The 72,089-nt window shown below is 38.4% G+C and overlaps 1 protein-coding gene across 1 annotated transcript; it reads right to left on the minus strand.

Moving 5' to 3' along the window:
• Window positions 1–13,706: 13,706 nt before the first annotated feature.
• ZNF326 (zinc finger protein 326) lies at window positions 13,707–49,111 on the minus strand. Its single transcript, XM_043962883.1, is given in 12 exon segments — window positions 13,707–14,812; window positions 17,535–17,630; window positions 18,851–18,942; window positions 18,945–18,980; window positions 22,188–22,287; window positions 24,242–24,389; window positions 26,244–26,352; window positions 27,255–27,450; window positions 30,217–30,622; window positions 33,060–33,174; window positions 33,264–33,299; window positions 48,956–49,111. Coding segments are annotated over 12 exon segments (1,542 nt in total). The 5' UTR covers window positions 48,972–49,111; the 3' UTR covers window positions 13,707–14,620.
• Window positions 49,112–72,089: the final 22,978 nt, after the last annotated feature.

Consider the following 72,089-nt stretch of genomic DNA (forward strand, 5'->3'; position numbering starts at 1 on the left):
AATCCAAGACAATCCCAAGGAACTAATGAGGAAGCTTACTATGCACCCCTATAGAAAGAACTGATAAAAAAGAACACTTGTGGATTGTACATATATAACCTGATTTCGATCTTGTGGAGGGGGGAGGAAAGGGAGGGAGGGAGGGAGAAAAAATTTAGAACTCTAAATCTTATGAAAATGAATGTTGAAAACTACCCTTACATGTAAATGGAAAATAAAATAAATGTTTGTAATAAGTAATCAGATTTAGATTATACATGAGCAATCATGGAAAACATTTCCACATTAGTCATTTTGTATAAAAAAGGGAGGGAGGGAAGGAAGGAAGGAAAGGAAGGAAGGAGAGGAAGGAAGGAAGGAAGGAAGGAAGGAAGAAGGAAGGAAGGAAAGGAAGAGGCAGGCAGGCAGGCAGGCAGGCAGGCAGGCAGGCAGGCAGGCAGGCAGGCAGGCAGGCAGGCAGGCAGGCAGGAAGGAAGGAAGGAAGGAAGGAAGGAAGGAAGGAAGGAAGAGGAAGGAAGAGAAGAAAAGTATGCTTCAGTCTGTATTCAGACCACATCAATTTTTCTCTGGAGGCAGATAGTATGCTTCATCATGAGTCCCTTTGGGATTGTCCTTGGATCATTGTATTGCTGAGAATAGCTAAATCATTCACAGTTCTTCATCATACAATATCGCTGTTACTGTATACAACATTGGTTCTGCTCACTTCACTACACATGAGTTCATATAAGTCTTTCCAGGCCTTTCTGAAATCAGGATATCCTGCTTGTCATTATCTTATAGCACAATAACATTCCATCACAATCATATACCACAGCTAGTTTAGCCATTCCCCATTGGTGGGCATCCCTTTGATTTCCAATTCTTAACCACTACAAAAAGAGCATATATTTTCATATAAATAGGTCTTTTTCTCTTTTTGGAGATGTCTTTGGGATATAAACCTAGCAGTGGTATTGCTGGATCAAAGAGTATGCACAGTTTATAAGCCTTTGGGCATAGTTCCAAATTGCTCTCCAGAATGGTTAGATCACTGCCCAAAGGACTATCTGGCCTCTAGGAAAATTACCTTGGCTGCTAGGTAGTAGAAAGACTGGAGAAGAAAAAGACAGATGAAGCAGAAGACTAATTAGGAGACTGCTATAGGAGCACAGGACAGGAGTGACAGAGGTCTGAACTAGGATGGTGATCCTGTGAGCAGAGAGATGGGGACAGATGCAAGATTTATGAAGATAGAACGAACATATCTGGCAACTGACTCAGGGTAAAGGAGAAGGGAATGTAATGGAATTTATTAATTTGATCATTGACAATGCTATGCTAAGGTTTAGTAAAAATGCAGCAATTCAAACAGTTAAAGAAGAGAATCCAGCTTTCCAGACCAGAGTCCAGAATCCAGTTTTCCAGACCAGAATCCAGTTTCCTCCTGATGACATCTTACCACTTCAAGAAGACAAGAGAACTCAGAGACTTTATATGAACTGTTTTGGTTTCTTAATTTTTACTATCTCCTTTCTGTTATAATATACACTATCTGTAACATGTACTCTCTGCAGAGGCTCTCCCTTTGCAAGACCAATGTCAAAGCATCGGTTCATGAGAACAAAAAATCGCCCCTCTGGACAAAACTTTCCTCTCTTCCTTTTCTATATTGTTGTTCACATATTATTAGTTAGCAATAGTTATTATATTTTTTTTTACTGTTCCATCAAGGAAACATTTTGTTTCTTGAGGAGCCAAAGGGGGGAATGTGGTAAAAAGGTTTTTTTTTTTTAACAGTGAGTTAGTGAATACAGAAAGACACCAGTTTTTTAAAGGACCACTCTTTCGGGGAGGAGACCGGACGGCCGTGCATGGGCTACGCACGTCAGTCCGGCTGCTAAGCATTCCACTTCCGGGGTGCGAGCTTAAAAGGCAAGGAGAGAACGGAAGTGAGGTCTCTTGCCTGCTCTCCTGGTCCAATGGCTGCACTGCTCAGGCAGACGCTGACTGGAGTTTGACTGGGGCCCGGCTTGCCGTTAGCAGCGCATGCTTGACGCCGCTCTCCCCGCAAAGGTGGCCTTGGGCTTTTGGTGAGTTTTATACGGAATATAGACTAAGCTTAGACTTAAGACTATTTGTTTGTATTTCTACTTTCCTATCCCTCTAATCAACATCACCTGGTAACTACCACACAACAAAAGCTCTAACTAGAGACCCGAGGCTTCTTCCATTTACTAGTCTGGGAGATAAATTAAGGGAAAGGTTAAAGAGGGGAAATTAATGCTCTAGTATCCAATTTTAAATCTCACAGGAATAAACATTTCTATAGCTCCTACTCTGTGCCACACAGTTAACTGCTTTATAAATATGTCATTTGATCCTCAAAATTACCCTGGAGAATAGGTGTTATCTATTATTCCCACTTTACAGCTGAATAAGACAGGTTAAGTGACTTACTCGGGGTCACACAGCTACTGTGTCTGAGGCCTAACTTGAATTCAGGTCTTCCTGACTCCAGGCCTAGTGCTCTGTCCACTCTGCCACCTACCAGCCTCTAAAGGAAAAGGAGGGGGTGGCTAGGTGGCGCAGTGAATAGAGCACCGGCCCTGGAGTCAGGAGTACCTGAGTTCAAATCTAACCTCAGACACTTAACACTACTAGCTGTATCACCCTGGGCAAGTCACTTAACCCCAATTGCCTCACTAAAAAAAATATATATATATAATGAGGGGCAGCTAGGTGGCACAGTGGATAGAGCACCAGCCCTGGAGAGTCAGGAGTACCTGGGTTCAAATCTGGCCTGAGATACTTAACACTTACTAGCTGTGTGACCCTGGGTGAGTCACTTAATCCCAATTGCCTCACTAAAAAAAAAAGGGGGGGGGCAGCTAGGTGGCGCAGTGGATAAAGCACCCACCCTGGATTCAGGAGGAACTGAGTTCAAAGCCGGCCTCAGACACTTAACACTAGCTGTGTGACCATGGGCAAGTCACTTAACCCTCACTGCCCTGAAAAAACAAAAAAACAAAACAAAAACAAACAAACAAAAAAGATAATGGCTACAGCATCCTACTACGGTGTTATGATGAGGTTTAAATGAGATAATTTAAACTGGGTGACCTAAAACTCTTTTGGGAAACCCCATGTAAAGTACCTTGCAAACTTTAAGCACTATATACTATTAATTTTTGTGACTTATTTATTTTTCCATTTAAATTTGTGTGTATAAATTGTATATACATGTATACGAATATATAAAATGTTGTTATGGTGCTATAAGAAATGACAAGCAGGATAATTTCAGAAAAACTTGGAAAAGACGTACATGAATTGACAGAGTGAAGTGAGCAGAACCAGAACATTGTACACAGTAACAGCAATATTGTACAATGAACAACTGTGAATGACTTTGCTATTCTCAGCAATATATCATTCAAGACAATCCCAAGGATACATAAAATGCTGTCTGCCTCCAGGGAAAGAACTGATAGCATCTGACTACTGACCAAATCATACTGTTTTCCCCCATTCTTTCTTTCCTTTTTTTCAAAAGTTTGGTTTTAAGTTTTCTTCCACAAAATAACTAACATGGAAATATTTCAGGTAATTACACATGTACAACCTATATCAGATTGCCTACTGTCTCAGGGAGGAGAAAATAAAGGGAGGGATAGAATTTGGAGCTCAAAACTGTTTTTAAAATGTCAAAAACTGATTTTTTTACGTGTAATGGGGGGGGGGGAAAAATACTGAAAAAGGAAAAAATATATGTTCTTCACTTGTACTCAACTCTGCATGACTTCATATGGGGTTTTCTTGGCAAAGATCTTAAAGCAGTTTGCCATTTCCTTCTCCAGTGGATTAAGGCAAAGAGCTTCAGTGACTTGCCCAGTCACACAGCTATGTGAATCTATGAGGTCAGATTTGAAGTCTTCTTGATTCCAGGCCCAGCACTCTACACATGGAGCCAGCTAATTGCCATCACACACACAGACACACAGACACACAGACTTTTAAATTTTTTCTTATTCAGTCGATTACTAAACCCTATAACTTCTTTTTTCAGTATCTCTAATACCTACAACCCACTTCTCTATTCCCACTTACCACTATCCTAGTTCAAAACTCATTACCACACATCTGAATTAATACAGTATCCCCTAACAAAATTTTACTTTCTCCATTGTATGGCCCCTTCCAATTTATCGTTAATCTCCCCCCACCCCCTCTGCTCAAAATTAACTTCATGCATGACCCTGTTTATGCCACTTCTGCTTAAAAATCTTCAGGGGTCCCCAACTGGCAAATCAAGCCCAAATTCCTGTTTGCCCATCAAGGCCCTCCATAACTCTAAAACTACCTTTCCAAGCTCTACCTCAAACTACTTTCTTCCATGTAATTTAAACCTCTAGGTGCCTATTTTCTTTATTTTTTATGATAAACATTTTATTTAAAATTTGAGTTCCAAATTCAATCCTTCCTTCCCTCCCCCCTCCCTAAGGCATTAAGCAATTAGATATAGGTTATGCATATGCAATTACATAAAATATACCATATTAGTCATTTTAGACTCAAATAAAGAAAAAATCAAAGTGAAAATAGCATACTTCCATCTGTGTTCCATCAATATCAGTTCTTTCTTGGGAGGTGGATAGTCTGCTTCATCATTACTCCTTTGGGATTATCTAGGATCACTGCATTGCTGTTAGGTTCACTCACAATTCTCCATCTAACAATATTGCTGTCACTGTGTAAATTGTTTTCCTGGTTCTGCTCACTTCACTATGTATCAGTTCCTTTTTTTTTTTGGCAGGGCAACGAGGGTTAAGTGACTTACCCAGGGTCACACCGCTAGTAAGTGTCAAGTGTCTGAGGCTGGATTTGAACTCGGGTCCTCCTGAATCCAAGGCCAGTGCCATACAGACCATACCTGCTTCACATGTATCACTTTTATTTGCCATTTTTAGAAATTTTAACTCAAGCAACATGGCATGAAAAAGAAATTAAGAGAATAAGAAGCACTGGCATGGAAACATTTATTTGATGAAAAAGATTCCCCTATAAAATCCAAGAGATCATTTCTTTAAATGAGGTGACAAATGACTTTAGCAAAAAAGTTAAAAATGATAGAAGGCAAAATCATAAAAATCATCAGTACTTTTTTTACATATTGGTTTAAAAATCCAGAAAAAATTAAAAATCGCTAGAGAAATATCAATACATACAATAACAAAACATATCAAACACCGAAGGACCTACATGACAGGACATACAAAAGAAACATAATAGCAACTTTGAAATAGCTGACAGAAACACAGAGAGAAATGAATGATTTAAGGGACAGATGCTAGTTCACGGTTCGTTTTTAGCAAATATGATTAAATTATTGGTGCTTTTCATTAGCAACCTCTTAGGTTTTGTTTGTTTTTAATAGAATGAAGGAAATATCAAAGAAAAATGCATATTTAGCACCCACTAGGTCCCAGGCATTATGCTACACACTGGAGATACAAGGGGACCAAAAAACCAATCTTGCCCCTTAATGAGCTTAAATTCTATTTAGGGAGAGAACCAAAAAATGCATGAAAAATATTGAAAACCTTGGAAGGGTGGGAGATAAAATGATGAAGGGCATTTCTCTCAGTTTTCAAAATAATAGTATGAAGAACTATCAAAATTGTCTAGAGCTTTGGGTAAAAATTGGAAAAACTAACAGTACACAGCAGATAATTCATAAAGGCAACCAAAAGTATGTTTAGTGCTTCATAAACCTCAAATTGCAAAATACTGGGGGAAATGTTGTTCTATAAAAAAATCTTGGGGAAATTAGACAGCAGCCAAAAAATTTAACTTAGAACTATATACCACACAAAATATGCTAAAAGAAACTGCAAGTGGATCATGATCTAATATTAATATTTTAGATATGAGAAAAGAATTAATATTTTGAATGTAACATTAATTAGAGTAGACAAAAATCTTTGTGAAATAAAAAAAATCATCAGAGGAAAAACTTACTTGACTATGTAAAATAACAAAAGCAAAGCATTTTAAAAAAATAACAGGTTGGGAAAAAACTCAAGTTAGGAAAAAAGATTCATAATTAAATCTACTTGTTAATTAAAATCAGACATTCAGAATCTATAATAAACTGACAACATTTCAGAGTATAATCATTTCCCAATGGATGTAAAAGACATCTTAGGGGAAAAGGCAAAAAGAAATGATTAGTAAAGTATTTGAAAACTTTTTAAACTTGCAATTTAGATAAATGCAAATCAAAACAACTTTGAGGTAAAAGTTCGTGTCAGACAAAAATACTAAAAATCAAAAATGCAGTATTTGGCAGGACTGAAAAACATGTCAGTAAAACTGACTCACCCAAAGAATTACACAATTGATCATATCCTTTAACATATAAATAGGTTAATAGTCTGATGACATTAAAAGACAAAAATAATCTATAATTTGAGGGGTTTGGACTGAATGACCTCTATCTTCCAGCTTTAAATCTGTGATCCCATGAAATATATGTATGAATACATATATATATATATATATATATATATATATATATATACTCTCTTTGTAATAATTTAAAAAGTAGAAATTATATGCCCAACAAATGAGAAATCACTAGGTTGGTTGTGATATGTTACTGTAATATATAATGATTACCATAAAATTACAAAAATATAAAGTTAAAAATAATTCAATATAGAATGAAAAAATGGAAAATTCTATTCATAGCAAACTAAAATGAAAAAAATTAAGCAAGAAAACAATACCAATGTACAAGCATAAAAGGAACTGGAACTGGAAAATAATTTGCTCCCATTCTTTTGGTTTTTCTTTACTGAAAATAAATCTTTTAACATTTGGATTTTAACATCTGTTTTGCTTATGAGAGTTCACGTTTGTTAATATTGCTAAAATTTATGTTTTAAAGAACTTTTAAAAAATAAAAAATGACCACCGGTTCAATTAATACTTTTTTCTTAAATAAATAAATAAACTTTAATGCAAACAGTCTATTTTAGTATTCTCTAATTGTTTTTATAAATGATTTGTTGAATGCATCCTATTGGTAACATTTTTTCCATTTCAATCAAGTCTTCTGAATAATATAACTAAATGCCCTTTGGATTTAGTGATTCAAAACACCCTTTAACTGACCAACCCATAGTGGTTGTTGGAACTGATTACTTTTCTTATGTGATACAGAAAGCTTTAAAGTAGCTCCAGTGCCCAATATACTACCTTTCACGAGGTCACTGACATTGTTTTCACACATAAAGGCCATTCCACTAATTAGTTTCAGTATGAAATTTCCTATCTAATTGAGTCAGTGTTTCAATTCTCCCTAAGATTAGTTTTAAATAAATTACATAGCTTATTCTAGAGTATAATTTCCTATCCTAATAATGCAGTGGGGGGCAGGCAGGTGGGCAGAACTTGCCCCTGCCCCTCCTTTTCAGGGAAATACATTTATTTACCTGAGGCCAGAAATTGAGGTCATTCTCCCATCAAGACTAGTGAAATACAGTACCCTCTCTCAAAAAGAGAACAATCTATTAAGACATGAATAATAGTAAACAATACAATAAATGTTAAATTATTTGGTATGAGGTCTAAGTGTTAATGGAGTTCAAAGGGAAGGGAATAAGGACTAGAAAAATTGGAAAAGCCTTTAAAATGAAATGTGTGAGAAATAATTAATAATCAATATTCTGGGCAGATTCAGATGCCCCTCCCCTTCTTACTAATGCTTGAGTTAACCTTTACCTTCCCTACTGGGGGCCATCTCCAATTATCCTGATATATATCTTGTCACTGAACCCAGATGGCTAAGGAGGAAAGGATGAGCCCAATGACTTTGCACAGCCCTTCCTCACTTAAATCCAATTAATTTCAAGTCATAATGTCACCACCCCATGTCATGGTCCTATTAGAGAACAGGACAAACAACAAACACCACCACCTTCCCTATTGATGAGATTTGGGTTTACTCTACTGCACCAAACCATACCCCAGCTTGGGTCTACCTTCTTTTCTGATGGCTCTTTGACATAGATTTGAGTGACCTAAAGTCACTTATCCCAAGACTTTTTTTTAATATAACCCACCTCTGATGACATCAACCAATTAGAACTGGTTGCTGATTGATGGACCACCCACTGAGTCCGCTGCCATTTTGGTCTTTGGTCTGAGAGAAAAAGCCAATGACCGTCCTTTTATTAATAACCTGCTGGCCTTATTAATCAAATAATCAAATTACCCAGAAACGATGTGCCTCACTGTTAATCATCACAAGGGATAGGATTTGAGCCAGACCTCTAACTGGGGAGTGTGGGGTGGAATATATGACTAGAGGGGTAAACAGAGGGCAGTGCAGGTATAAGGGAAGAGGCTCTGAGGTAAGGCATGTGGGACAGTGGTGCAGCAGACTAAACCACAGCATAAAGTGAGTATTATAGAGTGGCAGATCCCAGATTATGGAAGCCCTGGACAGTTCAGTTTTAAGGGTTAACAAGTAGACATGCAAGAAATAACTAGGAGCCGTATGTTTGTCTAGGATTGTTTATAAGTGTATATTGATATCCTGTTTCCTGTATCATCCCAGTTATCCTAATTATCCCTCCCCTTCCCCATGTGATTGTTTTTTTAACTAGGACTGACAGGATGAAAGCAGCCTTGCAAGATCAGTCTGGCAGAGGTGTACAGCAGAAAATGGGGAGGGAATCTGCAGGTAGGGAAGTCGGCTAAGAGGGTATCAAGGTATAAGAAGCAATGGGAGTAAGGTGGTAAAGACATTTGATTAGGAGTCAGAAACTCCAGTTCTAATCCTAGCACTGACACTAACAAGCCATGTGACCTCAAGCCAGTCACAATGGAAGTCGATTTTGTCACCTGAAAAATTAGGAGATCCTACTAACTGATATCGAAAGTCACTTCAAATGCTCAAATTTTGGTGCTATGTGATAAAAATTTGAACTAAGCTGTTTATAAAAGGAATAGAGAACAGAGAGGAGAGATATTACAGAGGGAAAAAATGGTCTTTGTTGCTATATATCTAAGAAATAGAAATGTGAGGTGACTTTTAAATTCCAAAGTTCCTACCATGAGGAATGCAAGAATGACAATAACCAATGCAGGAGAAAAAGCAGATGAGAAGTAGAAATCATCTGAAAAGGAGAAAAGTTTAGTTTAAGAAGCTGCTACCTATACTCGATAAGCAGTGCAGTGGAGCATCAGGCCTGGAGTCAGGAGGATTCTTCTTCCAAAGTTCAAATCTAGCCTCAGACACTTAGTAGCTAGGTGACCCTGGGCAAGTCACTTCACAGTTTGCCTCAGTTTCATCAGTAAAATGAGTTGGAGAAGGAACTGGCAAACAACTCCAGTATTTTTGCCAAGAAAAGCCCAACAAAATGGAAATGTCTGAACAACAACAAAATACAGAATTCAGTCTGACATCCAAATGTAGAAATCTAAGAGAAGAGAAAGACAGAAGAGAGGACAGGTTTGTGTATTTAAGTCATTAGCAAAGAAATAACAGTTTGATTTCAGTTGATAGACTTCTGATTTATCTGGACCAAGGGGTGGCAAACTACTGAGAATGGTTTTTACATTTTTTAATACAACAATACTTTATTTAAAAAGGTAAAAATCATCAGCAGGCTGGATTTTGACCATGAACTAGCCATTCAAATTTTTTTTAAAAGGCACTAAATAATAGGGGAAATTGACCAGTTTGTAAAAATTAAAATTCTGTAAATAGCAAAAAAGGGACAATAGTGCAACCACAGTACTGTAGTACTGCTCCAAAAATACCCAACTTAGACAAACAGATTTTTGGACTCTCAGGTGTATGTTTTTTCTAAATCAAAAGGCAGCCCACCAATTCAAAATCCATTCCATATTAGCCTTTAAGATGTATTTATAACATGAAAAGAAATTAAATATCACGTAAGTGAGAAAAAGAACATGAATACATAATTTGTCAGGAGTCTGCCTAATTCATTTTGCTTGGTTGCATGAATAACCTAATTTCCTAACATTGATCTGACTGTAGGAAGAAAAGGACAAGTTTCATTACATAGGATTCTTCCATTAAATCAGTGTTACACGATTTCTGTTACATGTTTGCAATCAAACATCATCTTAAGAAAATATCATCTAATTAGAAATAACATGAAGGTGGCCCTCTGAGATTTCAAAATTTCATCGTTCGATAGAAGTTGAGGGTTTAAAAAACTTCTCAAATTGATGCTGCCCCAGACTTAGCCCGGGCCTTCTCAGTGTCCAACACAATCCAATGTTTAGCCTTCTCCAGTGAGGTATGTCCCTTCCCTACAGGAAGTCTCCAACTTGCAAAAAGAGCTTCACCAAGAAGACAAAGAGAAAACGTCACACCACTACCTCTTGAGCACACCAAGTGGTGCCGGCTGCATCACTTCACCTGCAGTAACCACTCTGGATTGCTCTACCTGCTCCCTCTCTTGAGGGCTCTCTGCCAGGACCCAGCTGCTACCCAAAGCTACTAGAAAAAAGGAGATTTACAAGTATTTCATCAGCACTAAACCAAACATACCGAAGCTTGACAATGGGGAAGGCAGTGATTCTATATCTGTAGGCATAATGCAAAGTAGGGTGTCAGGGGAGTCCTCCAGGAGCAATAGGGCATCTTGGCAAATTCTCTGAAGAATAAATTTAACAGTTATTAAAGAACAACACCCTATTATTGCAGTCACTGAACTTTACATCACAAGAAAAGATGCAAGGGATTTTCAGGAAGACATCTGTCACTTAACAATGAGAGTGACCTGAGAGCCCTGACAAGCAATTCAAATCCCAACTGAGGAAAGTGAGTTAACCCTTTCAGGCTTGGTAAACTTGGAGAACTTAAACCTTAGCACTCCTGATCTGCAATTATTGGCGCTATTTGAGAAATTCTGGTGCAAAGGAGAGAATCTCAAAACCAGCTTCTGATTCAGACGCACCCAAGATGTGTCAAATTATAGTATACAGTTATGCCAATCATTGTATAACTTCTGACCAAAGACCTTATAGAGGAAAGAATAATTAAAATCAGCAACAAGTAAACAACAGAAGTAAAAAGTTACATTTATCTGTTATCACTATTAGGTGGTTTTGCTTAAGAGTTTGGGAGGAATATAGTTGGCAGTGGTATCTGCATGCTTATTAGGAAGTGTGTTGAAACAAAAATGTATCTTCTTTTGGCATCTAGAAATATACTCAAACAATAAGGTCAGAGTTCACACTGGAATGTAAAAATAGGTAACATTTAAGTCAGTTTCATAAGGAGCCAAACTAGTATTTCATATGATTTTTAACTACAGGGTTGAAAATGAACTTAAATCTGATTGTAAGTGACTAGGGGGAAAAACTTAAAAACAAATCTATGTATCTGGCAAAGCAGTAACACACTTACCTGGCCAAATGCTTCTCTACAATAACTATTAGTTAAAATTATGTCCAAGAAACTGCTAGCATGGTTGCAGAGTGGGCAGGATAAAAGACTAAAGTATAAAAAGGTCATCTAGCTTAGGGATAACACAAATACAGCTCAGGTGAGCCAGGAAAATCAACACCGGTTTCTATTTCATTTCCACAAGACTAATGGGCATGATTTGAAAAGTCTCCTGAAAACAGGTTTTTTTGTGAATCAGAGACAGTTTAAGGCAGAGCAAGTGATGCTAATGATTCTATACCACTTGAAATAGGTTGCAATTAAAAACAGGTAAAACGATACTTTCTTGAGAACTGACCTATAACTCTAAGGGACTGAAAAAAACATAAACTATGAAACTTATAAAACTAGTCAATCCTAAATATCCTGAGCTTAGACATAACAAAAATTTTTTAAATTGTTCTAAGAGAATTTTTCCTGACGCCAAGGAAAAGCCACAATGTCTCTGAGGCATTTTCCTCATGGTGGAGCTTTCCCACAGCAAGTCTCCAGTAGGTGGCATCATTCCAATCATTACAGAATAATTGCCCTGGACATGAGACAGCATCAATCACCCCACTGTACCATTCCCAGGCATATACCAGCATGTTACTGGAAATGCGCTTGGAGGCCATGCTGTTCGTATGCTAGGCTGGGGTGTGGAAGATGGTACCCCTTACTGGCTGATTGCCAACTCCTGGAACACAGACTGGGGTGATAATGGCTTCTTTAAAATCCTCCGGGGAGAAAATTACTGTGGAATAGAAGCTAATATTGTGGCTGGACTTCCCCGAACAGATCGATATTGGAAGAAGATCTAACCTGCAGTCTTTTCCCAACTTTATTTATTTTTTTAAACAACTTAGGAATTCCCAGGAGGAAGATGAATAAAAGAAATCAATATTTTTAAAAAAATTGTTCTAAGAGACAAAATGAGTTTCCTTAAAGTATCTCATTATGAAAAGAAAAAGTATCTAATTATGGGCACATCAACTCATACCTCCTCTTACACTGTGCATTAAGGCTTTCAAAACATTCTCCTTATAACAATTTTACAGATGAAATAAGTGGTATATCCCCTTTTTTTTAAGATGAGTGACTCATCAACGGTCACCTAACTGTAGTGTCACAGCAATAACCTGAAGACAGGTTTTCTGGCTTTAAGACTAATCCTCGGGGCAGCTAGATGGCGCAGTGGATAGAGCACCGGCCCTGGAGTCAGGAGGACCTGAGTTCAAATTCGACCTCAGATACTTGACACTTACTAGCCGTGTGACCCTGGGCAAGTCATTTAACCCCAATTGCCTCACCAAAAAAAACCAAAAAAAGAAAAGACTAATCCCCATCATCCTACCCCCATGAAACCTCATTATGAATAGTATTCCATTCTACCAATTTTAAAAGGCTGCAAGAGGCTTTAGTAAACTGCTAATGCAAACAAAGATAAACATGAAGATAAATTCCAACCAAAAAACCAAACTCATTTCTCCTGACTGAACCTACATCTCAGCTGTGTAGCAGGACTCAGCCAGTTGTGAAAGGGTAACAAAGCACGGCAGGCTTTGTTTTTTAGAGACCTATAGGATGCCAAAGCAAGGGCAGCTCACAAACCTTCAGGACTGAAGAAATTCTCACCCTCCTAGTTGCAAATGATGGAAGTGAAGGTGCTCAAGGAGTCAGTGGTCTGTCAAATTCTCTAAGTGTCATTACAATCAATAATTCAATTATTCAATAATTACTCGATTATTTCTTTGATGTGGAAAATTCTTCCACATAAATAGCTCAAAAAGCTTAGGTCTCAAGAGTTGCCTAAAGGTGAGAGAGATGACATAACTTGTCTCTGCTTAGAGGAGACAAGGGTCAGAGTTAGAAGATTAATCCAGGTTTTCCACCCTCCAAGACCTTAAAAGTCTATCTCCTATGCCACCTGCTTTTCATTCCTGTCATCGACTTAGTACCCCCAAATCTAAATTATTTCCTTTCTGTGGAGAAAAATGAGAGCTCTTATCCCTAAATTTAAAAATACATTAACTTTACTGGAGAAAACATACATTTAGAGACAAAAGAATGGTATTTTTCAACGTAAACAAGGATGAATACTTATGAATAGCATTCATATTCTGATTTACTTACCCCACACTAAAATAATGGAAAAAATGTTTAAGAGAAAGAGCTCAAGAAAAGCCACCCAGCCCTCGTCAACCAGAGCTAGTTTTAAGAAAGTGATCAGAAGAAAAGTTTTCCAAAACTCAATGATTATTTATTCCAAAGGGAAAATATTCACAAAATATGACAGTTTGATTCTTAATGTGTCAGCCAGTAAGAGGCATGACAAAGGAACTCACAACAGCTATGATACAAATGTGTATGAAAAACATATAATCAAAAGGAAGTCAAGGTTTGGCACAGAAAAACAAACAAACCCTAAAACACAAATCTCTAAACAGATCAGCAAGATATTCAAAACCAATTTTATATGCAAATTAAAATGAAATTTGGAAAAATCCATACTTATCAAAAATGTCATCACAGAAACAAGTGAAGTTCTTACCACCCTTTTTTCAATATCTGAATACTGAAGATACACAATCCTGATTTTAAAAATACTCCATTGATAAATTCCATTGGATCTAAAATTGTTACTTTAGGGAAAAAAAAAGTTTCTAGAAAACATTTGCTGCTATAAATTGATACATAGCCACTAAAAAGCTATGAAGTATATACCTTAATACAAACTAGCATACACTGAGCTATGCAGGCTAAAAATAGCCATACTTAAAACAAAAAGTTCTGGCCCAACCATCTCTCCAAAGGTTAATTATTCAAAAACGTTTTTATACATTCTGGATATTTACTCCCATGAGCAGCATTTCTTTTAAAATGATTCTAATAGACATTAACACTACACATCTTGGCCTCAACATCCATAAAGTTAAAGAAAAATTACACAAAGAATTTACCAAATCTAAGTCTGATTGCTATAAAAGCCTTACTAAAAAGTCTTACCTTCACTTTTGTACAACCCGAAAGATTCTAAATTTATGTAACAGAATTTTAAGGTCATGGAATGCATGCAGAGGGTGTTAAATAACTCATATTTTATACTATTTAAAAAGTCTTACATTTAGTTTAGGACAGAAAAAAAAATTACTACATCAGAGTCCTTATCTAGTTCATTTCTTCAGATTGTTCAATATTGAAGTCAGCTTGTTCTTCTGTTCCTGCTTCTTCTTCTGCCTCTTCTTCCTCCTCTTCCACTACTTGTTCATCCTCCACAGGTTCATCAATCTTTTCCTCCTCATTAGAGTCTTCTCCCTGTTGCTCCTGACTTTGATCAGCACTTTCAAATGAATTCTTACCCTGAAATCAAAAGGACAATTTGTTCATAAAGTGGCGTATTCGTTGCATGTGAATCACATTTCTAGAAGGCACTCTGAACACTCTAAAACTTTAGATACAGGGAATCTGTTTTTATGATCACAGTATGAAGAAGCCATGCTTGTGCCTTTTATCTCAACTTCTACCAATATAAAACAACCAAGGAGACTGGCAAAACGACTAAAAATCCTTCCCACTTTCCTACAACCTATGCTTTCTTCTTCCTAATGAAATTCTAGAGACATCCATATGGAATAATTCTTAATGGATCCAATTAATTTTTGGTAAAAACAGAGCTAATGGTATAAAAGCTGACTGAACAAAAACTCCTAATTACAGTCAATGTATTTTATAAAAATCTGCTTAAACTTCAAAATGTTTCAAGTTTCATTAATTTTACAACACTAATAAAAATCTATGACACACAAAATCTGAATGTCTCAATTACTGGCAATAGTCTAATAAAAATAAAGACTACCAAAAACAAGAGAATGTTTATAAAATTGAACATGCCATTATAAAACTCAAAGTGACCTGGCCAAACTAAGACAGTAGCCAAAACCTATGGCATTTAATTTAGCAGTCTAAAGAGGTTGCTTTCCATTACAAATTAAAATACCAATTCAGAACCCCTATCCTTCTCTGCAAAAAAAAATCATTACCGGGGCAGCTAGGTGGCACAGTGGATAGAGCACCGGCCCTGGATTCAGGAGTGCCTGAGTTCAAATCCGGCCTCAGACACTTAACACACACTTACTAGCTGTGTGACCCTGGGCAAGTCACTTAACCCCAATTGCCTCACTAAAAATAAAAAAAATAAAAATCATTACCATCTTCTAGAAATAGAGTTTGGAATAAAACTGGGTTACAAATGACTACATTGCTTGGACTAAAAAGTAGGGTTTTATTTCACCAGCAGGATTTCAGTTCTGCCTGCCCAGACTATAGTTCCACCACAAGAACATTTAAGAGTAGATGGGAAGAAGTCATTAAAGTCAACAAGTCCAAAGGATGTCTGACGGGAGCCCCAGAAAAGGCTGCCAAAGCCCAGCCACTTCACAGCAGGTGCTGCTCTGTTCTCGTTGCGCTCTCATGAAAAAATGTAGACATAAAACACATTCCACCAAGAGGCTTACAGAAATCCTTCAAAATAATTTGGAAGCTCAGTCTTTGGTTTCCTATGAGATTCTACGACTGCTTTGTCACATTAAGAACTAAGTTAACAGTATTCATGCAAAATACCTACATTTCTGCCTTTACGTAATTTTGTTTAAAATATCAACCATATTACACGTACTGACTAGACAATTTATATAAATGTTACAGCTAATAATTTACTCTTCAATTTCTGTTGACCAAAATTCTCATCTAAAAGATGTAACACGGGAACCACAAAAATGGAGGTAACGACAAAAAAGGGTAACTGCCTTATATGTTTTTTGAGGCTAAAGAGAATAGGAGTCTGACTACTTAACTATATAGTCTGTCAATATCATCATTAAGAACCAATGAAACATTTCCCACAATACTTCTTCCAAATTTTTTCCCACGCTCCTCAAAACCTCAACTGTCACACTGAGGGGGAAGGACAGTCAATACAATGGATGATAAAACAAGGTCCCAAAAGTGTGGAATTGAATGGGCATAACTATAAAGTCCTGAAGCTCTTTTCAAAAATCCATTCTCCTAGATGAGGAAGTCACTTCTAGAGGCCAATTCAATGTTAGGAGACCACAAGCTCAGTAGGAGTCTGCACTGTCGGGGGCAGGCAAAAAAAGTTAATTCCATTTTCATTTGCATTACTAGAAGCATACCTCACAAAGAGAAAAATGCCCTGGTCAAACCACTACTAGGGAACCGTGTCCAGATCTGGATCTACTTTACAAAGGACGCTGAGAGCTTCAGCTGATCTAAAGAAAGGTAAAGCCAGATGAAAAAAAAAAAAATGGAGAACAGAAAACAAGGTAGGATCTGATGGTCATATGGAAGATGGATTTTATTTATTTTGCTAAGCCTAGGAAGGAAAAACACAGACCAGAGGTGGAAATTTTCAAAAGGCAGATTTTACACATAAAAACAAGGAAAAACGTATTCACTGCTATCTAAAATGAGAATGGGAAGCTCTACAATGTATGATTTCCCTGTCACAAGAGACCTTTCAATGAATAACGGGTATGACCACATGTCTGAGAATGGCACTGAATGGACGTTATACTTTGGGTGTACTAGGTGATACCAACAATAATAACAAGCATTTATATGTACTTTAAAGTTGTCAAAACACTCTACCTATATTATCTCATTTAATCCTCTCAACTTATGTTACTTTTACTAAATTATTTTTCTCTTTTTAATGCTTTGTTATATCAGATGGCTCTCTGGACAGCGGGATCTCCCTTCATAAAGATATTCTTTATTGTCTTATCATGACATAGAGGAAACCCAGGGTTTCTCATTTCTGAAGCAATTACTTATAATTCACAGATTTTGGAGAAAAGTGTAAAGTAATAATAAAAGCAACACCCAAATATCACAAAACTTCAACAGCAAGGAAACAGTTATGCATGTCTGTCTGTACTCACAATATTCAGTATGATCCCTCGACATCATTTACTAAATCTAAACATGGGAACGTAGGAATGTTACAGCGATTTAATCATCACAATATCATATCAACACTTGGAAAATCTTTTCAAAATCTTACCTTAACAAAAAGTTCATATCGCGCTTTTACAATTGGATTATTCAAGATGCTGGTAGCAGTTAAGATACTCTCTCTTTTTATCTGTTCCCTAAAGGCCTAAAAAATGAAAGAAAAAACAAATATTTAAAGAGCTAATCCATGTGAAAGTATTCAAATTCATAAGTACTTTTATTCAAATCATTTTCTATAACAGAAAATCAAATAGGAGCTATAATAGCTCATTGTTAAGTCAGAAATAGGGTGGGTGGCTCTGAATACTCGTGTGTATATAAATTTGCCTCTCTTTTATGCCACTGCTGATGCTGTTCCAATAACAAAAGCTTAGGGAGACATGTCTTGAGAGTTAACAGTTGTTTTTGTGCAACTAACTCCCTTTCCCCAACTTCCTTCTTTTCCCCTTTTATTCTTCCTGGTTTTTTCTTTCTTTTTCTTTCTTTACTTCTTATCCAATTAAAAGTGAACAACAGTTCTCACCAAATCTATGGTCATTTGAAAATTGTGTTTGGGAATAGGAATTAAGGTGTTTAAAGGGAAGGTTCTAGTGACAAAAAAGTTAGAAGGAAGATGGGTAAAGGCAAAGAGGGAAGGAAAAGGGATGGTGGATAAGAATAGGGATGGTAAAACTGAAATGCACAGAATAAAAGGTGGGTTCAAAAGGTGGGTTCAATGATGGTTTAGGTCTTATCCCTGGGAATCAGTGTGAAAATATTAATATATATGTATATTCTAAAGGAATGTTCCACTTGAAAGCAAAAAGATCTTTTAAATTTCTTTATACTTGGGACAGAATTTTCTAGCTTTTCCCCCATTCAAAAAATCTTCTGACTTTTCCTGACCTTAATAATGACCTTGCATAATGTACAACATTGCTAAATGCTAGACCAGCAAAGAAGAAAAACTACTCACACCAGAATGTAACTCAAATTTTCAAAGATGTTATAATGATCAAGTATCTACACAATGCTTTGCCTCCTTTAAACCAGTCAAATACTTTCTCCGTGATGGGATATGTTGGGGAAATGGGAGCTATTGTGGCCTTTTAGTCACAGAGAAAAGCTAACAGTGTTAATAGCATTACTTGCATTCTTATTTTTCCTTTCCTCAAAAATAAGTCTCAAACCATTCATCACAATTTTTAAAATTACAAATCTGAGTATACTTTCAGATACAAACCCCATGAAGATATGTATAGGGATTGCATATGGATCACTGTGAAACCAGTTCAAAGGTACTGAGTGACCCAATAAGCACCACCAGCCCTTAGCAGCACAAATGTAAGAGAAGTCAATGGCTTACTAGACTAGATTCAAACATACTTGTTTCCCTTTGGCATGGTCAGGAGATTTTAAGTGCTGTTGAACCGAACTGTGTAAGGCAGGTACATACACACTGCAAGCATTGCAGTGACAGTCTCTACTTTCATCATGTGGTCATCTGCAGTAACCCCTAAAAAATACATTCAACTATTAAAGAGAATTAATGCCTCATAGTGCAACATTAAAATGTTGCCTCGTGAGTAGTACACAAAAGCACGTGTAAAAGATTGTTATTTCAATAAACATGGGAAACCACTATGTTGATCAAAGAACATACACATCAGAAAAGAGAAGGACTTAAATAAATATTTTCTCCACACTGTCGTTTTATTCCCACATTACATTGCAGGCAGAAAAAAGTTAGTAAGATAGGGTGATAAACTGAGAAATACTACAATGCTTATGTTTGGAAAGATAGAGGCCACAAAGAAATACAACCAAACTGCATAAAATCATGAAGGGTAGGGAGAGGGTAAACATAAGTTCACCAAATCCCAGCGTGCCAGGCTGGCACACCTTAACATCTGCAAAAATATCCAAGTTTTCAAATTATGCCAACTACTAATTTATTAAAGCAGGTCAAGGACAGTGTTATCATAAAAGATAGTTGAGACCAAAGACAAACCAAAACAGGATTAACCAAGATTGACAAAAATTCACAGACAACAGAGAAACAATGAGCTAGAAAGGGAGCTAGGCATGTGTGGGGTTACATTAGGAATTTAAAGGTGATACTAACACAGGACAACCTTACTTTATTACACAATTCTCTATGGTACTCATTATGAAGCAATCCAAGAGAATGTGGAGAAATCATGGGGTTCTCACTTAATATTACTGATCATAGGATCATTGATATTCTTACAATCTAACTCCCTACTGAAAGAGAAAGGAATATGGTGAGCTCTTCAGTGACTCAATAATGTCAAAGAATGAGAGAGAAAGGAAAAAAGAGACAGAGGGAGGAAAGACTAAGTGCTGAAATGAGATGAGATGAGATGAGCTTCTCTCCAACAGGATTCAGGAAAGAGAAACAAGGACAAGTTGAAAGAAAGTGCAAACGAGAATTTTCTTAGGCCTCCAATAAATGTCTCACCTCCAACTCCCTCCAAATTCCTCATGGATTGTCTCTCTCATCCCAGCAAAGAAAACATGAGGACATCATTCATTCCAGAATAAACCATTACATTTCTGGTTATCTACTTTCTCTAAACTCTCCTCCAATAAAACCCTTACCGTTGACCACGAGTGACATTAACCCTTAAGAGAACCAATGCCAAATTGCATTTGTTAAAATCCTCTCCTTATGCCTAAATGCTAAGTAGAAAGAGTGAGAATCATTTAATGGGTCTAAAATAGGGTTCTTTACCTGAGGGTGCATGAGCTTCTTTTTTTGTTTTTTAGTATTTTCTAATGTGTATTTCAATGATTATTTTCCTTTCTAATGCTATACATTCTGAAAAGAGGCCTATGGCCTTCACCAGACTGCCAAAGGGGTCCATGACCCCAAAAAAAGGTTAAAAAATCCTGATCCAATGCAATTATTTAGAGCAAGCAGTCATAATCTATGAACTGGAAAAATAGTTTCATTTTTAAAAGGTCCACATTCCAATAAATTTATTTTTAATCACAAGCTCATTTTAAAAGATGACATACTAGAAACACTTAAGACTGTCAAAATATTTATTGTTGTAACAGTAAGAGGATTTTAGAAATCCAACCTAAAAAGGACTGTTTAAAGATTTTTTAAATATTCATAATTTGCTGAGGAGAGAATTATAGAGAGGGGATAAAGTCACACTGATAAACTATATTTTTAAAAGGAAGAGGGGAAAATAAATCAACAAAGCACTTCTTAGAGGAAATAAAAGATAAAACATTCATTTTATCACGTGAAAATAAAAAAGTTAAGAAAAAATACCCAAAAAATTACATCAAATATTTCTGATAAAATCTAAAATCTAAAATTTTAAGTGATTGTTAAATTTGAAAGAGTAACAGTCATTTCCCCCATAAACATGTACCTTACAGGACTATATATTTATAGCTGAAAGCACCCTTAGAGGCAATCTAGTTGAATTACCTCACTTTACAGATGAGGAAATGGAAGTTCAGGGCAATTAACTAACTTACCTAAGGTCACAAAGTGGAAGAGCCAGGATTTGAACTCAGGTCATCTGACTCCAAATCCAGTGCTCTTGTCCCACTATACCACAGGGAAATGAAAAGGTGTTTCTGAAAACCCACAAATTACTAATTATCACATCAAAAAGTCCAAAAATGTCTATAAATGAGAGAAATGTACATTAAAATTCTTATGATTCAACTTAATACCCCAAAATTGGCAAAGATAACAAACTAGGGCAACTGTGGTAAAACAAGATCTATATGTGGAGCTGTGAATTAGTTCACCCCTTGGAAAGCAACTTGAAAGTATGAGGTAATTGTTATAACAATACACATACCCTTTAAACCACTGATCCCACGCCTGGGACTGTATCACCAGGAACGTTTTGTGAGAGAGGGGAAAAAAAAGGAAGTGTATATATAAAAGCAGGCCCAGTGGTAGCACTCACCACTCTTGGTAGCAATAAGTCAAAAACTAAATATCCAGTAATTTGAGAACGGAAGAACAAGACATGGTGATTATATCACTCTGCCATAAGAAAGAAATTCAAAGAAGTATGGAATGAGATATGATGTAAAAGAGAACGAAAAGAAGAATGAGATACTCTACAACTGTAATTATACAATAATAACAACAAACCCAGGTTAAATTCACAGAAAAGATCTAAAAGGATCAGACAGTAAAGGGTGTTATAGGTGTTAAAGCCATGAAGAGACTACCTTTGGGACTTACTTTAATAAAATAACATATAGAAATATATACTTATTCACTGTGTTTACTCATTTTCCTTACTTCTTTATTCCTATTTATGAATTTGAATACTTGAACTTATGTAGGGAAGTTTCAATAAATTTTTCTTAAAAATTTTTAGGGATGTTTTGCAAAATACTCCACCATTTGCATACTGGGGATATCTGATACATACAACAAAGTAAGACCTCTACCTTTAAAATTATTTTCTATTTCAGTATTTAGCAAACATCTTTTCTCTTCACATTGTGAATCTTGGTCTTAATTAGGTGAAAAGGACTTTGTGCCAATCTCTTTTAAAAAATTAAAATATGCAAGAAATTTTGACTATCAATCAAAAAGAGAGGGGGAGAGAGACAGAGACAGACAGAGACAGAGACAGACACACAACAAGCTCCCAAGCTTATCAAACACTTGTAACAAGAATTGAGAAGCCACAGTTGGTCAGAAAATACCTACCTTCCATTACATCTTTTTCAACTGCTTTGACACCTTCTGAATCACTAGTTGTCTGTTGTTTACGCATTGATGTTTTCTTGAATTTATTCACCATACATTCCTAAAAAGAACAAAATAAGAAAAAAAACCTGTAGCATAAAGATAGAACAATAGCTAACATGTATATGGTACTTTAAGGTTTACAAGCACTTGACATCTGTCATTGTACTTGCGTCTTCTGAGATGGGTCTACAGGTATTATCATCCCCCATCTTAAAGAAGAGGAAAATAAGGCTGAGAAAGCTGAAGTGACCTGGCCATGGTGACACAGCTAATCCATACTGGAGGTAGAATTCCAGATCACTCATTCAGCCCTCAAGAAATGTATATGGGTGGCAGCTAGGTGGCACAGAGGATAAAGCACCGGCCCTGGATTCAGGAGGACCTGAGTTCAAATCCACCCTCAGACACTTAACACTTACTAGCTGTGTGACCCTGGGCAAGTCACTTAACCCTCATTGCCCTGCACCAAAAAGAAAGAAAGAAATATATATGGGTGGCAGAGCCAAGATGGAGGAGGAAAGAAATGTATATGGTCATCAAGAAGACAAGACAAAAACATGCAAAAATTACCAAACAATATAATTAAATACAAAGTTATACTGAATGGATCACAAACCCATTGGAGTTTTTGGTTTGGTTCCATAATTGTTGTTTTTAAATGGGAAAGCCAATGCAGGTTGGAGTAGTTATGTGAAATTTCAAGGAGGAGGTAAGGAAGCTCTGCCCCCTTCCCAGAGGTGTAGCAATTATGACAATTAAGATGGCTCACTTCCTTCACACTGACAAAAATGTTTAGATTCTAGTCTTTCATCTCATCTCACATTGATCAGGGTCCCAATTTCTTTCTTATTTCTGAACTGCAATATTTGTGACACACAAGTAAAGATTCACTTTTTCATGGCTTATCACCAAAAGTCCAATGGGCAGTTAGCAAAAGAACAGGACCGTCAAATGCTATATGTTCTAGCAAAGCAATTCTGTAAGAAGAGTTCAATGTATCTGTCCAACCGAAGGAAGCTCTTGCTATAGTCCTTCATTCTTCACTGCAAAAGATTCACTCACCAAATACTGCACACACTTTCTACTAATCATAGATATTCAAGAATTTATACTCCAGAAATGCTAAGATTCATGGAATTAATAGGGTTTCTCCTAGAAGATCATCAGGTTGTATGCCCAAAGAGATGAAAAGGGAACAAATGTATACTATATGCAGACTCTCAAGTTGATAAGAGACCTAACAATACTATAGTATACTGCCATGATATAGGTTCAAGCTCTGGAGAATGAATTTAGAGCATGTCTTCTTAAAATTTTTCCACTCTTGACCACCCTTTTCACTAGAGGAATTTTTTGCAACCCCAGGCATATAATTATACAAAATAGGTATACCTAGCCATTTAATGTTACCAAATTTTTTGTGACCCCCACATTCAGTTTAAGAAGCTGGGCTCTAGAGGAAGAGATGGTATTTGGGCCCACTAAGTGCCAAAGTAGTGGGCCGAGGGGCATGGCTAGTATGCTAGGACAGAGACGCTAGAAGAACAGACTATTCATCCAGCATCTACTGCTCCATTTACTAAAAGCTAACTCAAAGCTCACGAGGGACAAGCATTACAAATTCCTTTTCCCATCTTCCAGCCAAACCTTTTGAAGACAGAGATTGCTTTGTTTTTCTATTTGTATCACTATCAAATACCATGATGACAGATATACAGCAGGCACTTAATAAAGGTTTGATTAATGAATGAATGAATGAATGAATGAATGACCAGGCACAGCTTCCTACTTATTCCCCAGCATACTGTTTACTCTCATAGCTTTTAATCTGAACTCCATCTCTGATCCCCTAAGAGAATGTCCCCCAGTCCCTTTCTGCCTAATTATGTGAAAATATTCATCACAGGTCTACCTCTTCCAAATTCAACATCATGATTATAAATGCAATATTATTTCCACTATATTAACTCTAATCAGAGAATGTGTTCATAACTAGGAAAAAATCTACTTACGTGCAAAAATTCTATAACTATTTTATCAAATTTGGTTTGTTTCTGAATATGATCTAAGGTTTCCTGATGAAAAGAACTTTCCAGATGAACTTCAATTTCTTTTTCATCAAATGTTCGAAATTTGCAAAATGAACATGTATATGTCATCCTATGAAGAAAAAAAATCAGGCAGTAATTTAAGAAAATGGTGATACTTAAGATTTCTGAAGACAGCACCAATGAAACTGACATCATAAGCAGTATTCATTTTCTGAAGTCCCACGTGAGGACAGGGGAACTAATACTGCTTTTACAGCAGTCAGCCATATCAAGCAATGTTCAGCACCTATGGTCTCATCATTGTAACCGCACAACTGGCCTGGATCCCCAAATCTCTGTGTGACTGAAAAGTCTCAGAGCCATCCCTGGACTGAGCTTCTAACTTCAGCCAAAGTCCAGCGAGGTCGACTTCAAGCTTGTCCTATAGAACCCCCTCGTTCTATAACTGGGTTATCAGAACCAAATTCTTCACCCTAATTTGGATTTCATGCTTAGGTTTCTAAATGGATCCAGGGAAGTTCTAGGGAGTCTGGACCAAAGCAGTATCACTCAAGATTCAGAAAGAAGCCATTTTGGGGGTGTCTCTGAGGACCAGAAAACTTCTTTAAAGAGTACTTCAGAATGATTGCTGGCTCATTAGGGGCTACCACAGTCTAGACTCATACATTCAGAGCCTCTGAAATAATCCTAGAATTTAGGACCATGGTTATAAGGGAACCTAGAGTAATGCTGCCAGATGACAATTTACAAAAAGGTAATAAAAGCTATCCAGAAGAGGAAGGAGTTGCCTCAGGAGCTAAAGAATTTCCCTTCACTTGAAAATGTAAGTAAAGGCTGAGGGGCAGCTAGGTGGCGAAGTGGATAGAGCACCAGCCCTGGAGTCAGGAGGACCTGAGTTGAAATCTGGCCTCAGACACTTAACACTTACTAGCTGTGTGATCCTGGGCAAGTCATTTAACCCCAATTGCCTCACAAAAAAAAAAAAGTAAAGGCTGAATGACAACTTGACACATCTTGGCATTCACTTTGCCACTACCACTGCCCTGCCACATTCACCTGAACACCACCTTCCTTTCTCTGGACCTGAAACTGTGCTTTCCTCCCCAGGTGCCTAACTCACTCAGCTTTGGAACTCCACCCTACAGGTGACTCTGGTGAATGAATACAAACTCACTAACCAACCGTATCCAAATGTTTCCAGAACCATGCTTCCTATTCATCTAACCTCCACATTTTGGGTACATTAAGCCATGTACCTGCCCCTATTTCCCCTTTCCCACTTTCTACCTCTTGCTTGGGGAACAGTCATCGAATGAAGATGATCACAGATTTAGAACTCAGTGTCTAGGGAGGCCCTGGTGCACAGGTGAGGAAATCAAAGCCCTGACAGCCTGAGGGGCTTGCCCAGAATGGAGCAGGCAGCGGCCAAGTCGAGATCCAAGCCTGCGCTCTCAAACACCAAGTCTGAGTATTTTCTCCAGATGTACCACAGCGCCTCTCACTGCTGATGGAAAGGATGGGACACTCAGCAGTCCAGGATTCCACCACCACTGCTGGGACTACCCATTCCATTGCCACCATTCCCCTATGTGTGTGGTCTTAGCCCTTTCAGGCAAGGCACTGTCTCACTTCTGTAGTTGTGTCCCCCAAGGTCTAGCAAACTGCCTAGCATATATCAGATGCTTAATAATGTTTCTTAATTAATTCATCTCTAATCACTTGTCAGGGGATCCTTTTGTTAGGTATGGATTGGTCTACATGGCCTCCAAGGTCCTTTTCTATTCATAACCATGCTTACAATTTCCAGAAAATGCTGGATAATGGAGACATTCCTCAGTTTCTCTGAAATGTCAACTACTTTTACTTTATATAGCTCTGGCATCTAGCAGAATGTCTCCCACATATCAGGCTCTTAGTGTTTATATAAACAAAATCTGATGATTTTAATCCATTAGGCACAGACCTGTATACGTCCCCATACTTCTCACTGATCTTCTCTCTTCTCCGCCTTTGTTTCTCTCTTCGTATTTCAATTCGCCGTTTCTCTTCTTCACTTTTAGGGGTCATTTTAGCTAATAAATTATATGAATTAACCATAGTTAAAACTAGAAGAACATTACAATATTTCTTCCCTCTCTTCTATGTTCAGAAAAGATTTTTTAAAGACATTTTAGAGATAGCAGTGATGATGCTCCAAAATAACCTCCTTGGGGGCAGCTAGGTGGCGCAGTGGATAGAGCACCGGCCCTGGATTCAGGAGGACCTGAGTTCAAATCTGATCTCAGACACTTGACACTTACTAGCTGTGTGACCCTGGGCAAGTCACTTAACCCTCATTACCCCGCAAAATAATATTTTTTTTAATGTATTTACTGAGTAAGTGCTAAGTTTTGAATGGTAATTCAATGTTCTTCATTTCCTTAGTAAATATGGTCATTCTAAATTTACTAGTTATACTATACCAAATTAATTAAAGCAATTGAGAAAACAATCAAGGGATGTCCTAGTGAAACTTCAAGTAAAAAAGATAATCTTCCAAAGTAAAAATTATCCATAAAGTCACAGAATTTTTTATTAGGAATTCTAAGTCATGATACAGAATAACAACTAGGAAAACATTAATGAATATATTTTTCTATTGCACCTTAACAGTCAAACATATCTAAAACTAGGTAACAAAGAAAAGCTGAACGGGTTTAGCTTCCTATTTTACTGAAAATGCCTCTCACAAGACTCACAGAGAACAGTTTGGTAACTGCTACAATTATATAACAGGAAAACTGAAAATCTGTTCAAAATCTTAAGTACTTATGAAGTTAAGAACTAAATTTCAATACTCAGTACTGAATATAGGACAATCAATACAATTTTCTAAATAAAACGTCTGTGCATTCCAAGCTAGAAAGCATCAACAAAATAAATAAAACTATTAAAAATAAAACGGCCTAACTGATCACTTCACTTTACTACTTACTCGGTGATTTTTTCTGGTTTATCTTCTCGATCAATTTTGTCAGTTTGAGCTTCTTGATAAACGTCCCTCCAGGCTTATTCGGTGGCTGCAGCAATTTTCTCTTGATTCCTCTTGCAGCAACTGCTACATTACTGGGTTTGTTATGATAGTCCACGACAATTCCAGGTCTGTGATCATCTCCAAAATCGCCCGTATGCTGTAAATTTGTGAAATCAATAATTATTAGGAAATTATGCAATACAAAAATACCAGTTCAAAGAGAAGTTACACATTTCCTATTCTTTTGTTTACTCCTGAAAATTCCCCAGAAAGTATATTTTGACTTATGCAGCACCCTGGAAACACATTCAATGGACCAGTAGAACAAATATGGATATTCCCTACCTCTATGTGGGATTTCTGAAATTCACAATGATTAATGCAGCTCATGAACATGCCTATCAAAAGGATAAAACTTGTACAACTCTCTCTGACAACTCCTCTTCAGAGTTCCCAATAGAACTGTCCCAAGAAAATAGTTTACAGTGAATTGTTCCTTTGCTAAAACTTTGCCTCTGAGCAGAAAAGGTGCTTGTGTTTGTAGCTTTATGAGAGGACAAAAAAGGTGCTAAAATCCATTAAATTTTCATAGGATAAAGATCCAGAGCTGGAAAGGAACTCAGACAGTATCGAGTCCACCCCCACCCACCCTATCCCGATCTCCCCTTTTACAGATGAGAAGACTGAGGTCCAGAGAAATTAAGTGACCTTGCCCAGGGTCATACAGGTTTAAAGTAAGATCATGTATTAGCCTCCAGACACAGACCTGAGTAAAGAGTAATCCCAACTCATCTACTCAGAGCATTCCCCACTTGGAAAATAGATTCTTAACTCAAGTTTCATGAAGAAAAAAGCTTGTAGATGAACAGAAATCCAACTAATTTGTTCTTCCTTTTCCTTCACCTTCTCTAGCCACTACCAAACCCCTAGAGGCCAAATGCCTCAGAGTTTTATTTAAACAACTACACACATACAACCTTTCCAATATAAGACACTAGAGTAATCTGAAGAGAAGAAACCAATGGGAACTGTACAAGTACTATAAGGGGAAAAGGAAAATCTTCTGGTTTATTTAATTCATCAAAAGAAGGTAAAAAAGAAAAGCCCAGTCAGACTGGACTGGTGGATCCAAAGTGCAGAAATATGTTTTACTGCCATGAAAACAAAACTGTTTCTTAAAAGTACTATTTTTAAAATGAAATCCCACCCAAAGACTTATTTAAAATAAAATAGGAAACCAAACTGTGTAGAAAATATTCATGTTCTACAATTTTTAACACAAGTTTTGTAAAGTTGTTGATTTTCATCTTTAAATCTAACACCTGAAATCCCTATTTTTAATTCCTCTTATTTACAAAATGTAATGGTACATGAAAGAGAGATATTGTTTACAATTGCATGTTATGCACATGAACTATATGTAACCTAATTAACAACTGAACGAAGTTTACAAAATGACTTACAGGTTCATGATTAAAAAAAATCCTACTGATTATCCATTAAAGGTGCAATGCATTTTACATAATAGTTAACTGCTATAAATGCAAATTTCTACATAACACCAAGTTTTATTGATGTACCATTGGCTGTTAACAAGAAAAACATGTGTCTTCCTAACTATTTGCTCAAAAGTATTTTCCTTTGCTAAGAAAAAAGAGCATTTGACTTTTAAAAACTCCATTTCTTTAAAACAATGATAGGTACAATATTCTTATAGCACCAACCTACATTATAACCCCTAATTCTACATATACATACTATAGACCAAACTACATTATAGCCCCCAAATTTATATGCTTAGTATAAAAAAATTTCTCATCAATCAAGTTACTTGTGAATACAGGTAAAATAACAAATAACTTTTAAATTATATATTTTGAAGCTAAACAATTTGGAGACCTAATGAAAGGTCCTCATTTAAACATTAACTTAATGCACAACATTTTGGTTTTTTGTTGTTCTATCATTTTCATTAATGTTTGATTCTTCACGACCCCAATTTGGGGTTTTCTTGGCAAAGAAAGTGGTTTGCCATTTCCTTCTCCAGCTCATTTTCCAGATGAGGAAGTGAGGCAAACAAGGTTTAGTGTGACTTGCTCAGGATCACAGAGTCAAATTTAAACTCAGGTCCCCCTGACTTCAGGCCTGCAGCTCTACCCATTTGCCACCTAGCTGCCCTACACAGCACATGTTTTTTATTGTAAAATATCATCACATTAAGGCAATCAAGATATTAAACTACCTGTACATAAGAAACTATTATTCCTCAGTGGTTTTATACAAGGGGAAACTGACCAATGAAACATGTAATTAGAGACTGCATTAAAAAAATTAAATCTGAACAAAGAACTACATCAGACTAGCCTTTTTACACATCTCCCAGCCCCAATGTAGAAATATGATTAGGAAAAAAGGAAATCCTTCCAACTTTTAGTCCTTATTGTTTAATGTGGAATCTGTTGAGAATTAGGCTTGCCAGAGCTTATCAGCAAAACTTGGGGGGGAGGGGGGGGAGGGTGTTCATACATTGCACCTTTAACCCACTCAAAACCTTAAAAGGTTTCAGAATTACCGTTTACAATAATCCCAGAATAACACACCAGCAAAACCGCTCGTGTTTACAAGGAAAATGCAACTCCTTTTAACCCCTTTGAGACCAAACCTGTATCATCCTCACCTTTCCAATAAAAGGATTTGACAAAAAGGTGATGAACCACTCCTCTCCTACTGCCATTCATTTTCAAAGAGACACCAGAAAACAGACTTTGTCAACTTAAGCAGAACTTGTTTACAGCTCAGTTTGTGCTTGGTCAAAGTGCAGTGGGATGAAAACAGCGTGTGATCCATGTTTCAAACTACGGTCTTGAAAGGGTTTAAAAGAGTGACTAGGGAAAAGAATCTGAAAAGATTCTGTTGTACTTACTCCTCGGCCTCGGCCTCGGCCTGTTGATGGTCCTCCAAAAGCATCATAGTTTCTGCTTCCAAACGTACTTTCAGGATAAGCAGGCGTTCCTCTCCCCCGAGAGCCTACAGGTGCAGGCTTCATATGGGGTGAAGAAGAACTGCTGTAGGAAGAGTAACTTTCTCTTCCTCTGTCCTCCATAAACCCAGGCCTCAATTTTGAACGGGAGTAAGGTGCTTCCCAGCTAGACCCGCCCTGGTTTCTACCTCCGAAAGAGTCAAGGCTATTCCGGTAGGAGCTCTCAAATCGACCACCATAACTACCTCCGAAGCGGCTTTGTTCGGGTTCATTAAAATCATAGCCAGATCTGAACAGATCTCGCCCACCCAGAGAAGACCCGGAGTCGTAAGACTCATAAGGTCCAAACCTGGAAAAGTTGCACAGTGAGGGAAAAAAAAAAGGTAAGCTTACTAATGTTAGACATGGCAAAAGACAAATCATCAGTTGACATTTATCAACTACAGTTCAGTTAGCTTTACTGATTTGTACAATTCTGCTTTCCTTGAAATTTGATTAGGGCTGGGCCGTTTGGCACTTGACCAGATAGAAAGCTATCTGAGCCAATGTCTCAGAGTCAAATGGAAGAAGCCTCGAGGTCTCTACTTCCCAGTGGCTTGGCTATTCAAAACAAAATCTTCTTCTGTCGTTATGTAAGCCCAGCCCTAGTCTCAGGGGGGGAAAGTCACCTGCTAAAGTTCACCAGATACTCAGTTAATACTTCCTTCTTTGAACTATACCTAACATGGAAACATACACAGCATTTACACCTTAATTTTCCTTTTTTTTTTTTTTTTGGTTGCATGGGGCAATGAGGGTTAAGTGACTGGCCCAAGGTCACACAGCTAGTAAGTGTCATGAGGCCAGATTTGAATTCAGGCCCTCCTGAATCCAAGGCCAGTGCTTTATCCACCGTGCCACCTAGCTGCCCTCCTACACCTTAATTGGGAAACTATCCTGGGCTACACAGACATAGGCTATTTAGAACACAGAACTGAACCTTAGGCACACCAGAAGTCTATGTCACAAAACTATTTGATTGCCTCTGAAGCAGTCTAAAATTTTGTGTGCTATCCCTGTTGACAAATTTTAACAATCTGCCAATAATCTTTGAGGTCAAGGTCGATATTCAATCCTCAGCCTCTTTCCACTTGTAGACTACTAAGTGTAACAAATTCACAAGGATAAGGCACATGATACAGGACTGAAAAGTGACATCTATCTCCAAGACATACCCTCTACTGATGAAATTTCAAGGCAGATGGGAAGGCAATGCATTGTGAAAAATGACAGTACATGGCATTGATTACTTTAAAAATAATTTCCTAGTCAAAAAAAAAAAAAAAGACAATCCCCTGAAACTGACTCCTAAGGAGCCCATAATATCCCATTTTTAATAAAGAGATCAAAACCAAAAAGTTAAATTAATTAATTAAATGAAAATAAAAAGAAATAAAGAAAAAATAAAAAGAATCAAAACAAACCCTTTTTCATTATACAAATCTAAGTTTACAAATCACTCATATTTATATAATCAAACTAACTGCCAAAAACTTTTAGAAACATGATTTACAAGTTGCTTGATATTTTATTCGGTAATTAGTTTTATGAAGAAAAGCCCAAAGCTACCCACAAAAATAACACAAAATTTTTACAGAAATAGTCTGTGCACATTTTCAATGCAATAGGGTAATAACACATTTTTAAACATTAAAGCATTAAAACATTAAACATTATATCAATCATTTACAGATTACTAAATGGAAGGTACTATTTACTTCAGAAATCCAACAAATACAAAAATATCTTTTTCCCCTCAAAAAGAACTGACAACTATCAAACACTAAGAGAAGCACAAATTTATAAGTACAAGGACAAAGCTGAATGCCAATCCAGTCCGCCACGGAGGAACCCAGACTGTACAATTTGCAAATGAACATAGCAGTTTCCCTTTCCTTTTATCTACTTACATTCAATGGGATTCTTTATGCCTTAAAGGACAGCAGATCCCTTTTTTCCAGAATGAGATTAACTTAAACCTGGAAGGTGGTCAACTGCAGCTTAAGTCTTATATAGTAGCAACATTTAAATATAAATAACACTACCCTAAATTAAAAATAAGTAAGCATGCTATTTGTCATATAGCTTGTGTGCTTTTGGTGTAAGCAGTACCAGCCAATAAAATAACCTGGATATGATTTAAAGAAAAGAGAAGGCTTAATATTAAAATATACTCTTGTAATTATACATTAAAATCCAAAGACTATCAATAGGTATCTTAAACATGTTCCCTGGATGTCAAATACTGCTAAACTTACTTAAAAAGCATCCTAGCTAAAAATGCTTTGCTACTTTTCCTGCCCCCCCCACTTAAGAGTAGATGAGAAAAATAACAACAAGGTCTCCAAAAATATCAATGCCAGTAACAAAAGGACCAACATTATCCTTGATCGCAGCTGATTGCTGCACTTTGTCTGAAAAGTAGATAATGATTAAAATCAAGCTGGCATTTGGTTTGATAGGTAGACAATGGTAAAATTAAGTTTTATTTTAGAAAGACATTAAAGTATTGTATAAATATTCCTAATTTTTAGTTACTTAGGATTTCCCAGAAACAAAGAGTATATTTGCCAGTTATTTTTTATGCATTACACCTTTAGATATTCATGATAAGTTTTCAACTCAATGCCAATTTGTTGATAACAAGTATCAGACAATATACCTAAGGAATATTTAAGTTAAAAGAACTTATTCTAAATCTTAAATGAAGCTGTTGAATCATTTGGTCAAGTGATTAAGTGATTTACCTGTTACCACCACTACCACCACCACCATGAGTGTCCATGTCATATGACTGGTTTAGGTAGGAGTCCATGGGTCTTGGACCCCCATAGGAGCCATGACCATAGGCACGATCCATCCCTATAAAAATTAAAAAGAAACCAAATTAAGCTCCCCTTTACTCACAATCAAATGAAGAATTTTTAGATAAATAACTTTAAATGTCAGACCTCCATAAAATCCATGGCCATAATCCCGATCCATTCCTAAAAGAGAGAAAAAAAAAGTCAGTACTGCTCACTCTAAAGACAAGAGCTTGTTTCTAGCCCTGATACAAATTCAAGACCAGCACACAATGAGATGTCCTTTGCATAGGAACCTAGAGCTTAGTATTCTGCTTTTGAATTTCAAAAATTAAAAGGGTATAGTTCAACCTCAGCATGGTGACAAGCAATCAAGAAAAACACATTTAAAACAAATTAAGCAGAGAAAAAAATGCTCCACAAGATTTTCCTAAACAATTTATCTATTTGTAAAACAAACTGTCCCAAGTCCTCTGCTTTTTCTTTATGTTATGGTTTGCATATAGCAAGTCAAACTGTCACAACTCATATATTCTGAAAACCTTCTTTTAGCCAAAAGTTACAACTTCCATCATCTATTACCTCTAAGCTCTGCAGACTGAGAATGGAATTCCTAGCAATGTGGTTATCTTAATAATATTCCACAAACAGAGTGGAGCAACGATTTGGGTCTCAGAACCCCTTTTACATTCTTAAATATTACCGAGAACTCCCAAAGGACTTTTGTTTATGTAGGTTATGCCATCATTTACCCTATTAAAAATGTAAGTATCTCATAATTATGAAAATAATCATTCTTGAACCCCTGAAACCCTGAACCCAGGAAGCCCTGAAAGGATCCTAGGAACCCCAAGAAGTTGGCATATGATATTTTGATATCGTTAGCAGGTATGTTGAAGAGAGCACCAGGCCTTTGTCAGGAACATCTGGGATCAAATCAAGCCTCAAAAACTTATTAGCTGTGTGACCCTGGGCAAGTCACTTCACCTAAGTCTACCTCAGTTTCCTCACCTGTAAAATGGGGATTAACAGTTGTTAAAAGGCTCAAATGAGAACATATAAAAACATTAAGTCAGGTCTACATGCATTTCTTAAGCACCTATTACAATATGCATACATTGTACTAACATAACATTTGGCAAATCTGAAAAGTGCTATAGAAATATCAACATTGTATGTTGGTGGTATAATGTAAGGGAGCTAATTTCATGAATAATAAGATTTATGTGATAAAACAATTTAAACAAAGATTTTTTTTTTTAAGTGAGGCAATTGGGGTTAAGTGACTTGCCCAGGGTCACACAGCTAGTAAGTGTTAAGTGTCTGAGGCTGGATTTGAACTCAGGTACTCCTGAATCCAAGGCCGGTGCTCTATCCACTGCACCACCTAGCTGCCCCTAAACATAGATTTTTACAGTTTATGAAACACTGTCACATGACCTCATTTTCATCTCACCACTGCCCTGCAAATGAGAGTGCCAATAGTATTATTCCCGTTTTACAGATGAAGAAACAGAAACTAAGTGGGTAAGCAGCTTATCCAAAGTCACACAGTCCAATAAATAGTGAAAGAGGGATTAGAAATCTAAGTCTTATGACCTAGAATTCAGTGGTCTGCCCGCAGTACCACATAATCTATTAATGAAAAAATATCTCTATCATTTGTGTGCAGTGGATCATTTATAAAGCATGGATTCTTCAATTTAAACCTAAGAACATATTATCAAAGTTATATTAAACGTAGCAATAACTTATCAAATAAAATATTGGTTTTAAATTTAACTAGATGACTTCTATTAAAATGCTTTTTATAAACAAAAAACTAATTTTGACTTATATTGATGTTCAAAGTATTTCATCTTCAATGGAGAATTGTAACTTCTAAATTAGAATGTATAGGACATTATTTATATGCTTACAAACTTATTTTTAAAAAGTTTTATATACTGTTTTCATCCATCTTCTTTTCTAGCTAATATTCAGTCCTTGGGTCAATCCTCAACTACTAAAGAAAACTGAACTCCAAGCAAAACATTTCCTCTATTATATTAACGTATAGGATTATGGGTTGGGCTAAATGATCTCTAAGGTTCCTTCCAGCTCTAATAACCTCCCCTAGTAGAAAGTGGCACAAACCAGACAAATATATAGGTTTTTTAATGAAAAAAAAAATATTAAAAGGCCCAAAAAAATTCTACCTTAAAAAAAGTTCTGCATTTCACTTTACAGAATGCATGGGTAAATCACCGGGAAATGTGTCCTAATGAGAATTGAGTGACATGATCTTATTTTTTTAACCTGGTACGAGCAGAAAAAGAATTTTTTATACCAATTCATTCTAAAATAATACATCATTTATGGCTTTAAAAGAAATTACTTATTTTTTAGTTTATAGATAAAAGAGGAGGAAACTGAGTTCACAATGCAATCACAAAATTCACATGTCGACTTCATAGAATTCCTACTTTGATGCATCAGAGTCACTTAAGTGACTCCTAAATTCTTATTGAGTGATTGGGGGGGGGGTGAGGCAATTGGGGTTAAGTGACTTGTCCGGGGTCACACAGCTAGTAAGTGTTAAGTGTCTGAAGCCAGATTTGAACTCAGGTCTTCCTGACTCCAGGGCCGGTGCTCTATCCACTGTGCCACCTAGCTGCCCCGACTCCTAAATTCTTGAAAGGTTTTCCTAGCGAAACATCAGCAAATTCTGGCAGACTCTACCAAGCTAGAAACGATTTTACATACAGTCTCACTAACAGACTGTCTTAATCTAAAGACCAGCCTAGCAAACTAGAGAAGGACTAATCACCAGTAGATGAGCCACCAGGTAAAGAATTTGGGGACCATGACAACTCATGAAACAAACAAAAATACTAAATGAGCCTCAGTACTACTTCTATAGTGACATGTGCAGAGAGGTAGAAAAGGGGGAAAAAAAAGGCAAAGCAAAATATAATAATAATTTAATTACTTATACTATAAATTTGAGCTATATGTGCATTAATCCATTACTCAAGAAACTAAACTATTTCACAGAATCATAGGTTTTAAGGTAGAAGAGGCCGAAGAAATGATTTATCTACTTCAGTGATGTCAAACTGAAATAGAAACAGATCTCTGCTGCCCCACATACTGACTTACAAACAACAAATTAACATTCTGTTGTATTATGTTCTTCTTTATTTTGTTAAACATTCCTGATGACACTTTAATCTAGTTTGGGAAGCACCCAGGAGTTTGATGCATCTGATATACTTCAATATACTCATTTCACACACAAGAACTCTAAATCCCAGGTTAAGTAACCTCCCCAGGCCACACCACTAGAAAACAGAAGAGCAGGGATTTGAAATCAGCTCCTCATTTCAAATTTAATTGTTTAAAATTATCAAATATAAAAATACTAAACTGACCTGTTAAAGAGCATTGTGAAGCTCTACCTAACTGTGAAGCTCTCTAATGCAGGGATTATCTCTAACCATAGACGGTGGACAGTCATCTACACGGTGCCAGCAGTGTAGCTGCAAAACAAAATAAAAAAACAAAAACAAAAAAAACCCTCCCTACAATGTCACTGAAATCCTACCATTATATTAACTGTCTTCTCTTAGGATTAAGCATTGCCTTGTCCTCTTCAGGATCCTCTCTTAAAATGTAAACACTTCTGCCCAGACAGAGGTGAAGACATAGAACATTACATTTAAAAGGGACAGTCAATTAAAAGGTCTAGACACAGAGGACAGAAATCAGAATGTCCTGTAGGAGGAATGTGTGTAGTAAGAGGGCCTGTACACTTGGACCCAGACTGCAAGAGGGGATTAAGGTTGAAGGAGACTGGAAAGGTCGGAAGTGGGCCCTTGCGAAGGGCATTAAATGTTGAAGAGCACTGTATGATACTTTACCTTGGAGGCAACAGTGAGCCACTGGAGATCATTCAGCAGAGGAAGTGGTCAGACTTATGTTTTAGGGTTATTCTTTAGGATTTATATCACCTTCTTATTAAAGATGATAACTGAGCTTATGGGAGATTATGAGATTGCCAGGTAAAACAGTACAGAATAAACAGAGAAGAAGACCCACCAAGACCAATGGTTAGGAGTCAAGACCGGCATGAATATTAAGCAAAGGTCACTGAGAAGGAGTAGTCAGGCAGGTAGGAGAACCAAGAAAGTGCAGTGTCATGAAAACATCAAAGAAAACATCATAAAGGAATATCCCAGAGGAAATGGTGATTGACATCATCTAAGGCTGCAGAGAGGCCAAGAAATGATAAGCAACATCTTTGGAGAAAATTTAAAAAGATGGAGAAGAGATACATGCTGGATGAAAGATACTTTTCAGGGAACTAGAGGATCAAATTTCAAAATACTGAAAGGAAGTAGAGGGGGGAAATCAAAAGCTTAGGGGAAAAAAACTCAGGTGACCAAGAAAATATTAACTACTGGCCTTTATGCCCACTTTCCCATCTCTACCAAAATTTCACAAAAATAATTTCCACAGACATTAAGAGCATCCCTGATGAAGGTATAAAACTACAACAGGCAGACTTTTGCAAATGATATTCTATAACAAATCCTATCTTTATAATAACACAATTGACTGGAACAGAGAATGGCAAGGTCCCACTTGTGTTTACTGTTCATTGACTATAAAAATGCATTTGATTTAGGACAACAAAACCCTGTTTCAGATTCCTAATAAGGTGTCTCCTATGCACCTGTTAAAATCATACATTACTTGAAAAATGAAATATAACAAATAAATTTAGTGATGCTCTGATCATTTATATCAAAAGAGACATAAAACAAGTTGTCAAAGATGTCTGCCACTGTCAAGAAAAATGTCAAATGCAGAAACCAAATGGAAAAAGAATTTCCTATAAAGATCTCCTACACCTGTCTGGCATAATAATAAACTGATTAGCCAAAGCCCTCTGACTCAGCAAAGTGAGGTAAGGGCTTACAGGTACAGAAAGTTTAAGGGTTTGCGAAGGTTTTTACATACATTATCTCATTAAACTTTGCAAAAACACATCAAGTAAGTGCTGTCATCTCCATTTTACAGAAAAGATGAGAGAGGATGAATGAAGTAAAAGGATTTGCACCACCACCACCCCCCACCCCTTGGATAGGAGACAGGATTAGAACAGAGGTTTTTCTGACTCCAGTCCACTCCACTGTATCACACTGCTTCTCCAAATCTATAATCACACAAGAAAAACTAATTAGACAAAGCAATAGTGAAAATCCTTAACAAAAAATTCTCAGAAACCAAGATTCCCAAACACTACCCAGAGACACATTTACTTAAATATGTCTTAGAGTAGTCAATACAATAAAAAACAAATAAAACGAATGAAAAGCTGGTTCTCTGAAATCCAAAGATTTGACCTTTGTAACTTCTACTCCAGCAAATTCTGTTCCATTGCAAAGGCACCTAGCTAGAAAACCTTCAACTCTTTAGAGTTAGAAAATAGAAATGAGATGTGAAGTCTAAATTTAGCAAGTCAATTAAATTAAACAAATATTTACTGATTATGTACTAAGTCCAAGGCACAGGGTTGTGAGGTAACCCTCCCATAAAGTTTGGCTTCAGAGCATTCTACTGAATGATAAGGGAGAAAGGAGATTTTAAAAAATCAAAATTTTTAAAAAGAAGCCCTCAAATAACAAATGTAGATAAACTGAAGAAGATATTTGAAGCCTTGATTAAAAATCATCTTAGAGCAGGGGTTCCTAACCCAAGGGAAAATGTGGATATGCTTTTATTTCATATTTTAATAACTTTATTTCAACATAATCAGTTCTCTTGGTAATTCTATGTATTTTATGCATTTAAAAACAATTATTCTAAGAAGTCATGAGGCTTCAACAGATTGCCCCAAGAGTCCGTGACACATAAAAGGTTAAGAACTCCTGTCTTGGAGGCTGTGTGAGTGTATTATGTGTGAGTAGAGAAGGGCTGGGTTCATATCTCACTTCAGACACAGGTGACCTGGAGCAAGTTGTTTAATTTACTAAGTCATAGATTAGTGGTGATCTAAGTAGGAAGAGAGAGTTCTCTACCTGAGGAAATGACAGTTCCTCCATTAGCCTAAAGACCGTTAAAAATAAGAATGCCTTGTGATACAGTGGAAAAAAGCCTCATTTTGGAATAAGAGTCTCTGGATGTGGTGAAGTGTGAGAACAGGCAGGTCTGAACTTCCTTGAGCTTCAGTGTCTCCATCCGTAAAATGGATATAACAGTCCTTGCATGACCTACTCACCAGATTGTTAGGATATATGAAATATATAATAAAAATGTAAACTATTTAAGATTCTTTAGACCATAATCATTTAAGAAGGTACATAATAGATGTGGGAAATCCCCAACTGTCCTTTACATAAGCAGAGTAAGTTTACATGAAGTTTACATAAAGAGAGCAAAGCACAGTTTCGGAACCCAGCTCCAATTTATTTTCTCTAATTAGCAAAACAGACATGTAGCACACGGAGCCTCTCCTGAAAGAGAGGTGGTCATCCTTCTTTGGGGAATGAAGGTTTTTTAAACCTTTTGGCGGCAGGCTTCATCGGGGGTTCTGCAGTCCTTGGGCACCCAAATTTTAAGGCTTTATTGGTCAATCAATCAAATCCGGAATAACTCTCTCCTTCCTGGTTCTAACAGGATGTCCTCAGTTCCATTAACAAAGTACAAATCAGTTTGATAATTCAAACTTGAAAGCAAACAATATGATAAGAGAATATCAATCAGGAGGGGTCTTTATAGATAAGAATGTTTCCTGGAAGGTCCATGACAAGCCACATGTTTCACGGATGTTGGGAGAGGTGATTCAGGATGGCTCTGGCAGACAAAAAGTGTTTGCTGGATTTAGAACTATGCCCCAAAGGCTATAAAACTGTGCATATGTTAGAGCTGTTTGAAAATTCAATGTGCTGCCTTTGGAAGCAATGAGTTCCTCATATCTGGATTTCAAGCAGTGCCTAGGTAATGACTTGTTAAGAGGTTCTTGCTCCAATAGGGACAGCAGAGATTTCTTCATCACAACCCATCTCCATGGAAGCTTCACTTTGGGTACCACCTCTGCAATGTTTTCAGAAGGGTGCCAAACCTCACCCCAAATCTGATGTCATTAAAACAGGCATGTCTCCCTCAAGGAAATACTTGGCATGGAAATAAAAAGCTAAAAATTAATATTAAAACAAACAAAAACTGTGCATAACCTTTGACCCAACAATACCACTATTAGGTCTTTATCCCAAAGAGATCTTTTTATTTTTTTGGTGGGGCAATGAGGGTTAAGTGACTTCCCCAGGGTCACATAGCTAGTAAGTATCAAGTGTCTGAGGCCGGATTTGAACTCAGGTCCTCCTGAATCCAGAGCCAGTGCTTTATCCACTGTGCCACCTAGCTGCACCCCCAAAGAGATCATAAAAAAAGGGAAAAGGATCCACATATACAAAAATATTTATAGTTCCTCTTTTTGTGGTGGCAAAGAACTGGAAATTGAGGGGAGGCCCATCAACTGGAGAATGGCTGAACAAGCTATGGAACATGAATGTGATGGAATACTATTGTGCTATAAGAAATGATGACCAGGCAGATTTCAGAAAAATCTGGAAAGACTTACATGAACTGATACTGAGTGAAGTGAGCAGAACCAAGGTAACACTGTACACAGTCACAGCAACATTATGTGATCGACTGTGATAGATTTAGCTCTTCTCAGCAATACAATGATCCAAGACTATGCCAAAAGCCTCTTGATGGAAAATGCTCTCCACAGTCAGAAAAAGAACTATGAAATCTGAATGCTGATCAAAGCATACTATTTTCACTTTTGTTATTGTTGTTTTCTTCTTTCTTGTGGTTTCTCTTTTGTTCTGATTCTTCACTCACAGCATGACTAATATGGAAATATGTTTAACGTATAACCTGTATCAGATTGACAGCTGGCTGGGGGGGGGGGGAATTTGGAACTCAAAATCTTATAAAAAATGAATGTTGAAAACTATCTTCATATGTAATTGGAAAAAATAAAACACTTCTTCAAAAAGTGTTTGCTAGAAAGTCATAAACCACCAATTAACTTGGGAAGTCCATAGATAAGAGTGTCTCCATAGAATACCACATGGCTTAGGGTTGTTCAGGAAGCAGGCACAGAAAGTTTCTAGCAGATAAGAAATGTCCCTGAAAGCATCATAAATGTACAAATATTTATCCTGCTTCAAGATTCGCATGTCTTATTGTCCTCAGGATTTTTAGCGCTTCTACATCAATCTTTGTCACTGCAAAGAGTTTCTGATATGTTAGGCCAGACTTTCATACAGATAAGAATTCTAATAAATGCATTCATCACAGGAGAATAAAAATATACTTTTTTTTTTTGGCTGGGCAATGAGGGTTAAGTGACTTGCCCAGGGTCACACAGCTAGTAAGTGTCTGATGTCTGAGGCTGGATTTGAACTCAGGTCCTCCTGAATCCAGGGCCAGTGCTTTATCCACTGTGCCACCTAGCTGCACCCAAATTATACTTTTTTTAAAAAATTTATGTTACTTTTCCCTAATTACATGTTAAACAATTTTTAAAATTATTTTAAGTTTTAAGATCCAAATAAACTCATTATGTGACCACAACTGCTGGGAAAACTGGAAAACAATATGGCAGAGACTAGGTATAGGTCAAAATCTCAAACCTTATACGAGATAAGGTCAAAATGGAACATAATTTACACATAAAAGGCAGATTAGTTTACCTGCCAGATCTATAGAAAAAGGAAGAATTTAGGATCATAGACATAGAGGACATCACAAATGTAAAATAATTTTGATTATACAAAATTAAAGTTTTTGTACATACAAAACCAATGCAAGCAAAATTAAAAGGAAAGCAGAAAACTGGGGGGCATTTTGCAATGAGTATCCCTGGAAAAGGCCTCATTTCTGTGGGGACCAATTTTTAATTTGGGAGTGTTAGCTAAGCAGCTCACCACAATATTGGGGCAAGGAAGGAGACTGGCAAGCCTCCCTCAGAACAGAACAGGATTTATTTTAACAAGAATGAACTTTTTAAAAAAGAAAGCACAAACAGGATCAGGAGGATCAAAGGAAAGGAAATAAAATGGGGAAAGGGAAATTATACATCCTGAAAAAATACCACCGCCCAGGAATCAGCTGAGAATACACAGAACTCCTGTCGCCTTCCAGCCTCTAGCTAGAATGCCCAATTCTCTTCCCCCAATCCCAGAAAAATGCCACACAGCCCCAGCCAATGAGATGGCTGCTCTGACAGTCACGTGACTGCCCTCACTAGGCTTCCAATCATTATAATTTTGTCAGGCCCATGTAGGTGTCATCAAGTGGTGATGACATGAGGTGGCAGCGCCATGGGCAACGGCTACAACCAGTGGGTGGAGCACCCTGCAGTTTGTGGAGCCCCAGCGCCAGTGTGCACAGGGCATAACAAACCTCAAATAACAATTAATTCTTTACATTTCTCAAATATATAGAAGACTGAGTCAAATTATTATTTTTTTTGTTTGTTTGTTTTTCGGGTTTTTTTTTTTGCAGGGCAGTGACAGTTAAGTGACCTTGCCCAAGGTCACACAGTTCAAGTGTCTGAGGCCGGATTTGAACATCAGGTCCTCCTGAATCCAGGGCCAGCACTTTATCTCACTGTGCCACCTAGCTGCCCTACTGAGTCAGATTATAAGAATACAACATATACTTTTGATAGAACATTATTGAAAATTACATACTGCCCCCACCAAAAAAAAATACCATGACAAACTGCTTGATGGACGTGTCTGGAAGGATGCTAACACTGTAATGCATCTTACATGGATCATTTAATGAGGTGGACAGAGGATTAGCCTTGGAGTCAGGAGATCTGCCTCTAACACATAACTAGCTATATCCCATTAGGCAAACACCTTGCTCAGAGTGACAAAAGTTGCCATAAAAGGGAGTTTCCTGAACTAATGAAACCTCCTGTCTTACCCTCTGATATTAATACTCAACACAAAAAACAATCTACGTAATTCCCTAATCTAATTTCTCCCTTTCAGATGAGAAAATGACAGGCCTTCCCTGAGATAAAAGACAGTCAGCAACAAAGGGAAGATTGAAATGCAAATCTTCTCTTCCCATTTTACCCATAGTACGTGTCCTGTACACACAATTGTGTACAGACACGTACACACAAAAGGCTTTGATGCAGCTGGTGCTCATTGTGCACACAAATGTGATGCCAGGAACCCAACTGTTAATTACATTTGCTTTGGCAATGTATTACTGTTTTTTCCTGCCCTAGGAGGGGCAGATTTTTATTTTATTAATTATAATAATTTGAGGGCAGGGATTATCTCATTCAGGTTTGGATTCCTTTCAAATACCCTGCAGAGCAACTCTTAATAAATTTTGTAGAACTGAACTGAAATACTGCATATAACATCAAAAAAATTAGTCTCATTACCTGGTCTATGCCAACAGACAGCAGAGAGAGGTATTTCTGAGTGACAAAGTGAAGGCATCCTGGAATTAAAGCAATTGGGGGGGGGGCAGGGCAATGGGGGGTTAAGTGACTTGCCCAGGGTCACAGAGCTAGTAAGTGTCAAGTGTCTGAGGTCACATTTGAACTCAGGTCCTCCTGAATCCAGGGCCAGTGCTTCATCCACTGCAAAACCTAGCTGTCCCCTAAAGCAATTTTAAAACAAAGAACATATGTCCTCCAAATTAACTTTCTATTTCACTAAACTCTACTAAGAATCTCTCATATAGGGAATCATACCTTTACGCCCCAGGATGCTCTACCCAAAGGAATATGTTTGTTTGCCGAAACCCCACAAGATTTCTTGGGGTTTACATGCTAGATCTCTTCTAAAGGCCACTCCTTAAACCCAAGTACCTGGCACTCACTGATTGTCAACAAGGAAAGGGCCCAGCCCAGGTCTCATTTGGCCACTGTTTGGCCTCTTGATGGCTCAGAAATGGGCCTGAAGAGCAACTGTTTCCAAAAATAAAATAAAATATTTTTTTAAAAGAGCAATTATTTCCATTTTGGCCAGAAACCATAAGGGTATCCCTACCCCCTGCCTCACCCCCAATCTATTCTTTTTTTTTTCTTTTTGACTAGGCAAAAGAGGACTTTCTTTAACTCTTTTCTTACTTAGCCTTAATCACAGAATAGGCGTTGCCTGAGGTGAGCTGAGACCTGTGAAAAGCCAAGGTCTCCACATAGCATATGGGTTATCTCCTGTCATCCTGATATATATCTTGCCACTGGACCCTGACAGCTCAAGGAAAGTGAGGTTGGCGACTTTGCCAGCCCAGTCTCACTTAAATCCAATTCACTGAAGTCATGACATCACCTTCTGAAGTCATGGCCCCTCATCGAGAACAAAGGACAAACTTAAGAATCTAAGATTTTGCCTTAAGATAGATATGTAGATTATGTTACTACCTGGCTACATCATACCTACAATTCAGAAAATACTTCATACCCTTCTCAAAGCAAAGAAATAAATTATATTAGTTTTATGAATACCAAACTAATGAAAGAATATCAAGTTTATCCACAAATGCAAACATGGACTGGGATATACCTGAATCAATTCATATCCGTGGCAAAATAAGCACAATTTGTAAAAACCTAATATAAATTAACCTTAAATACTGAGTGTTTCCTGGGTTGCCCTGGCTCTGTAGAAAGAGCACATGGTATAGAGACAAAAGCCCTTAAATTCAAACTCTACTACCTGTGAAATCTGAAGTCATTATCCTTCTATGGCTTATCCTTCTCTACATTTCCTCATGTGTCAAATAAAAAAGGTCAGACTAGATCGGGATCCTTAACTTTGGGTATTAGCCTCTGCTTTTAATATTTTGAAAAACTATTTCAATATAATTGGTTTCCTTTGTATCCTTGTATGTTATTGTATGCATTAAAAACCACCCAGTTGATTTTGATTACATTAATTTTAAAGTTTTTGTACAAACAGAAGGCAATGTATCCAAATTAGAAGGGATGCATAAGCTGGGAAACAATTTTTATGGCCAGTACTTCTGATAAAGGTCTCATTTCTAAAAGATATAGGGAACTAAATCAAATTTATAAGAATCCAAGTCATTCCCCAATTAAGAAATGGTATGGGGCAGCTAGGTGGCGCAGTAGATAGAACACCAGCCCTGGATTCAGGAGGACCTGAGTTCAAATCCGACCTCAGACACTTAAACCTTACTAGCTGTGTGACCTCGGGCAAGTCATTAACCCCAATTGCCTCGCTTAAAAAAAAAAAAAGAAATGGTCAAAGGATGTGAAGGGGAAGTTTTCTGATAAGAAATCAAAGTTATCTATTCCATATGAAAAAATGCTCTAAATCACTAGTGATTAGAGAGATGCAAATTAAAACAACTCTGAGGTACCACCTATCAGATTGGCTAATATGACAAAAAAGGAAAATAATAAATGTTGGAGAAGCTGTGGGAAAATTGGAATGCTGATGCATTGTTGTGGAGCTGTAAACTGATCAAACCATTCTGGAGAGCAATCTGGAATAATGGACCCCAAAGGGCCCCACAGGCTATAAAGCTGTGCATACCCTTTGACCCAGCAATACCACTTTTGGGTTTTTTTTCCCAAAGAGATCATAAAAAAGGGAAAAGAGACCCACATATACAAAAATATTTATAGCTGCTCTTTTTGTGGTGGCAAGGAATTGGAAATTGAGGGGCTGCCCATCAACTGGGGAATGGCTGAACAAGTTGTGGTATATGAATGTAACGGAATTCTATTGTGTTGTAAGAAACAATGAGCAGGAGGAGTTCAGAGAAACTGGAAGGACATGCATGAACTGCTGATGAGTGAGATGAGCAGAACCAGAAGAACATTGTACACAGTATCATAACATTGTGTGTTGATCTACTGTGATGGACTAGATCTTCTCACCAATGCAATGGTACAGGAGTTCCAGGGACTCATGATGGAAGGGGATCTCTCCAAATCCAGAAAAAAAAAAAAAGAACTGTGGAGTATGGATGCTGATTGAACCATACTATTTCTTTTGTTTTGGGGGCTGTTGTTTTTCTTTTTGAGGTTTTTCCTTTTTGCTCTGATTCTCTCTTATAACATGACTAATGCAGAAATATTTTTATGTTATTATTATATACATATATAGACATATATACATACACACACACACACACACACCACACACATATATTTATATATATATATATACACACACACACGTATATATAACCTATAGCAGATTACCTGCTATCTAGGGGAGGGGGGGGGAGGGAGAAAAATTTGAAATTGGAATCTTATATAAACAATGTTGAAAACTATCTTTACATGTAACTGGAAAAAAATAAAATACTTTTATCAGGAAAAAAAAAAACCCAACATCAGAGAAGGGTATCTAGGCTTTACTAGACTGCCAAAGGGGTCATGACACAACAAGTTATTAACCCCCATGGACTAGATAATTTCTGATGACCGCCCCCCACCCCCAGTTCTAACCCTACCAAAAACAAAAACAAAACAAAAAACCAACCATGATCATTTAATGGTACTTAGACTAAGTTTGTACTCAAACTACAATTGGTGTCAGGCCCACCTGTCAACAGTAGCATGAAAAATACTTTTTAAAAAATTACTCCTAGGGCAGCTAGATGGCGAGCAGTAGATAGAGCACTGGCCTGGAGTCAGGAGTACCTGAGTTCAAATCCAGCCTCAGACACTTAACACTTACTAGCTGTGTGACCCTGGGGAAGTCACTTAACCCCAATTGCCTCACTAAAAAAAAAAAAAAATTAAAAAAAAATTACTCCTAACTCTAGCCACCTCTAGTCGTCATTATTTGGAACAATTCATGTATCAAAGTAATTCATGATATTAAAGACTAAACAAGAGCCCCTTGCCAAGAAAAAAGCAAATAAATTTCCTACTGCAAAATAGTTACACAAAAAGCCTACTTCAAATGACATCAACTAATAATTTCTGATTTACAACAATGCTACTGCACTCCCAGACACACCCTCAGATTATGTGTTCATTTTAAATCATGCAAACAAAAGAGGACAGATTAAAAAGTAATTTTTTCAATTACTTTTCAGTGAACCTGATTTTTCCCTTTCAACACAAGACAAAAGTAGGACAGATTAATTATTTTTCCTTTTCTTTCTTACAACCAACTAGATAACAGATTTTTTTTTCTCCTAGAAAAGCCATTTAAAAAGGCTAAAATCTGTAATGTTCAGGACTGACAATGGAAAAGAGTTTTGTGATTGTCCCAGGCCTTTCGTTTGAGGCTGCCCTCCATTTGCTGATTATTTTAGGCAAGAAGCTTCAATAAAAGGCAGGCTAAGGGAGACTAAAGGAAATTCAATAACCAAGGGAAGGAGTAAGGGAAATTCAAATATATCAATACTTTTTGGGGGGGGGGGAATTTGTCTAAAGGTTGGGTGGCGTGAGAGGACATAACACTAAAATAATGTCTTTCCTTTAAACTACTTTCTTGTTATTCCATTTGCAAGCCAACCCACTTGGCTATCAATAAGTGTCCTGCTTTGGTCAGTCTAGCAGTGAAGGACACTTTTTAACTGTTCTGAAAACATCTGAACAGAGGCTGCTTTTAAAGTTGGGTTAACACTCACAGTACCATGATGCAGAGCAGTAATTAGAAGGACTAATGACCTCCCAAAGCAGGTTGTATCAAGAGATCCATATATAGCCCAGGAAACTTATGCCAGGGAGAAAACAGAGGACTGCTGCCCACTTCAGCAATAAAGCCTGTTACAATCTTCATTCATTTCAAAGGCCTGCCCTGCAAGATGGCATAAACAGATAGATCACTGTCTTGACTCTTTGACACTGCTCCTGGGATTTGTCCTCACAAAGGACCTTCTAAAAACTCACCCCCAAACTAAGCCATTATAACCTCTAATGCCACTAGGCAAGAGAACAGATTTAAGGCACATCTTCCAGTCGGCTGAACAAGTCACCATCAAGGTTCAGCTCCACAGGACACACATAAATGTACCAAGGGGGGCCTGCCTTCTAGAGAACTTTCCAGTCATCCGTGCCCCACCCCCTAAAGGTTACCTTGTATCCCTTTTGTGTATTTTGCATGTACTCCCGTGCGTGTTCAGTGTCTCGCTAGAAGCGCCTGCAGGGGCGGGGGCGCTTTGCTCTCGGTATCACATAAAGGGAGCTTAATGGCTCGATCGCTGGCCTTTAAGGCCCCTCCAGCACGACATCGGTGACAACGGAAAAGCTGGGAAATGATCCCGGGTGGCCAGCCACTCACTTAAGGAACGAAGCCGGGAACGCTGCTCCCCGATTTCAAACGGGGGATCGCCCCGCTTTTGTGCCTGGGGTCGGGCTGGCCCGGCAGTCCAGGGCAGGGGTCCTTAACCCGCTAAGGGGGAGGGGGGCCTGGGGACGGTTCTTTTTTCATGTTTTGAGCCCTGGGGTCGGTCTCCTTTGTGATTCTTCGGATTTTTTAAGGACGGGCTCCAGAGAAAGGGTAAGGGGTCCGTCCCCAGGGCTCCGGGGCCCACAGAGGGGTCGCCCCGCCCCCTCCCCGCCCCTGGGGGATGGGACGCCCCTCGGAAAACAAAGCGCCCAAAGGACCGGGGCGGGGCGGGTTCTGGGTGGGCCGAGGGAGGTCGGGGCGGCCTCGCTCGCTCCCACGCACCTTTCTCCCTTCCCCCTCCCCAGGTCGGGCCGGGGCCTAGGCGCGGGACGGCCCGGGGCGCCCGACTAAGCCCCCCAAACAGGTCCGACCATCCTGAGGCGGCCCGGCCAGGCTCGGGGCGACGGGCTGCCGGGGGCTCACCTTCATCGTAATCCATGGCGGGCGGGCGGGTGCCTCGGGCCGGGAGACCCCAAGCAGCGGCTCGTGCTCCGACTCCGGCGGCCGAAGCGGTTAAGGCGACTGGGTAGGATGCTCTCACCTCGGGCGCCTCCCGCGACAACGAGGCTGGCAAGAGGAGGGGGCGGGGCCCGGAAAGGGTCACCGTGAGAGCGCGACCTGCGATTGGCGGAGATGCGCGTGGATGGGGCGGGGATTGGGGGAGGAGGCATGGGGGAGGAGGCATGGGGAAGTCGGCGCTCACGTCACTCCAGGGCTCCCCCAGGGCCGGTGCCCCCTCCCTCACAGCAGGTGGGGGTGGGGCGGGCGGGGAGAGCGGGCGAGTGCTGGAGCTAGAGGGATAGGCAAGGAGCCAGAGCTGGGGCGCCTGGGAAGGTCGCCTACCCAGTGGGGAGGTGGTCCTCTGATTTGACCCAATGCAATAAATCGGGTCCTTAAGCTGGGGTCCTTGGAGCTCTTGTTGAGGAGAAAGGGAAGAAGAATGCTAGACTTGGGTTCCTATTCTACCTCCGTCACTAACTATCCCCGTCTCACTTTTTTCATCGGCCAAATGGGAAGAATTGTGAGGACCATAGAAGATGCTTTGCAAACTTGACAATCCTACATAAATGTCACTTTATATAGCAGCAACGAACTGTCGTTGTTCGTCCTTCGTTCTCGAAAAAGGACCATGATATCAGAGTGATGTCGTGGCTTGTGAATTGGATTGACATGAGGGAAGGCTGTGCAAGATCACCAACCTCACTCTCCTCCAGTGGCAAGATAACTATCAGGACGACTGGAAATGTCCCTGATGCAGTGGGGGAACCTTGGCTTTTTTTAAACTAAAGTCTTTCCCAGATCTCAGGTTCCTGAAGCAACACCCATTCAGTGACTCAGGTTAGGCAAGAAATGAAGCAAAGAAAGGTCTCTTTTACCAGGTCAGAAAGAAAATGAATGAATAAATAAAGGGGATCTGGAAAGGCCCTCAGGGTTTCTGACCAAAACCTCGTGTAAATTCAATTCATTGGAAGTTATGCCATCACCCCGAAGTCATAGTCCTCTTCAAGAGACAGGACAAAAAATAACCAACATTCTGTGAATAACAGTTGTCCAACTGGGGACCCAACTGGCCAGTTGGGTAATGCATCTCCTTCCTTTCTTTTTTTCTTTTTTTCCCTCCTCTCCTCTTCTCTCCTTTTTTTCCCCCCATTTCCCTCCTCTCCTTTCCATAAAGGGAATCATACCCTTAGGTGGGAGCATTCCTTAAACCAAAAAAACTCTACCCCTAATTGATTGGCCAACAATAGGTGCCAGCCTGGGCCTCATTTTGCCTTTGTTTGGCCTGTTGATGGCTCAGAGTGGACAAATGACAATAAACTAAAGTGCTGAACTTAGAATCAATAAGACCTGAGTTCAAATCCTAAATAAAACATCACACAGTAATCAGCCCATAAACATTTAATTAGCACCCAGTATGTGCCAAGCACTACACAAAATATGTAATCAATTTGATTTCTGTATTGGCCATCTGGTAACGTCCATGTATGGAGGCACCTTTTGGAGTGTTGTGAAAGAGTGTTTTTTATAATTCAAATTCTATTCATCTCAGCCCTGCTTCATTTTGTACTCTTGTTATCCCAATTATCTTTTGATTTACTATTTTGGTATTCCAATCCCCTATGATGAAGGGAAATATCTTTCTTCTTTCTTTCTTTCTTTTTTTTTTGGTGTTATTTCTAGAAGCTGTTGTAGGTCCTTGTAGGTCCTGACATAACTAATCAACTTTGGCTTCTTTGGCATAGTGGCTGGAACAAGACTTGTGTATCTGTGATGTTGTATTTTCTGTGATTGTATTTTCTATGGTGTTGAACAGATAACATTCAGTTGTGTAGTCATTTATGAAATTGGACCCCAGTACTGCTTTCTCTCATCCTTTTATTGACTATAAAGGCTATTCCATTTCTCCTAAAGGATTCTTGCCTATAGTCATATATGTAGTGATCCCCTTAATTAAATTACCCATCCAGTCCATTTTAAGTTTACTGACACTTAAGATTTTGACGTTTAATCTTTCCACCTGTGATAAAATAATGGAATTTGGCAGATGCCCAGGGGCCCCACCTGATTGATTTAGTATTGTTTGAACTGGGTGAGAATGAGAAACCAACTAATTACCTCCTTGGAGATAGATATAGGCCACACCTGGCCTGCACTGCATGACGTGTTAGTGTACTACTGACATCACTAGGGCACCACTCTCAGCCATGCAACTTGAAGGACCTCCCCTTTTTAGGGGAGGGAGAGAAAAAGTAGAAAAAGGGAATGCTCGCTGAGAGGGGCTCTCTTTCCTGTTGGTGAGCTTCCAAGAGCAGACTGGAGAGGGGACTGCACAACTGACTCCCATAGAAACTACAGACCCCAGGTGGTGAGTTGATAGAAATGAGGCCAGCTCTTTGAATTAGCTGAGCTGGAAGCAAGTTTGGGGATTGAGTCAGTCTTTGCTAGAGCTAGGGAACTTATCCATTTTTCTCTTCTCCTATTCCCTTGTCCCTGGCTTTATTAACTTTATCTTTGTTGTATATTTTATCTCCATTAATAAAACCTGGTTTGTTGGTGGAAAAGAGGCTGTTAATCTCCTTTCTTATTATCCTGGGAGAAATAACTAAAAAAGGCAATTTGGAAGAGAGGAAACTTTGGACCTAGATGTCCCTCGTTATTTTCTGAACCCCAATATTTTGGCAAGCCACCCAATTAACTCTCCCATAATAAATTTTGCCCTTACACACTTCCTACATGACTACATCCAGTTTACCTTGGTTCATAGATCTTACATTACAGGTTCCTATGCAATACTGATCTTTACACTATCAGACTTTCCTTTCATCACCAGATTTACTCACAGCTGAGCTTCCTTTCAGCCTCGGCCCAGCAGCTTCATTAGTACTAGAAGTACTTCTAGTTGTTCTCTATTCCCTGTAGCCTACTGAACACCTTCCAACCGGAGGGGCTCATATTCTGATGTAGTCTATTTTATTGTCTTAGTACCATCTATGGAGTTTTCTTGGCAAGGATACAGGAGTGGTTTGCCATTTCCTTCTCCAGTGGATCACCTTTTGTCAGAACTTTCCACTATGACCTGTCCATCTTAGGTAAACCTGCACTAAATAGCTTATACTTTCATTGAGGTACGTCAATGAAATGAAATGAGCCTCTCCTACCCCACCCCAGCTACAACAAGGCAGTGAAAGAAAACACCTAAAAGGTAACTTTACACATAGACATTACCAGATGGTCAATACTGAAATAATATTGATTATATAATTTTCAGCCAAAGGTGGAAAAGCTTTATACAAGCAGCTGACTATGGGGGGCAGCTAGGTGGCGAAGTGGATAAAGCACTGGCCCAGGATTCAAGAGAACCTGAGTTCAAATCCAGCCTCAGACACTTGACACTTACTAGCTGTGTGACCCTGGGCAAGTCACTTAACCCTCATTGCCCAGCAAAAAACAAAAAACAAACAAACAAACAAAAAACAAGTAGCTGACTGTGGCTCAGATTATGAGCAAATTGAAAGTAGGGAAAAACCATCAGAAAAATATGAACTAAATAACATTCCTTATGAATATGAAATGGAGGTGATGAACAGATTTAAGGGATCAGATCTGGTAGAGGGCCTGAAGAACTACAAACACAATATGGTACAGGAAACAGCAACAAAAAAAAATCTCAAAGAAAAAGAAAAAGCAAGAAAGCAAAATGGCTGTCTCATGAGGTTTTACAAATAACTTTAAAAAAAATATAAGGAAAGCAAAAGTGAAAGGAGAACAGGAAAGATATATCCAGCTGAATGCAAAGTTCCAGAGACTAGCAATTAAAGATAAGAAACATTTTCTTAAATGAGCAATGTAAAGCAATAGAAGAAAAGAATAGAATGGGAAAGACAGATCTCTCTGAGAAAATGAGAGATATCACAGGAAAGTTTCATGCAAAAATGGTCATGATAAAAAACAGGAAGGGATTTAACAGAAGCAGAGTAGATTAAGAAGAGGTAGCAAGAATTTACAAAAGAACTCTAAAGCTCTTAACTTCACAGATAACCATGAATGGTATTATGGTAAAAAAGTTTTAACAGTCGGTTAGATAATGGAGAGATGCCAGTTTTTTTTAGGACCACCCTTTTGGGGAGGAGACCAACAGCATGAGCTACGCACACCAGTCCGCCTGCGATGCACGCCAGATTGCCTGCTGAGCACTCGACTTCCGGGGTGCGAGCTTAAAAGGCAAGGAGAGACCGGAAGTGGGGCCTTTTTTTTCTGCTCCGCTGGTCTCCTGGCTGAGCTGCACAGACAGACGCTGACTGGAGTTTGACTCGGCCCGGCTCTCGGTTAACAGCACGCGCTTGACTCGGTCTCTCTCCCCAAAGGTGGCCTTGGGTTTTGGTGAGTTTTATACGGAATATAGACTAAGCCTAGACTTAAGATGATTTGTATTATATTTCTACTTTCCTATCCTTCTAATCAACATCACCTTGTGACTACCATACAATAAAAGCTCTAACTAGAAAACCAGAAGCTTCTTCCATTTACTAGTCTGGGAGATAAATTAAGGGAAAGGTTAAGTAGGGGAGATTTATGATCTAATATCCAATTTTAATCTCACAGTTTGGTTACTAATCTAGAGTCACATATCCTGGAGAATAAAGTCAAGTGGGCCATAGGAAGCATTGCTAACAATAAGGTAAGTGGAAAAAACATAATTCCAGCTGAGCTATTTAAAACCCTAAAAGATAATTGTGTTAAAGTGCTGCATCCACTATGGCAGCAAATTTGGAAAATTCAACAGTGGCCATTGGATTGGAAAAGATCAGTTTATGTTCCAGTCCTAAAGAAGAGCAATGCCAAAGAATGTTCAAATTACCAAATAATTGTGCTAAGTTCACACGCCAGTAAGGTTGTGTTTAAGATTCTGCAAACTAGGCTTCAGCAAAGTATGAACTGAGAATTACCAGAAGAGCAGGCTGGTTTTCAAAGAGGCAGAGGAACTAGAAACCAAATTGCCAACATTTGCTGGATTATAGAGAAAGTAAGGGAGTTCCAGAAAAACATCTATTCTGCTTCAGTGACTACACTAACACTTTTGACTCTGTGAATCACAGCAAAATATGTCTCCTAAGGAACTATATGCCAGCCAAGAAGCCCAGTTAGAACTGAACATGGAACAATTGATTGGTTTAAGATTGGAAAAAGAATACAACAAGGTTGTATATTGTCAACTTATTTATTTAACTTATATATAGAGTACATCATACAAAATGCTAAGCTGGATGAATCAAAAGCTGGAATAAAAGTTTCCAGAAGAATTATCAATGATGTCAGATTTGCAGATAATACCATTCTGATAGAAGAAAGTAAAGAGGAATTAAGAAGTTTCTTGATAAGGTTGTGAAAGAAGAGAGTTGTAAAAGCTGGCTTGAAGACTAACATCAAAAAAATTAAAATCTTAGCGGCCGGTCCCATCACTTCCTGGCATATGGAGGGAGAATAAATAGAAGCAGTCAGATTTTATATTCTTGGGCTCAAAGATCACTGCAGATAGTAATCACAGCCATGAAGTTAGAAGATATTTGGTCCTTGAAAGGAAAGCTACGGCAAATCTGGACGGTATACTCAAAAAGCAGAGATATCACCTTGTTGACAAAGGTCCATATAGTCAAAGCAATGGTTTTTCTAGTAGCAATGTCTGCTTGTGAAAGTTGGACTCTAAGGAAAGCTGAACATGGCAGAAAAAAAACACTTTCAAATTGTGGCGCTGGAGAGTCCTTGGACAGCAAGGAGATCAAATCAGTCATTAAGCTGAGGCTTAAATACTTTAGCCATATAATGAGAAGACAGGACTCATTGGAAAAGACTCCTATGCTGGGAAAAATTAAAGGCAAAAGGAAAAGGGGATGATGGCAGAGGATGAGATGGATAGATAGCACTATGGAAGCTTGACAAACTTTGGGAGATAGTAAAGGATAAAAGGGCCTGGCATGCTATGACCCATGGGGTCACAAAGAGTCAGACACAAATGAACAACAAATGTGCCAAGTGCTGAGATGACAAAAAGAGGCAAAAGACAGTCCCACACTCAAGGAACTTATAACATGCAAAAGTAGATAGACAAAGCAAGTGATACACAATATCATGATAATAATCGATTGCCGGGATAGACCTCAAAACAGTTGTCCACCAAGTTTTTGAGCATGGTGATTCCTTTTTAAATCTTTTAGTTGTTCGTGATGGTAGTACCCTTTGAGAAAATACATCATGACAAAAAGAGTCTATGAATTCACTACACTGAACTCATCACTCACATTTGTTAACATTTGAAAAATAGTAATACCTATACCTGAAAAACTTTCCATCTATAGAGTAGATAGGTGGGGTGGAGGCTGAATTGTCTCCCCTGGGGAGCGCTAGATGCGTGCTCCCAGAGATGGCCCCTAGAGGCCAATGCACCCTCTGCTACATAGGCTTCCTGATCCTTTTTACTGAATGTTGTATAAATAGACTCCCTGAGATATCTCCAATGCCTCCTACCCAGAAGGAGTCCACACCTTACAGGTCTTCTAATATTCTAGTCCATCCGTTCCTTTCATTTTTGAGAATGAGGAAACTGAAACCTCAATAAGTGAAGTGATTAAGGACACATTGCTAAACATTGAAAGGCCTGGAAATTAAAGCTGGGTCTCCAGACTCATACTCTAGTAACCTTTCCACTACAGCAAGCTACCCTCCGGGTCATCATTTCAAGGGGGAAAAAAAAAAAGGTCTTATGCCAGACCTCAGCCATTTAAAAAATGTATTTAATGTCAGTTTATTAAACATTGATGCAACTGATAACTTTGATCATGACTATTTACTTTTTAAGTAAATGCATCTCTGAATAAATTGTCATAATTTGTCTCTCTGTCTCCATTCAGTTTCTTTATACATTCTCTCTCTCTCTCTTTTTTTTTTTTTTTTGGTGAGGCAATTGGGGTTAAGTGATTTGCCCAGAGTCACACAGCTAGTAAGTGTCAAGTGTCTGAGGCCTGATTTGAACTCAGGTCCTCCTGAATCCAGGGCCGGTGCTTTATCCAGTGCACCACCTAGCTGCCCCTAAACATTCTCATTTAAAAGGAACTTGTAAGCATGTGATTTACTCTTTTCATTTTCCCTTATTTGTTTTGGCTCTGCACTTGTATGTAAAATGGGTTGGCTCCATCCCCACTGTCTAAGACCCAATGTATTATGTCATACCCCTCACCTCACCGAGTTCTCCTTCATGTTGGGGTTGAGGGAGTCTCTGTTCTCCCTGTCATCAGCTTCAGGAGCCCGCCGGAATGACATTCCCCTCTTTTTAAAGGGCTAGTGATAGCAACCCAGTTCCAAATAACTACATAATGTTAGATCAGTTAAAGAGAGATAGAAAGAACAAATGTACAAACATTTCCCTCAACACATGGTAGCATATTCCCCCTCTGACATCACCTTGGTTTCTGGAGAGGAAAGGAGTTTCAGGCTCAAAGTTAAATTCAGTTCCTACCTAATAAAGTCCCACTGAATCCAAGTCTAAAGCCTCACCAGACTGGCATTCTGGACCCAGTCTACCTGGGGATCTGCTACTGTGCTGGCTGCAATACCTGATCAGGATAGAATGATAGTAAAAAAGGGACAGAAAAAAGAGAAAAGCAGGTAGATGGTACATGCTTGATCTGAAGTCAGGAAGACCAAGTTCAAATCTAGTCTCGGATACTTCCTAGCTATATGACCTGACACAAGTCACTAAACCTATGTACCTCAGTTTCCTCAACTATATAATAATAATCACAATGATTAACACTTAGCTTTCAGGATTTTTGTGAGGGTAAAATGAGGTAATATTTTAATTTCCCTGTAAACCTTAAAGTAAATGCTAGTTATTATCATAATTTTCTATTACATCAATGTCTCATGACTTATTTAATAATTTCCCCATAGAGTATATAGGTTGCTTCCAGATTTTTGCCATTACACATAATCATACTACGCAAATCTTTGAACACGTTGCTCTTTTTTCTTAAACTTCAGGACAGAGATTCTTAATCTGGGGTCTGTAAATTTGTTTTTAAAATACTGTGAAAATTATATGTCAATATAATTTGGTTTCCTTTTTAATCCTATACATTTTGTTTTATGCATCTAAAAACCTTATTGCTGAGAAGAGATTCATAAGCTTCACCAGAAAGCAAAGGGACCTATTGACAGAAAAAGTTTAAGAACCCCCTGCTTTAGAGAGATATCTCAGTAAATAAATTTATTGAATCAAAGGTGCTGTGTTTGTTTTAATTTGCATCTCTCTGGTTTTTAGTGAGGCTGGCCTTTTTCAGGTGATTATAATCGTTTGGGCTTCTCTAAATTATCTGTTCATATCAACAGCCTTTAGCCATAATACTATCTCCTCCCTGGGGTTTATGACACTTCTTTTTGTGCTTCTCTTTCTACTTGATAGATCCATTTCTGTCTCCAACATGCATCATCAACAATGTCCCAAACTCTCTGATAGATATTCCCCAGGAAATCTTTCTGCCCCTTCTCTTTTTTTCTGTGTTCTCTCTTAGTGATCTCAGAGCTATCATGACTTCAACTATCATCTCTATGGAGATTACTCCCAAATACACATATCCAAACCTCAGGGCTGTCCTAAGTTCCAGTCCTATATCTCCAACTGGCTTTTTAGACACTGTCCTTGTACGTCCCCAATGGAAATGAGGGTGCTGGAGAAAAAAAGTTGAAAATGAGATGGACATTGTGAAACAAGAATTGGAAAGGGAACTACCAGCTTAGCACAAGAGATTAAAAAAACCTAACACAAGCAACAAACTTCCAAAAAATTAGAATAGACCAAATAGAAGTTAATGAATCTATGAGAAAGCAAGAAATATTAAAACTGGGCAGCTAGGTGGCGCAGTCAATAAAGCACCAGCCCTGGATTCAGGAGGACCTGAGTTCAAATCCGGCCTCAGACACTTGGCACTTACTAGCTGTGTGACCCTGGGCAAGTCACTTAACCCTCATTGCCTCACACACACACAAAAAATTTAAACCAAGTCAAAAGACTGAAAAAAAAATGAAGAAAACATAAAGTGTCTAAAAGGAAAAACAACTGGACTAGAAGAGAGACTGAGGATGAATAGCTTAAAAATCACTGGCCTTGGGGCAGCTAGGTGGCGCAGTGGATAGAGCACTGGCCCTGGACTCAGGAGGACCTGAGTTCAAATCCAGCCTCATACACTTGACACTTACTAGCTGTGTTGACCCTGGGCAAGTCACTTAACCCCAATTGCCTCACCAAAAAAAAAAAAAAAAATCACTGGCCTCCTTTAAAGCCATGAAAAAAGGAGCCTAGACAGTATATTTCACAAAAAAATCCTAAAACTATTCTGATCTCTCAGAACCAAAACGCAATATAAAAATAAAAGAAATCCATTAGTCACCTCCTGGAAGAAAAAAACAAAATGAAAACTCCCAGGAACATTATAGCTAATATTAAGGGTTCCTAAGTCAAAGGAAAAAAAAATACAACAAGTAGCCAGAAAGAAAGAATCCAAGTGCAGAGAAACAAGTCAGTTTATATAAGAGTTAGCCAGCCACCACACTAAAGGAGTAGAGAGCTGGGAAAACATAGTACAGAAAGCAACAAATATTGGATTACAATCAAGAATAACTTGGCCAGAAAAACAAAATATAATCTAATGGGGTGGGGTGGGGGGGGAGAGGTGATTGGATCTTTATTAAGATAGAAGACTTCCAAGTATTCTTCATGAAAAGACCTGAACTACATAAAAACTTTAAAGTGCAAACATAGGTGTCAAGAGAAATATAAAAAGTTAAACATGTCAGGGGACTAAAAAAGGAAATAAACTATTTACATTCTATTATTAGGAGATGATACACATATACCCTCAGAACTTTTATCATCGACAAAGGTCATAGAGTCTAATAAAACAGAGGGCTTAGAAGTGGCTCTATTATGTCTTGATGATCTTCAAAGAAAAACAAAAAGTGATGAGAGGAGGGATACTTTACTGGTGATGGAGGAAGGAGGGAGAGGAAGAATGGGGAAAACTATATCACACAATGAGGGTCCAGAAGTGGTAGTCAATACAAACAAGAAAGCAGAGATGGGAGGAGCAGTTGATACTTGAACATCACTCTCATCTGAACTGTCCAGAGGAGGGAAAAACACCCATGTTGAGTTGGATATAGAAATGCATTACATTCAATGGGGAAATGAGGGGAAAGAAAGAGGGAATTATTAGAGAGATTAAAGAGCAATTATTCCTAAGCAAAACTAACCCTAAAAATGTACAAAACAAAAGCGCTTTCTGCATGGGTAAGAATTGGAAACTGAGAAGGTATCTATAACTGAGGATTGGCTGAACAAGTTACAGTATATAAATGCAATGAATACTATTTTCCCCATTTATTAGAATTTTATTTTTCCCCCAATTACATGTAAATAACAATTTTAAACATCCATTTTTAAACTTTGTGTTCCAAATTCTCTTCCTCCCTTCCTCCCCACTCCCCCTTAAGAATTCAAGCATTTCAATACAAGTTAAACATGTGTAGTTGTGCAAAATATTTCCATATTAGGTTGTGAAAGAAAACAAACAAAAACCAAGAAAAAGTAACTAAAAAAATTACGCTTCAATCGGTATTCAGACACCGTCAGTTCTTTTTCGGAGATGGATCACATTTTTCATGTCTTTCAGAGGTTTTCTTGGATCATTGTGTTGCTGAGAATAGCTGTCATTCACAGCTGACCATCTTATAATATTGCTGTTACTTTGTATTGTGAGAATCAGAGTGTCACCCCCCTGCTGAGAAAGATGTTATGAGAACCAGGGCCAGGAAAGCATGTAACTAGCATCTGGAAGTTACATCTATTCATAGAACTGTTATGTCTATTCATAGAACCGCCTGTAAGTCATGTCAATCAATGCTACCAGCCAATTAGTTTGGAGCTGTGTGTGGGGACCTCACCTGGGTGGGCCACAGGGAGCTTCTGCCCCTCTTCCTTTTTGTTGGAGGTGTCAGTAGGGGCAGCTGCAGGGCGAGGGGGAGCTAAGCTCTTTCCTTCTGAACTCCATGTGTTCTCTTTACTAACCTCTAATATACTTTAATAAATAATACTTGGGGCAGCTAGGTGGCGCAGTGGATAGAGCACCGGCCCTGGATTCAGGAGGATCTGAGTTCAAATCCGGCCTCAGACACTTAACACTTACTAGCTGTGTGACCCTGGGCAAGTCACTTAACCCCAGTTGCCTCACAAAAAACAAAAAACAAACAAATAAATAATACTTAATGTCCAAATATAGGTGCTAACTTAAGGAGACCACACATTAGACTTTAAACTTGACAGTATACAGTACATTTCACTTTGCATCAGCTCATGTAAGTCTTTCCAGGTTTTTCTGGGAGCATCTTGCTCATCATTTCTTATACCATCATAATCTCATCCCAAAATTTGTTTAGCCGTTCCCCAATTGATGGTCATCTTCTCAATTTCAAATTCTTTGCACCAGAAAAGGGCAGCCATAAATATTTTTTGTACATGTAGGTTCTTTAACTTTTTCTTTTTTATCTCTTTTTGGATAGCAACCTAGTCATGGTATTTACAGTACGCATGGTTTTATGGTCCTTTGGCCGTAGTCTGAATACTAGTAAGGTGTAAGAAATGATAAAAGGGCATGGTTTCATAGAAACCTGGGAAGACATGAATTGATGCCAAGTAAGGTAAGGCGGATCCAGAGAACAGTGTATACAATGACAGCAGTACTGTAAAGACAAACAACTTTGCAGGTCTTAAGAACTCTGGATAAATACATTGACCAACCTAATTCCAGAGGACTCATGATGAAACATACCACCTGCCCCCTAATAAATAATGAACTCAGTGCAAATTGAGACATTTTTTGGACATGACTAATGCAGAAATTTTGTTTACATGACTATATCTATGTTTATGATAAGATATTTGGTTTTTTTTTCTTTCTTTCTCAATTGGTAGGTGGGTGGGAAGCAGAAAGTCAGATTTGGGGTTGATTAAAAAGTAAACTGAATTCAGGATAAAGTGTTAGGAAAAAATACACCTCCAATATCCCAGTATAATCCCCTTGTAAAGTAAAGGCACTTTGTGAACCACTGTACATATAGATTTTGGACATATATTTTTAATTCCATTTCAGATCTGCAATACTAGAGCATCTCACAAAGGCAACATCTCCTGGCCGGTTATCACATGGCTTTCTTTTCTCCTCCAACTGTAGGATCCTCCTGTTGTCAGCCCACTTCTCTGAGAAGTCTTCTATTAAGAAAATCATTTTCAGGCAGCTAGGCGCGCAGTAGATAGAGCACTGCCCCTGGAGTCAGGAGTACCTGAGTTCAAATCCGGCCTCAGACAGTTAATATTACTAGCTGTGTGACCCTGGGCAAGTCACTTAACCCCAATTGCCTCACAAAAAAATAAATAAATAAGAAAATCATGTTTCTGCTGGTACCTTGTGTCTGATCCTCAGTCTCTAGAACGCTCAACCCAAATGGTTATGACCACAGCTGGAAAAGTATGCTTTTCATCATTTCTGTCCATTGATCAGATAATCCATTGATAAGAAAATGAAATTTTAAAAATTCAGAAGAAGGAATTCCTAGACTTGAGATCCAATCTCAGACTTGACGAGGTATGTATATATTTCCTACCAACACGTTCTTCTTCTACAGGCTACCATTGCCCCTGGTATGATGGATAGAAGAGAAATCTCTGCCACTTCCCCTTGCTTGAAGTTAAAGAAGTAAAAATATGATGAAAAAGAATGCTAAGGGACTTTTAGTCCAGATTGCTGTCTGAACAGAAGCAGTTAGACCAGCTACCAAATGCCTACTTCAGTAAAAAGCCAAAAATTATACAAGACCAGATAATGCTCAGAATAATAAAGAAAACTTACTATAAATGACTTCTTCCACTGTCAAAAATATAAGCCAGAATCTAGACAACCAAAATGGAGCCTACAGAAAAGCTTGGACCAATGTAAGCAAACAAGACCGTAGCCACCTAAGGCAAGCCAGAGACATGTTAATTCCTCCAGGATCTGAATCCAGCAGCAGGGTTCTAAGAAAGTCTCATGGTAGTGCAATCCCATGGTGGGCACCTTGGAAGCCATTGGAGTAGCAGTAACCAGTAGAGAAATGACCACAACAATCCAGGCCCCAAGGTTCCAAAGTCTCTAACATTCTGTCCTAAAATTCTATAGAGGCAAAGGTGCTCTGAATGTCAAAGGTCCCAGAGATAGAGCTGAATAAGAACTTTGAAATGCTAGTAAATACAAGACTCAGATACCAGAAAGGGATGGGGAACTCAGGTTTCTAAAGCTCAGTGTTGATGGCTTTACACTATCCTACAGGCCTTGAAGAGCAACGTTTAACACTGGTGTCCTGAGATATCTATTTCTATAGATCACAAATTATATTAGAAGTGTTGATGATATAAGACTGTATCCATTTCTTTAGAGTGACTAGAGTGAACAATTAAGTGTGATTAGAGAAGGATGTTTTCTGAACCCGGTATAGAAGGGATATATGTCAGAAAAATTGGTCTGAGATAGTTGAGCTGTGCACAATCGACTTGGGTTACCTAACCACAAAGACTGTAGCTGTGGAGAAATCCTATCGAGTATATAGAAGGTAGTCACTTTGTTATCTTGATCGCAGTATGTATAACATGCCCTAGAATTTTTCACATGAAAAACGTACTGTACTTGAAGACCTCGAAATGATTCTGATATTGACAATCTTTTCCCTCCAAACTTTTCCCTTTCTGACTTGAGCCATCATGCTAATCATCCAGATCTACAATCTAGATGATGTAAAACAGAGGTCATGGGAATTGAGTAAATTGAGGAGCTTTTAGTTTTAGGGCACAGTGTCTCCTAGCAGACGGCAGGATTGGGGATGGAGAGAAAGGCACTAACCTGATTGATGCGCCAATAGATATTGGCCACCATGACCCAGATTGGGTCACAAATTAGAATAGTATGAACCAATAAAAGAGGAGAGATTGCTAAGTGGTGGTGGCATAGAAAGAGTCTGGAAATGACCATGGGGAGCAAGGAATATTCTGACTCCCCCCACTTGACCATTGAACCAGGGCTGTAAGTCAAATTGCAACCAGTACTGGCAAGGATGACCACGGTTGATGGGTCATGATGAAGAAGTTAGGTATCAGTAAATGCCAGAAAATAAAGGAGAAAAGAAAAGGTGTAAGAAGAAAGCAAGCACAATCCAGAGAGCAGAGCCGAAAGGGCAGGAAGATGTGGAGTGGAACACAGCAGGGGGGAAGGCAGGTTTGGAAGACGGGATAAAGGGGTGGGTCACTGGGGATAGGGCATGGGCTTTTTGTACTGGCAGCATAACTGGGACAGGGAAAGTATAAGGTGTGGAAGGAGGCAGGAAACCAGGAAAAGTCCCATGTGGAAGAGCCCTAGGACAAGTGACTGGGTCTGGGGTCTGACAAGCCATTCACTATGCAGATATGGTAGAGATTCATGTGCAGCTCTCACGGAAGGGCCTGGGGAAAGGACAGGGGTTGGAGACAGTTGGCTGCAATCCTGGCTGAATCAAGGCCACCTGTGAAGCAGGCATTTAAAAAAATACTTGATAAATTGGATTAGATTAGCTAAAGATTCCTGTCTACAAGTATTTGAAAAGTGGTCATACAGAAGCTGGGATTGGGAGGCAGCAGGTTGCCTGCCCTTAGATTGTTTGGATGTGAAGGATTTTCAATGCCAAGCTAACAAGTTTGTATTTTATCCTAGGTTAGGCAAAGACAGACCTCTCTCTCTCTCTCTCTCTCTCTCTCTCTCTCTCTCTCTCTCTCTCTCTCTCTCTCTCTCTCTCACACACACACACACACACACACACACACACACACACACACACCACTAGTCTGCAGTGTTGTAGAGGGGATCCCTGTTCAAGGTCAGAGTGGCCTAGATAAGTAAGTTCTATAGTCTGTTCCACCTAGAGTGGCCTAGATAAGTTCTATAATCCGTTTCACCTCAAGGTGCCTGGATTCTGTGGAATTGTCAAGTGTTCCTTAAGTGCTAGTTATTAGTTAAGACATAATAACAGGGCATCTAGGTGGCGCAGTGGATAAAGCATTGGCCCTGGATTCAGGAGTACCTGAGTTCAAATCCGGCCTCAGACACTTAACACTTACTAGCTGTGTGACCCTGGGCAAGTCACTTAACCCTCATTGCCCCGCAAAAAAAAAAAAAAAAAAGACATAACAACTCAAGAAGGAGCACAGAGCAAAAGAGTTGCTAAATATACCATGATCCTCATCACTCTGCTGCATGCCATGACTCATAAGCCACCATCATGTTATGACCTCTGAAGAGAATGGAATAGGTTTTAGCAATTACTTCATCTAAACTCCTCTCCCCACATAGGAATCTCCTTTACATTAGCCTTTGTAAGTAAGCTTGCGTTGTAAGCCCTTCACACACACACACACACACACACACACACACACACACACACACACACACACACACACACACACACACACCACGAAGGGGCAAGGTAATAAATTAAGAGTTTTCCAAATGAAATATGGATGAATGGAGTCCATTGTGGAAATTGTAATCCATTGTGGCTGTAACTTTCATTTATATAATGCTTTAAAGTTTCTGTGAAACTTCTTTATATGGTCTGGTATTTGACATTTGCAGAGTTCTGGTGAGCAAAATCACTTGCAAACCTGAAAGCTTTTTTAATGGAAACTGTTATTGTTACATTATGTGAGTACATATAATCACAGATCTACTTCCTATCACATGAAATATGTAGAGATTGAGCAACACTGAGTTAATTCCTTCATTGGATTTCACTAGAACCCTGAATAATTCTGATTAATTTTATTGATTACTGTAAATAATTTTATTGATTTACTTAGTGGCATGGGACTGGATTCCTAAGTGGTTCATGTGGACTGGGTTCATACCTTGTGGGAAGCCTGAACCCTTAAACAAAAAGGGAATCAGGTTTTTCTCATACTCTCTGGTTCACCTGGTCCACAGACCATGCATGCCAATGAGTTCTGAGAAGCAGAAACAAGGAAGGAATGTGTGTCAAGCATGGTGGGATGGAGTGGCTTGTGCCAATACAAGGGGAGTATAGAGTTCAAGGAACAGCTCTAGTCCAACTTGGCTGAAACACCAATCTAGAGGAGTAAAGTAACCTAAAATCAACCTGGCAAGATAGATGGGGGTGGGGTGGCAAGCAGATTGTGAAGGATTTTCAATGCCAAGCTAACAAGTTTGTATTTTATCCTAGGCTAGGCAAAGACAGACATCTCTCTCTCTCTCTCTCTCTCTTTCACACACACACATTAAACTTTCATATGCTGATCTTGAATAAGAAAAGATGGTTTTAAATCCTGAGTTGGTGTTTACTATCTTGTGACCTTTAGCAAGTCAATTAACCTTTGTGGGGCTTCATTTCATTGGCTATAAAGTGAGGGCTCTTTCAAATGTCCTATAAGGCTCCCATTTGACCCCAAATTTAGGATCCCTGTGTCCAAAACCTTCCCAACATTTACAAACAAAATAGTTTAACAAAAAGCCAGCAGAGGGAGCCACACACCACATGGAGGTAAGGCTAAGAGACCAGATCCCTGTTTGATTCTGAGTCCCCATTTTCTACAGGCTGTTGGGCTTTCCCGGTCCCTCCAGCTGCTAAGTGTCTTCCCCTCTGAACCTATTTGAGTGTTTGTACACGTGCACAGTTACTCTCTATGCATCTTATACATGCCTTTTGATGCACCTGTCGTCTGACCCATTAGGATGAAAGTTCCTTGAGGGCAGGGATCTTTTTTCCCCAAATTCATTTTGTATCCTAATGTTTAGCGTGGTGCCTGATGGATTACCAGGGGACAGGGGTAAAGAGAAAGCTTTCTGGTGGGCTTGTCTCCATTTGTGTCCTATAACTGTTACCTGTGTTTTGATGCTGGTTGCGTCCTTTTCATGCATTCTCTCACTGGGAACACTATATTTCTTGTGGATTTCATTTTAAAATATCACAGTCATGTTTTTTTTTCCTTTTTTTTTTGCAGGACAATGAGGGTTAAGTGACTTTCCCAGGGTCACACAGCTAGCAAGTGTCAAGTGTCTGAGGCCAGATTTGAACCCAGGTCCTCCTGAATCCAGGGCCAGTGCTTTATCCACTGTGCTACCTAGCTGCCCCCACAGTAATGTTTTAATGTTGTAGTTTTAAATATTCCATTTCATTTTAAAATACTTTATTAAAAATATGATCTAAAACCATATGCAGATATATCTAGTTCTTCTAGCATTTTGTATTTGGGGGAAAGTCTAAAAAATTTAAAAAATAAAGCTTGAAGGTGGGAACTGTTTTCAATTTTTGTTTGTACCTGAAATGCTGTGCTCAGTGCCTGGACATTTTAAGCATTTATTAGTAAGCTCGTTGATTGATGGATCAATAACTTTAAGCTTGGGCTCCTTGCAAACATACTTCCTTAGATGTCATAAAATTTGAACTTAAACAGTCCTGATCTCATACATCCCCTAAGGAAACAAACCTCATCTTAACAAACTCTATGGATAAACTGAGTCAGGTTACAGATGGAACTACATTTAGAGGGTTCACAAATAGGCTAACTCAGAGGAAGATGAACATGTTGCCAAGAAGTCAGGGACAGTTGAAGTTCTTCTTCTGACTTCCAATCTAAGAAATGTTTAAGGCTTTTTTGGTGGGGTGTGACAGTGAGTGTCACACAGCTAGTAAGTGTCAAGTGTCTGAGGCTGGATTTGAACTCAGGTCCTCCTGAATCCAGGGCCGGTGCTTTATCTACTGCGCCACCTAGCTGCCTTGTTTAAGGTTTTAAGTATTTTCACATCCCAGGGGACAGGTTTTGGTCAACCCAACATCTCTTGACTAGGAGAAATAGGCCTCATCTCCCCTTAATATTCTTATTCCATGAGTCAGGTTTTGATTAGGTAAGGTTAATCTGAAGACAGACTTTTAGTTAACCAAAATATTTGGAGGAGGAATGGCCCTCAGTCCTTAATAATAAAAAGAAATAAAATATTCCTATAACACTGTCAATGAGTGCTGAGCCATTTGTGTCTGTAAGCACCTTCTCCCACACCAATAGGAAGTAGACTGGGGTGGGAGGCAAAACAAGCCAGATTATTTAAAAAAAAAAAAGAGAGAAGGCGAGCCTGAGTCTTTTCTCATTGGAGGCTAGACTCCCCCACCATGGATCTCATGCCCCTTAGTGGAAAAGGGAATGGGCACAATGTCCCCAGCTCTCTGAACCCAGCAGTTGCTTTCTTAAATCTCAGCCATACAAAGCAGCCTTTAGAAGGCAAGACAGCTGGGAAGGCCAGGAAAGGTTACTTGCGGATGGCCATGCTTGAGTTGAGTCTTGAAGGAAATCGGGAATTCGAAAAGGAAGAGAGAAGGAGAGAAAGCATTCCAGGGATAGGAATGCCTGGGCAAGCTCTACTAACAGAACAAGCAGAAGCTCTAAGTCAATAGCAGAATATTTAATTGGAACAGAGAAAGTGATCATTGACTGGAAGGTGGGAGTTTGCAGACTGCTTTATAATCTAATGAGGTTTCATTGTCAGCCTACTGTCAATAACGGAGAAAACCTATCAAAAGGATCATCCTAAACTGTCATGAAGAGGTATGACCGTTCGCAATTGGCCCCCACTTTAGTGCAATGAAATTGCCTACAAAGACACTCATAGCAATTAAGCTGCAAATTCTGGCACACTTCGATCTCTAGCTATTGAGGATGTTAACTATTATCACATTCTCTTCAAAACCTGTTCCTCTTCTCAGTCTTCCCTAAATCTAACTAGGAGAATGTTGGTCTCTGACATGCTCAGAACTTCACAGTCATATCTGACCAAAAATTGTGTTGGGATTGGAATCAGGGATTACCTGGGTTAAAATCTTGCTTCTGACACTAGTTGAGGACAAGCGATTTAATCTCTTTAAGCCTCAATCTATAAATATTGATTATCTCACAAACCCAGTGACTATATCCTGTCAATTCAATTTCTCAATCTTTCCAATACTTCCCATATTTCTCTCCATGTTACCAGCACCCTAGTTCAAGCCCTATCTCTTGTCTAGACCTTTGTAAAAGTTTCCTGAACAGGAATTTGACCATCAAACCACTCCAGCAAATGTCACATAAGGAAAAAAGCTCATCACAGGAAAGATGGGAAAAGGAAAGAGAAAGGTAGGCATCAGAGTCATTCAGCAGAATGAAACATGCCAGGAGAAACGGGAAAAAATGAGAACATGAGCTGTGAAAAAGTCATTGGGAAAAGCAGAGTAAAGTTTGGTGGGAATGTGAAAGGCAGAAAAGGAGGGAGATGGTTGAAAACATTCCAGGAGGGAGAGGGATCATCTTGAACAGCTGCAGCTACAGAGAGAAGGAGAATGGAAGATGAGGGAGCAGCAAGAGGAAGAAGAAGGGAACAGAAGGAATGGAAGAGAACTCCAACCTGCTCCACAGTGGACATTTTAAATGTTGGGGATTTTGTGTTGATCAGAGAATATAGCTCCCCACTAAAAGTTTACATGCTGATGACGTTAACTCTGTGGTACTGGACCCCCAGGTCTGTTACATGGAGCTAAGGAATTCCACTGCAATAGACATATATAGTCAGTGGGCTGTATATTTGCAGAGCTATTAGCTTAGAAGCCCCTACTTCCCAGGAAATCAGAGGTTGAACAGATCAACAAAGTTTTTAAGGACCTGGTTAACTCCAAAACTACATTACGTAATTATGGTTTTGAAATACGAAATTTTATTTTACTTAGAATTATGAAAACTAATATAAAATTATAAAATGCTGTAAAATAATTATGAATATTTTATGTGAAACATTCTGTAAGAATTAAAAGAATTCAGAAAGACCTCATATACTTATTATTATGTGCAAGATTTCATTTTAAATTATTTAAAAATTTTGTGGATTATAAATAACATTTTAATAAAGTTACAACTTAGATGTTCAACATAATATAATAATCACAAGTAAATGTAATTTTGATGCTTGTCTTTTTCATCTGAACCAAGGCCTGCAATATTTAGCTCAACACCAGACAAAGACAGTCTTTAATCCGGTTCTGCGTCAGGTTTGTGGGTGTATTTTCATTTAAGAGAAGAAAAAAATGAAAACGCTCACTCACACCGATACATGGTGGAAAATGGTAGAGGAATTTTACATGCTCTGTTACTGAGAGATGGAAATTCATTTAAAACGATTTTAACCACCTAATTAATCAATGAAAATGGTCAGGTAGTTATGCTATAGAATATTTACTTTTATATTGAATGACAAGTGTTGTATTAAATGATAAATATCATATACTGCTTCCAATTTATCTTGTGTATTTCCACATTGTGTATATAGCTTGTTTGTACATAGTTATTTATATGCCTACTGTCTGCCCATTAGAGTGTGAGCTCCTCAAGGGGAGGAACTTTTACTTTTCTCTGTATCCTAAAGGGCTAGCCCGGTGACCAGCACATAATATATGCTTAATAAATATTTACATTTACTGACTTACTGCTTCATATTGAACAATATTTACAAATTAAACTAAATTTGTAAGGAAATAATCTCTTTAAATATGACTTTCTTCTATCACTGGCACACTAGCTATACTCTACAGGAAACTCTACGGAAGGAATGACCAGAGTTGACAACCAGTTTCTTTAAAAATTGCCAGACACAGGGGCAGCTAGGTGGCACAGTGGATAGAGCACCAACCCTGGAGTCAGGAGGACCTGAGTTCAAATCTGGCCTCACACACTTAACACTTACTAGCTGTGTGACCCTGGGCAAGTCACTTAACCCCAATTGCCTCACTAAAAAAAAAAAAAAATTGCCAGACATTAGAATAGTAACAAACGCAGAGGGTAAGTTTAAATCAGAAAACAGCCTTAATACTATGAGAGGCAATATAAGGATTATTCCTATAGAAATTTTATAATGGTACACAATGGTTTCAGGATGGCATTTGTAATGCACATGCCCAGTGAACTTGATTTTCAAACACTTGCACTGTAAAAACCCACATTCATAATATCTTGATCATTTGATTGATTACACAGCTGATAAAATATGAATGTGGAATAATAGAAGAATGAAGGAGCTACTTTAATACAGTGTACAGAACACAAAAGAGGGTAAGAGCATGCATCTGATAATCTGTTATAGATTAATCTGTGCCTGAATATTGAGCCCTTGTGGTGGTTTGGAAACAATTTGATGACAGGTTGAGAAAATGCAAGAACACATCATGCTTAGTCAGAAGTAGTCAGAGTGTGATATAATTGCGCACAAACACCAAAATCATTGTGCACATTGGCAGGGGCATGAAGAAAACAACCATCCTATTACATGGTTATTAGAACTGTCATAATGTTATAAAATTGAGGAGAGGAGAGGGAAAAGGAAAGGAAAGAAAAGATCAAATATCTATATGCAAATATTCATATTTGTTCTTTTTGTACAAAGGAACGGCAACAACAAATGTAAAAAGAGGAGGTTATATTGGTATATCAGTGTTCGTGAATCATTTCACCATGAGAAAGCTTGTATGTACTTATCAAAGGGAAGTAAGCAGAATCCAGAAAATATTATCATCAGTGACTACAACAATGTAAATGGAAAGAACAAAAAGAGTTGTTTTTAAAAAATGAAACTGCGGTGTAATGATGAATAAGCTTAGCTCCAAAGAAGAAAAAAGAAAATGTATTGCCCTCCCTTTTTTTGCAGAGGTGGAAGACCATGGTTATGGAATATGGTTTATTGCCAGGAATGGTGGCTTACTCCTGACTCCAGATGAGGCTGACAGATCTCGAGTCTGGGAGTACTGAGTTCCAGTAGATTATGTCGATCAGGTGTCCACATGGAGTTCAGTATTAATAGGATGAACCAAGAGAGGAAAATACAGGCCACCAGGTTGTCAAAGGAAGCACAAATTGGTCCAGGTAGGAAAATGGAGTAGATTAAAGCTTCCATTTTGGTTAAAAACAAGCCTAACTTGTGAGTAGCTGCTGATCTTCCAGCCTGGGTGAGATAGGAAGATCCATTTTTTTTAAAATTTGAAAATAAATTTTTAAAAAAATTTTAAAAGGGGCAGCTAGGTGACACAGCGGATACAGCACTGGCCCTGGATTCAGGAGGACCTGAGTTCAAATACGGCCTCAGACACTTGACACTTACTAGCTGTGTGACCCTGGGCAAGTCACTTAACCCCAATTGCCTCACTTAAAAAAAAAAAATTAAAAGAGCATTACAAACTGTCAGTTTGGGTTGATAATTCTTAATTTGCAAAATTTCTTCCCTTCACCTTGCCCATCCATCTCTCCTTTTTTTATTCTTTGCTACAAAGAAGGTAATAGTGAAACAAAATATATCAATAAAATATTTACATATACATATTGCTGTAAGTAAAATAAAACTACACAAAAGTTTAGATGGGCTATTTTGTTTGGGGACCTGTGACTTGCCATTTATAGGCACTTAATGTTTTATCACATTTTAAGATTTGTCAATACTTATTTCCCCATGCCATTCATAGACTTTGAGAGAGCTTGAGTTTGGGGTGAGGGGAAGTGACATATGTGCCAAGCAGAGAATTTAACCTATCAAACAGGTCTATCTCCTCTGACAGATGATAAGAAAAGGAGTATGAACTACTGATTCACTAAGATATTGAAGCAGTAGCTTTCTCTGCTCTCCAGTTTTCCTTCCACTGACCTAACTATTCCCTGACAACAGTAATAGCAGCTGATCTGCTGTGTGACCCAGCAATAACTCTACTAGGCCAAAACCCTAAAGAGATTAAAGACAGAGGAAAATAATCCACGTGTACAAAGATACTTAGAGCATCCCTTTTGTGGTTGCAAAGTATTGGAAATTAAGGGGATGCCCACCAAGTGGGAAATGGCTGAACAAATTATGGTGGAATCCTTATTACTCTAGGTGCCCCC

Source organism: Dromiciops gliroides, chromosome 4, assembly GCF_019393635.1.
Source record: "Dromiciops gliroides isolate mDroGli1 chromosome 4, mDroGli1.pri, whole genome shotgun sequence".
In the NCBI taxonomy this organism is placed as follows: domain Eukaryota; kingdom Metazoa; phylum Chordata; class Mammalia; order Microbiotheria; family Microbiotheriidae; genus Dromiciops; species Dromiciops gliroides.